This window comes from Notamacropus eugenii, chromosome 5 (genome assembly GCF_028372415.1).
Source record: "Notamacropus eugenii isolate mMacEug1 chromosome 5, mMacEug1.pri_v2, whole genome shotgun sequence".
Taxonomy (NCBI): Eukaryota; Metazoa; Chordata; class Mammalia; order Diprotodontia; family Macropodidae; genus Notamacropus; species Notamacropus eugenii.
The window spans coordinates 86,992,996-87,065,084 of NC_092876.1; the positions used below are offsets into that span (position 1 = coordinate 86,992,996).

General features: G+C 36.4%; 2 protein-coding genes and 1 long non-coding RNA gene across 3 annotated transcripts in view; all 3 read left to right on the forward strand.

Annotated features, from left to right (window-relative positions):
• The window catches only part of LOC140507516 (vomeronasal type-1 receptor 1-like), a 957-nt gene extending 294 nt beyond the window's left edge, over positions 1-663 (forward strand). The window contains exon 1 of the mRNA XM_072615581.1: positions 1-663. This exon is cut by the window's left edge and continues 294 nt beyond it. Coding sequence (XP_072471682.1) covers positions 1-663 — 663 coding nt within the window.
• An 18,147-nt stretch (positions 664-18,810) lies between these two features.
• LOC140508630 (uncharacterized) lies at positions 18,811-35,918 on the forward strand. Its single transcript, XR_011968490.1, has 3 exons — positions 18,811-18,894; positions 24,768-24,950; positions 35,489-35,918. It is a non-coding gene; the product is annotated as an uncharacterized lncRNA (long non-coding RNA).
• Positions 35,919-35,977: 59 nt separating this feature from the next.
• On the forward strand, positions 35,978-36,895 carry LOC140507517 (vomeronasal type-1 receptor 1-like). The gene has a single exon (XM_072615582.1). The coding sequence runs from the start codon at positions 35,978-35,980 to the stop codon at positions 36,893-36,895; it is 918 nt and encodes a 305-aa protein (XP_072471683.1).
• The last annotated feature ends 35,194 nt before the right edge of the window (positions 36,896-72,089 follow it).

Consider the following 72,089-nt stretch of genomic DNA (forward strand, 5'->3'; position numbering starts at 1 on the left):
ACCTGCCTCCTGAGTAGCTTCCAAGCCATCACTTTAAGTCCTAGAAACTCCTGGTGGGCAAAACTTAAAGCTATATCCCCAAAGTGTATTGTCTCATTGTTTCTCTTGTGTTGGGCCTTCAATCTATTGAAAAATATCATGATTCTTGCAATTATAAAAGGTCCACTGGGAAACAAAAATATCACTGATGGACAAGATTACATTTATTGTGCTGCTCCCTTTCCACCTCCATTTAATATTGCAATATATCTTCTCATAGTCTTCCTTCCTGACTTATTGTGTATAGGATTCATGTTGAGAACCAGTGGACATATGGTCTTTTTGTTGCATAGACACCATAAAAGAGTGCAGTACATTCATGGTAACAATCTCACCCCTAGTGTTTCCCCAGAGACCAGAGCCACCCAAACAATCCTGTTGCTGGTTATCCTATTTGTCTCCTTTTACTCTCTGAATTGTATCTTAATATTGTGTATTCCCAAGGGACAATCTTCCTGGTTCGTTCACTTCTCTACCTTCCTGGCTGCCTGCTTCCCAGCTTGTAGCTCTTTTGTTCTAATAGTCAGTGACTCCCATTTCTATAAAAATTTCTTGACACTTTGGAAAAGACGATACAGTTCTGAGACAACTTGTGAAATTCACCTAACCCACCAAAATGGCTAAAATCATAAAAGAGGAAAATAATCTGTCTGTCTTGAGCTGCATGGAAACAGGAACAGCAATATAATCTTGGAGGTATGGATTTGTCAGGAGATTCTGGAAGGAAATTTGGATCTGTGTCCCCCAAATAGTTTGCTGGTGAACACTATTTAACCCCTCTGCCAATACTAGTTATATTCCAAAGAGATAATAAAGGAACCTGTCTGTACCGAAATATATCTAGAACCTCATGCCATAGCAATACCAAACTAGAAACTATATGTTTCCTTCCTTGGGGTAAGTGCCTGAAAACTGTATGATATTTCACATTTATATCATTCATCATCTCAGATGATAATTCATTAGAATCCATCAGTTTTCAAAGTCTTTCCTAAAATTCCCCCAATAATAGAATACAGTAATACAGATTTCGTTCGACCAGGCCAGAGTGTAGGTTGACTAACCCATCCCCCCTTTTCTGTCCCATGCTTCTCTCAATGAAGTGCAAATTCAAATTGTCTCTTTTGTCTGATTTGTCACATTGTTGACTTATAATGAGTTTCACACTCACATATTTTTCATATGAACTCTTGCATAAGCATGTTTTCCCTCTTCTGGGACTTGTGCAATTGGTTTTTGTCCGTATTCCATTTCACTTAGGTATAGGAACAACCATATTCCTTGGTTCTCACTGTGAAGCCTGTTCTGGACCTGTCCATGATGAATTTGTGCAGACAATGTCTTACCTTGACTGTCACTCAGTCAGTCATGAGGAGGGCATTGGTAGGGTATATCTTAAATGTATCTCAAATAGAATGAATAAGTTTTTAAAAATCATCCTAAAGTAGATTCTTCACACATAGCATACACACACGTAGGCATACACACATACAGAGTCATAGTCATCAAAACATGGGATAAAGTAAGAAAAGCACAAGTAACTAGAAGAAGGTATTTGACAGAGAGCACAGACAGCAGGTTAGAAAATAAAAATAACTAAAGACTGAGGAAAATTTTCTTGTGTTTTCACAGCCTCTTACAAGAAGACTTAAGTCAAGAAGCAAATGGCATTGAGCAGCCTAAGATCAAAGAACACTTTCTCACAGTTATGTAATACGAAGATGGTACTCTCTATGAAGGAGATGATGAAGACTCATAGTAATCCTGGGTCTACTCACTGCCAGGTGGCTTTGAACAAGTCACTTTTGCTTCACCAGCATCAATTATGAGCTCTAATATAAGATCATTGAACTAAGTGAACTCCAAGGAAATTCTATGGCAGAGGCCATTGGCTGCCTGGAATGAGACACCTCCTCCTTAGCCGAACTTCCCTCGCTGTCATTAATATCAAGAAAGCCTATTCTGCTCACCTTTCCCTGGTTGGATAATGAAGAAGCAGAAAGGACCACTCCTTTTACTGAACACTGAAAAAAAATAAACCCATCACCCCAAGTAACAGGTTGCCTGAGATTAGAGACCTCCACTTTAGGGATTTTTGGAGAACAATTTCGAAAAACATTTCTCACTCCACCGCGTTCTATGAATTACTCTTATCAATAAATATTAGTATTGTCCCATAGCATCAAATTTCTGTCCTTCACTCCTGTTATCTTTTCGATTCAGAATAATTCTGCTGAGTTGGAAACCACTTTTCCAGAGTAGACTTCATTGTCAGTCCTTCCTTGACCCAACTCAAATTCTGTCCACCTCTGCCCTTCATTTTATACATCACTCTTTGGAATCTATTCTTACCAGTTCCCTTTTGTTTTGGAAATCTTCTTTTCAAACTCTCTATTTTCTGACACTTTCCTATTTCTGGATTTCTCCTCAAAGACCTTTCATCCCTCTGCGGACTTTTCACTGCTGGACGATCCTTCTCTCAAGCATTGTAACATCCAGAGTGCCATTTTTCAGACCCTCAATCAGAAGCCTCTCCTCTTTTAATATTCACCTCATCTGTCTATTATAATATCTGGATAATATATTTTTCTAATATCCAAGCCTCTAAATTGCTCTCCCTCCATTCCCTTGGAGTTAAGTATCAGGCTTACAGTCTACTCCTCTACATCATACTGAGGCCCCTGGCCTTCTAGCTCATCGTCATCCTTAGCTCCCTTAATGCCCAGCTCTGCTCTACCTCAGCCAGTAACAGAGGTGATCAAAACTCAGACTTCATGAGTACTCAAAACTCTTCTTTCACTAGAACATTGAAATTCTCTTCTAATCAAAATTTTCTGTCCTATCAGTTCTCTTAAGTCTATTCTTTACCTTCATGACAAGCTCCCGCCCTGTGTGTTAAAGGAAAAAAGATTGCTGGACTTGAAGTATAAAGATCTGAGTTCAAATTTCTGCCTTGGATTATGGTTTTTAATCCATTCTGCTAAACATCTTTTTTTTGGGGGGGAGAGTTCATCCCATTCACATTCACAGTTATGATTACTATCTGTGTCTTTCCCTCCATCCTCTTTCCATCCATATATGCTTTTAGTTCTCCCTTCTCCCTTCCCCTCCACAAGAGAGTTTTAATTTTTGACTACCACCTCCCTCTGTCTTCCCTCCCCTAGTTCAGTCTGCCACTTTATTACTCTCTCATTCCCTTACTACTTCTTCCCTCCCCTTTACTCTCTCCTTTCTTGTCTTTCCTCTTTCCCCTCCTACTGCCTATATAGTTAGTTAGATTTCTACACTTAACTGAGTTTACAGTTCCCTCTTCAAACAATGCTCATCACCCTCCCATATTTTCCTCTACTGTAATATATTTTTGCCTCTTCTTGTGATCTAATGTACCTTTTTCTTCCTCCTCATTTTCACATCTTCTGTTACAATCCCTTCACACCCTTAAATCTCTTTTTATCATCACATCATTACTTTACACCCACTCTCTCTAAGTATATCCCTTTTATACATCATAATAAATATATAATTCTCAAGATTAGCAAGTATCATCTTCCCTCATAGGGATGTAAACAGTTTGCCCATATTGAATAACAAGTTTTTTTTCCCTCTGTTCATCTTTTATGCCTCTCTTGAGACCTGTGTTTGAAGATCGAATTTTCTATTGATCTCTATTGATCTCTGACCTTTTCATCAGGAATGTCTGGAAATCCTTTATTTCATTAAATATCCATCTCATTGCCTAAAATATTATGCTCAATTTTGCTGGGTAATTGATCCGTGCTTGTCTTCTTCAAAAGTTTTATATTTTTAAATGATACATGAATTAAATAGAGAAAGAGGAGATAGATGAATTGGTCATTCAGCTGAAAAAACTAGAAAAAGAAGAAATTGAAAGTCTCCAAGTAAATACCAAATGGGAAGTACTGAAAGCTAAAGGAGAGATTAAGAAAATTGAAATTAAGATAATTTTAGAAGTAACAAATAAAACTAAGAGTTGGTTTTTATGAAAAAATAATTTTGAAAAATATTTGGATAATTTGACTAAAAAAACAAAGAAGAAAACCAAATTAACAGTATCAAAAATGAAAAGTGTAAACTAACCAGGAGGAAATCAAAACAATAACTAAAATTAATTTGCCCAACTGAATGCCCATCACTTTGACAATCTAAATGAAATGAATGATTATATTTCCCTCCATCCTATCCTGTCCCCTATTGCTTCTATTCGCCCTTTTGATCCTGTCCCTCCCCAAGAGTGCAGACTTCAAATTACTCCCTCCTCCCACTGCCCTCCCTTCCATCATCCCCCTCACCCTGCTTATCCCCTTATCCCCCACTTTCCTGTATTGTAAGATAGGTTTTCATACCAAAATGAGTTTGCATTTTATTCCTTCCTTTAGTGGAATGTGATGAGAGTAAACTTCATGTTTTTCTCTCACCTCCCTTCTTTTTCCCTGCACTAAAAAGTCTTTTTCTTGTCTCTTTTATGAGAGATAATTTGCCCCGTTCTATTTCTCCATTTCTCCTCCCTATATATTTCTCTCTCACCCCTTAATTTCATTTTTTTAACATATGATCCCATCTTATTCAATTGACTCTATGCTCTCTGTCTCTCTGTGTGTATGCATATGGGTGTGTGTGTAATTCCACCCACTACCCAGATACTGAAAAGTTTCAAGAGTTACAAATATTGTCTTTCCATGTAGGAATGTAAACAATTCAACTTTAGTAAGTCCCTTATGACTTCTCTTTGCTGGTTACCTTTTCATGCTTCTCTTCATTCTTGTGTTTGAAAGTCAAATTTTCTTTTCAGCTCTGGTCTTTTCATCAAGAATGCTTGAAAGTCCTCTATTTCATTGAAAGACCAATTTTTCCCCGAAGTATAATAGTCAGTTTTTCTGGGTAGGTGATTCTTGGTTTTAGCCCTAGTTCCTTTGACTTCTGGAATATCCTATTCCATGCCCTTCAATCCCTTAGTGTAGAAGGTGCTAGATCTTGTGTTATCCTGAATGTGTTTCCACAATACTTGAATTGTTTCTTTCTAGCTGCTTGCGATATTTTCTCCTTGACCTGGGAACTCTGGAATTTGGCCACAATGTTTGTAGGAGTTTCTCTTTTTGGATCCCTTTCCAGTGGTGATCAGTGGATTCTTTCAATATTTATTTTGCCCTCTAGTTCTAGAATCTCAGGGCAGTTTTCCTTGATAATTTCATGAAAGATGATGTCTAGGCTCTTTTTTTTTTTTATCATGGCTTTCAGGTAGTCCCATAATTTTTAAATTGTCTCTCCTGAATCTATTCTCTGGGTCAGTTGTTTTTCCAATGAGATATTTCACATTATCTTCCATATTTTCATTCTTTTGGTTTTATTTTGTTATTTCTTGGTTTCTCATAAAGTCATTGGCCTCCATCTGTTCCATTCTAAGTTTGAAAGAACTATTTTCTTCAGTGAGCTTTTGAACCTCCTTTTCCATTTGGTTAATTCTGTTTTTGAAAGCATTCTTCTCCTCATTGGCTTTTTGAATCTCTTTTGCCAATTGAGTTAACCTATTTTTCAAGGTGTTATTTTCTTCAGCATTTTTTGGGGTCTCCTTTAGCAATGTGTTGACCTGCTTTTCATGCTTCTCTTTCATCTCTCTCATTTCTCTTCCCAGTTTTTCCTCCACCTCTCTTACTTGATTTTCAAAATCCTTTTTGAGCTCTTCCATGGCCTAAGCCCATTGTATATTTATTTTGGATGTGTGGGATACAGAAGCCTTGACTTCTGTGTCTTTCCCTGATGGTAAGCATTGTTCTTCCTCATTCAAAAGGAAGGGAGAAATTATCTGTTCACCAAGAAAGTAACCTTCTATAGTCTTATTTTTTCCCATTTTCTGGGCATTTCCCCAGCCAGTGACTTGACTTTTGAGTTTTCTTTCCACACCCACTTCCCCTCCAGATCTGCCCAGCCAGTACTTGGGGTCTGAGATTTAAGTGCTGCTTCCCAGCCTCAGGGCTTTGGGTGGGGGCAGGGCTGTTATTCAACGTGAGATTAAGGTTAGGTGCTCAGGTTGGGGCAGGGCAGCCACAGGGGAGTCAGTTCCCTCAGGGGGTTTATGCAGAGACCTTCGACAATGGATCTGAGCTCCTGCCTGTTTGGGGAGCCCCTGTCTGCTCCTGCCCCTGCTGCTGCCTCCCGAGGGGGCCTGAGTTATGGGGACACCCCACTCCCCTCTCAACCAGCCAAAGAGACCCTCTCACCAACCCTTGTCACGTGTGGGTGGAGGGATCTGTGCGGCTATTGGAGATTCTGTCCCTGAAGTCTGCTCAGATCTGCTCCTCTCAGGCTGAGCAGCCAAAGCAGGGCTGGGCTCTGCTCTGGTCTGGTGCACGATGGACCTTTTGAGTCAGGTTTTCAGGTGTGTCTGGAACAGAAATCTCCTCCATTGTTCTATGGGTTCTGCTCCAGAATTTGTTGGGAGTTCTTCTTTACAGATATTTTATAGGCTGTGGGTTCAGAGCTACCATATGTGTGTCTTTCTACTCCACCATCTTGGCTCCTCCCTCGAGAATTGAACATTGTGTCAATGATCATGAGTAACCACAAAGTGGCTCTTCTTTGTAGGAGAGTGGGGGGATCCAGAAGTATAATACCACTAAAAATGTCGTGTGTCGTATACTTTGGTCTTGCAGCACAGCAAGGGCTGAAATCCAGAGTTGTGAATTACTCTGGTCATGAGGGTTTCTCTACTCATATGTTTCACTCTTATGCATCTACAAGTTTGTACCCACTCTTCTACACAGAGCTTGCATGCATGGCTGAGGGAATGTTACCCAGGATTCTAGAAGAAATGTTAAAATTATGCTGCTTTGCACTTGTTGTTTAAGAGAAGTTTCATTGTTAGGTATAAAAGGTATTGATTGATTTATTGGGATGAAAAGGACATCAATAGGGACTTTGAATCTAAAGTTCCAAGCAGTGTGTGTATAGTACCTTTGCAAGACAGGTAACACTAACATGCAGGAGGGCTGATATCAGAGGTTCACTCCTGATCTGGTCAGACAAGAGCATAGCTTTAGAGGAGTTAAAAGTCTTACTTTATTCTAGTCTAGTATTCTCAGTGGGAGTTGCTACTAATGACAGCAGAAACTTCTGCAGCATTTCCTAATCATCCTTCTCACAGGGGCTGACTACAAGGAGGGGGCAACTACCCTCGCATCTTCATGGGGTTAATCGAGACAAGCACAGCTTGTACATTTCCCTAAATCCCCTGAAACCCCAATAGTGGTCAGTTGAGGCAAATACACATTGCCCACAAGACTTGAAGGGCATGCACAACAAAGCATACACAACATTCCAGCTTGCACATTCGACCCTAAAGGTTCTCAACTTACTGAGCAGTGCCCACTTGCTTTATGGGGCAATACACCAGAAAACATGTTGCCACCATTAGTCTCACAAGATTTTATTATGTTATCATTATATCTCACTGTGCCATCACAGTGGATATTTACAATCAAAGCACAAACAATTATGTTACTAATTACTACATAATGTTGTGAAGCATGGTGGAGATATTTACAATTCATGAGCCCAGGAAATAGAGATTGTTATGACCATGGATACTGGGATACCAACCTCAAAGAAAGAATAACAAAAATCCACCATACACACTAAAATGCACCTTACTTACAACCCTGAAAGAGTCTCATCATCCTAATGAACAAAACAGGTCTAATGTAGCTCTACACATGGAGTCACCCTTTCAGAGCAAAACCAGCAATAATAGCCCAAATTCTTTCCCAGCTGTAGGAAATTTGAATATCAACTAGCACCCTGTTTCCCAGGAGTCTTATACTAATACCCAATACAAAGAATCTAGGCTAGGCTCAGGTCAGAACTTTGAACTATCTCACTGCAATGCTTCAACCCAGTTAAGCATCATGTAAATACCCACTGAGTTTTAGTGACATACAATACCCAATTGAACTGGGATTCCCAGTAGACCTGAGCTATTCCTGTCTGCCCTAAGTGCCCTGTTATATTTTAAGTTACTCTCCTCAATAAAACTACTTGCCTTACTATCTTGTCATATGTTCCATGTTTCCTTGATCTTCATTATTATTACTTTTATCCTGTATCTACACACATATCAATGATATTAGGGATATTCCATACCAGCGATCACCCCTGGACCCTGACAGTTGAGGAGTAGCCATGTAATGATATGACCATAAGATCTGCCGGCATTTATGCAGGTTGAAATGAGTTAGTCAAAACCAAGAAAAAAAGTTAGTTACTCTACAAACACTTCATTGCAGTCATATAAGAAAATGAAATCAAATTCATAAACATTAACAGAGGAGACCAAACTATATATACTTGCAGAAAACTTGATGGAGTATCTAACTAATTATATATATATATATATACTATACTTCAGTATAGAGAAACAGACACAAACACACATATACGTGGGGATGTTTATACACTATATAAAATACATATATAGCAACATATGTTTATTTATAAATATATATACATATATGTGAAACATAAACTGTTAATTCTGAAGTGCCACATAAAGGCTAACTTGTTATATTTCATGTAATTTTTACATAACCCATTCCCTAGAAAATCAATGAAGAAAACTGATGAATGTTTTCATATGAATGTCCAATACAGATGTAAAGAATTATGGAGGAATGCTGCTCTATTATAAACTCCCCTAAAACATCTAAATTGGCAATGGATGGAAGAATGATTGAGAAGACCGAAAAGAAACACTAGGAAGCTCCTACATCCAGTCCCGTGCAGTGAAGGAAGATCTCCAGAACTCAGTACTTGTTTAGAGACGGATAATGTAAAAATGGGTAGTTGACAATGCAAGCTCCAGCGAACAGACTGAATCTGACAGGATTCCTGAACTGAGACATTATATGTGTTGGAAGCCAGCCTAAGATCTGCATGTGTTCTGAACAGAACCTACCAGGAAGATTCAGAGGCTAGCTTCTCCATTCTGTTAAAGAAGACCTATGGAATGCAGGCATTCTGATGTTACATTTGAAAATTAAGGCAAATTGAGAGACAATTTCACAGAAAGCTCAAAGAGTCAATGGCTTCTCTCAGTTACCAAAGACCATGAGACAGGACTTTGCAGCTTTCATGAAGTTTTGGGAAGTACAGGAGAACACAAATAGAATTGAGTAGGAGGGGAAAACAGTGTAATTGGTTCCAGGCTAGATAGCACCATGAGGGTGGGGACAGCATCTATGGTTACAGAGAGGAAGCTGGCTGGCAGTCACAAGGGGCTAGTAATCACCCCCTCAGTCATTAAAGAGTGCTGATTTATGGGACCCAATTGCATCCTAAAGATCGCAGATATTAGACCACGAAGACACCAGGAAGTCTCCCTGGCTTCTAGGAGTGATCAGACTTTCCTCGTTTGTAAAATGACAAGCAAGAATGGATAATATATCATGTGGAAATGTAACAGTACAGCTTGTAAGCTTTCAAAACTAGCAATTCCACTTCATAGAATTTCCTAGGACCTGAAAGTATGAGGGATGACAAGTTTTATTTTTAGCAAACTCATGGGAAACTGAACTCCTGTGTGTTCAAGGTTAGGGACAGTGCACCAGACGCCCTGATGTCCATCTAAGTCTCTCAAGGACAACAGATTTCTTTGATGACAGAGCAGAACAGTAATTATCAGGCAAAGCACACTTCTAAACTGTTTTTTGTTGGTGTGTTCATCCTCTGTTTTTGAAAAAGACCAAAACATCAGAGAAATGATGACATGACTGGCATTTGACTTTGTTTTGAGTAAGGGAATGCTGTTCAAGTTCACCAGACTCATTTTCTCCTCCCAAGCAATCTGGACCCAGTGATCAGATATTGCTCAGGATGATTGGAGATGGTCCAGGATTCAATGGGAGACCTTGGCCTTTTTAGTCTAAGGCCTTTTCAGGTACTCACTTAGAGGGAAGTAACACCCATACAGTGCCTCTTGAAGAAAAATTCAAGGAATGATCCCTTTAATGAGCAAAAGAAAAACAAATGAGTAAATCAAGCTGGGAGGGAAAGAGAAAGAGTTACTATTGATAATCACTCGAAGCCAGGAGGGTCCAGAAACCAGTCATTAAGTGGGGCTTTGTCAAGGTCTTCCTGTTGGACCTCTGTGTTCTTCAGAGTGCACCGGGTTTAAGGGTTTTTGAAAATACAAAGAAGAAAGAAAGAAAGAAAGAGAGAAAGAACAAAAGAATGAAGGAAGGAAGGAAGGAAGGAAGGAAGGAAGGAAGGAAGGAAGGAAGGAAGGAAGGAAGGAAGGAAGGAAGGAAGGAAAGAAGGAAAGAAGGAAGGAAAGAAGGAAGGAAGGAAATAGGGAAAAGAAAGACATCTAGCCAGTAAATGCCAAGTTAACTGGGCAGCCTCTGGCCATCCAAATTTACCTTCTTTTGGAGAGAAGGAAGGGCAGAGAGAGACAGATCAGAGAGGATGACTTGAGTTGCGGAGTCAGCTGGCTCCCCATTCAGGCAGCTCTGTCTTCTCTCAGGTTGAGTTGTCCTTCATTTTCAAAGAAAACCATGACATCAGAGAAATGATGACATGACTTACACTTGACTTTGTTCTGAGTAAAGGAGGGCATACAAGTTTACCAACCTCAATTTCTCCTCCTGAGCCATCTGGATCCAGTGATCAGATATTCCTCAGGATGACTGGAGATGACCTAGATGCAATGAGAGTCCTTGATCTTTTAGGCTAAGGCCTTTTCAGGTATTTGCTTAGAGGGAGGTACTGTCCATTCAGTGAATAGTCCTCTTTAAGAGGTAGTCAGGGTATGGCCACTTTAATTGGCAAAAAGAGAAAAAATAATTAAATCAGTCTGGGAGGTAAAGAGAAACAGTTGCTATTGATAATCTCTCTAAGCCAGGAAGGTCCAGAGAACAGCCATTAAGTAGAGCTTGGGCAGGAACCTATAGATAAATAGATAGATGGATAGATAGATAGATAGATAGATAGATAGATAGATAGATAGATAGATAGATAGATAGATAGATAGACAGATAGATAGATAGATAGGTAGATATAGAAATATCTTTCTCTCTCTATATATACGTATATGTGCATGTGTGTGTATGTGTGTGTGTAGTGTATGTATGTATATATATATATATATGATATGTGTGTATAAATAGATTTAAAATGTTTACATATTGTCATTTGACATTTAGAAGTAAAGTTTTTTTTCTATAATGGAGTGGTAGTGAAATTCACTTCCAGAGATATTTTAGGAAATCCCATGATTGTTAAATGCTTAACACAATGACTGGCATACGTTAGACAGCCTTATCATTATCTCTCTCATTTAAGGTAATGGTTTTATACCTGATAACTTTGAAGTGATTTATCATTTAGAAATACAACTGACATCATATGAAATCTACTGGTTGTGTTTTCACTCTCTAATTCTAAATTGTGTGGTATTTCTGAAGTTCTTTTAGATTGTAAAACCTGAGAGATCATAGTGAGGTAGAAATGATCTTAACACAATTTTTAGTCTGGATTTTGTTCCAAAGAACTTAGGTTGTTTAAAAGGATGTGATAAAAATTTAATAATTTGCAACTGTTGTATCTGGTTATAAACAAGTAATAATAACACTACTATGATAGCAGATTTCCCATTTGGAATCTTGGTTATTGTGAAAATATATAGAGTTTTCAAGGTATAGTTTCCACATATAAATGATTAGATGAATGATTCTCTGTGCAAGGTGATATGGAAATGGATTCACCTAAATTGATAATGGGTTGTTTCATATTTTAAATACATAACAGTGCTGTGGTCATTGTTACATTTCTAAATTGTGCAATTTCTTAAAGAGTTGTATTAGCTATATTAATGAAAAATACTTTTCTCTTATCTAAATATTGTTATAATTGTACTGTTAGAGAAAAATCTGAATTGATTAAGAAAATTAAGTCATTCTTTTTTGAGTATGTACTGAAATTTAAGAAGTCATAACCTTCCAAGTTTTGTCTTGATTTAAAAGAAAGTTTCAGTTAAAATTCTTTACCTATAAATCAAGTATTTGCAAAAGTATGTTTGTGAAAGGAAACTTAGTCATTATGTAAGAAAAGACATTGTTTAGGATCTCCTCTTGTAATTTTTGTGAATTACAGACAAGAGGTTTTGTGACCAGGGAATTTAGGAATTTTGTGGCATTTCAGAATTAATCATATCCAGACACATTTTAAACTATTTTTGAGAAACGGAAAGACTTTTCAGAAGAAATATTTTGTTCAAAGTTTTGTATGATTATTAGAAAGCCTACTAAATTTCTGTCTGTGAACTAATTTGTTGCAATAATTTGATGCTGATGACAATTATATTCAAAGCTACTGTGAATTTTTGGAGTTTCTGGGTGTGACCCCATATTTGGGGTGTTATGCCTATACAGAGGCTTTATCAGGGGTAAAAAAAAATATGGATAACTGTATGAGGGGGAAGCCAGGAATTTTATGATCCAGGATAAGAAGAAGTTTATGGAATTTCAAGGCAAGGGGAAGAGCAAACTGGTAAACTTTCATATGTGGAGTACTTAAACCTAACCAAGGAACTTGGTTTAATGAGAGTTTTGCAAGTACCTAGAAATTGCCAGAGACTGCTCAGTGTTTGGAAGGCCCATGAAGAAAAGTTTGGGAGAGAAGAGGTATAAGACTTTCTACCAAATTGAAGGTCTATAGAGCCATGCTACTGATCTCATTGTTGTATACCTGTGAAATAAGGACAGTCTACCAGCACCATGCCAGTAAACTGAATCTCTTCCATTTGAGCTGTCTTTGGAAGATTCTGAAGATCACATGACAATATGTGGCACCAGATACTGAGGTCCTTCCTTGAAATAAACTTCCAAGCATTCAAAATATGCTTCAGAGAGTACAACTTAGATTAGCTTGCCACTTTGTTCAAATGCAACATATACACTTGCCAAAAAGGCTATTTTGTGGAGAACTTGCATGGGACAGGTGATTACATGGTCGTCAGAATAAGGGATACAAGAACACTCTCAAGGTCTCTCTTAAGAACTTTGGATTTGATTGTGGGACATGGGAGACACACAGGACCTCTCAGCATGGAGTGCCCACATGAGAAAAATGCTGTGCTCTATGAGCAAAGCAGAATTGAAACAGCAGAAAGGAAACATAGGATGCACAAATCTGGAGTAACCACTCCAAATGTTCACATGAACTCTCTGTACCCAATCTGTGGTAGAGCATTTGGAGCTCATATTGGTCTGATCAGTCACAGTAACACACATTGAAATTTCATTTTATCACAGTGATGTCATTTTTTTCCTTTTGGAGAAAGAAGGACAACAACCAGTGATGAGATGTTAGGAAAAATTTAAAACTGAAGATGAGAGTCCTGGTAAAGTTTTGAATCATTACATTCACTATCTAGTGTAAAAGCTTCTGGATCTATAAGAAATTGTGTACTAAGTTTAATAACCTACCAACTGGGGGAGATGCCATTAGCTACTCACAGAGAATGTGTCCGTTACAGGTGGAAGTTTGCATCTATGAAAAATTTGAAAGAACAGTTCTAGCCTTGGCCTGAGATGGGATCCTTCAGGCTCACTCTCCCCATTGTGTTCCTTTAAAAAGGAATGTTTCCCACTTGAGTAATACTGCATGTCGATGGCTGGGATGTTAATTTATTCAGCTCCTTGGTTTTTCTTTTTTATGGCAGGTTTCTCTAATCAAAGCAAGTAGTCAGTGAAAAATGTGAGCATAGTGCAAATGTTTGAAATGCTGCCTTCAATCAAATAATTGGGTAAAGTGATACTTTGTATACTCATGTGGCAGATAAAATCCCCGATATAGCATCTTTTCTAGTGTTATGGGAATAATTAGATAAAAGGAAAAAATCAAGGTACAAGCTTAGTGCTGAACCATTGAACAAAACACTAAGTCTGGGATACCTTTAAAGTTACTGTAATAAATAAAGTTACTCTAATAAATGCTGTATCAGTACAGATTTATTAAGGTTTATGGGGAAGATACTGTTGTTTTGATTTGTGTTTATTCCATGACCTAAACATAAGTTAAAGTTAATGTTTGAATCTATCATAAATATATCTCACTCTATCAGATTAAGCATGGTTAGGGAAGGATAAATAAGCTTGAGAACCAGATGTAAATCTATTAAAGAAATAACATGATCTAAATGGAAAATTTGATTTTATGTAGTTATTTCATCAAGAACTAGGACAAGTGTAGAAATGCATGCAAGTCACTTAAGTCTCACTTTGAAGACATTCCCTAACCAGAGTGAGATTATAGTCACACCTGAAACAGATTATTGGAACTTGCTATTGAAGACTTTATGGGACTGTTAACTGACTTTTTCTGAGTCTGACTCCACATAAGGATATCAAGAAATTCTGATAAGCCACAAATTCCTGAGGCCAGCAACCCTGTGAGTTATGAACTGTAGAAGGTGTTCTCATGGGAAGTTTGGGGGAATGACTTCCACATGAGCTGAGGCAGCATTCTCCTGACTCAATTTCCTCACTAAGACACCTGAAAGACTTTAAGCCTGGCTCAAGGCAGTTGGAACTCTACACAACTTCTGTCTGGAATCCACATGAAGTCACGGAAGTAATGCGCCCTTGCTTTAGTTTAGTCACTATTATTTTATAGCAAATCTATAATCAAAAGTTTTGTAAGGATAATAACAAATCTATTAAATAACAGATTGGTACTTAAACATCTGAAGTTACTACAGTAAGATGTAAGTAAAATATTGAGTTATTAGGCTTCGGATTTTAACCAAAACAACAACTCTTTAGCCATGATATCTGTTACTAATATGTATTCCTGTATAAGTTAGGGTCCCTTAATTCTTAGTAATGGTATAGAAACAATTACGTCAAGGGCTTATGAAAAAAATATATTATTCTGTTATCTAGTTAATATCATACTTATCTCAGTTCTGTTACAATTAATGTTAAAAGAAGAATGGTTTGTGATGTATTTTGTAAATACTTTAATGGAAGCATGTGAGCAGAATTTGAATTATTTTATGACTTGATATGTACTGTATTAAAATTGATTACTCAATGTATTTATGCATATATTGGAGCCTGTTATTAATTCTTTATTGAAATCCCATCCTCCTGATGAGGGAATTATTACTGTATTAGGGCAAATTACAAAAAAAAATAGGTTCTAATGTGAATTACTTAATCAATGACAATTGATCAGAGTTCCAATTTTCATTTTATGAGAATAATAACTGTATGAAAGTTGAATAACAATTTAAATTGTGTGAAGATCAGTGGTTTTAGTAGACTGGACAAGAAATAAGATTTCTACATGAAGATACTCAGAAAATGTTCTGCTGAAGACAGTTTAAACAGCACTCAGACCAGAAAACTGCATCAGATGGTTCCCCCCAACCACTCCCTGACTGTTATATGAGATGAGACTCATAATGGGAAAATTTATTGATTTTTCTTTTCTGTTGGGTCTCTGTATTTGTATTTACAAAGGGAACAGCTCCCCTTTGATTTACCTATGTATTGGTCAAGCTCTCCCCCTTCCCCTTCCATATTTATTATGACTACTTAAAAGGGAGTTAGATGGGAAGAATTCATATGGAAAAGGAAGTGAGGACTTATCAATTAGATTTCAGTAAGATGTGGAAACAAAAAAAAAATTGGCACAGAAAGTGCAGGGAATGGAAGACATCATCGAATTTTGTTTCCACAGAAATTATATGAAACATAGTTTGAAGTTATACAAGTGGTTAGTATCAGAGATAGAACTCCTCATAAAGGGAGAGGTGGAGGATGTTGGCCACCTGATAATTAGCATATCTACTCCTTTTCTTTGATCTGATAAGACTTTTTTTCCTATGTATCAAGAGCTGTCAGGCTTGATGTGATTCACAAAGGTTGAGGTCCATTAACCCAAATGCTGTATTAGAAAATGGGTCTCTTTCTCATGGATTCTGCGCAAACTTTCATCACATAACTTTTGTCAGTGCTCTTAGCAATTGAGAAAATTCCTTTCTCATGTTATGGATGATTTAGACAACCTGTGATGGGACTCAAAGCATTTTAAGGCTTAGTCTTTCTTTTATTTAAGTATAAATAAAAATGAATATGAAAGGCACGGGGGAATTGAAATTTGAAAATGAGAGAAGAAAGATAGGATGTAGACATAAATGGGAGAGTGGGGTTTAGGGGTCTGTGAATCCTGATGTGATCAGTGGGAGGCCACAGTTCTTGTGCCTATGGAGTGATCCTTTTTTCATGACTTGTTAAATGCCAGATCACCTATCAGAAATGAGGTTAGGTAAAAATCTTTTTTCCTAAGTTCACTCATGGTCAGGTGAAATTCTTGGTAAGATGATTATCTCTCACATGTGGCAAAGAAGTGGATATTGGACGGAATACATTTAATTCAGGAATGGTTGAATAAATAGAGGTATATGGTTCTGATGGAAAGTTAATGCACTAAAAAAAATAATGATCTAAATGATCTTAGAAAGGCATGGAAAGACTTGCACAAGATGATGAAGAGCAAAATGAGCAAAACCAAGAGAACATTGTATACAGTAACAGCAATATTGTTTTAAGAATTACTTTGAGTGACAACGTCATTTTGCCTATTAGAAATACACAAGTTAAAAATGAAGGACATATGAAGAAAGACATTTTCTGCATCTAGAGGGAGAACTAATAAATATAATTAATCATAGAATAATGATATTTGTATACACACACATATACTCACATATGCAAACCTTTACACACAAGCCAATTTGTGTCTAATGATAACTTTCTTTAGAGTTGGGGAGAGGGGAAGGATAGAAATAAATTTATATAATTTTTTAAATAAAAAATACGTGTTGAATTCCTATTTCTACTGTGCATCAAGTACTATGATCAGTACTGGGGATGGACAATGATAGAAAGATCGTCTATGGTCAATTTAACACTTTCTAGGGAGAAGACAACATATTATAGAACTCAGTGGGTAAATGAAAAGACTTTTTAAAAGTTCTAAATTCTAAAAGTCTTAAAAATGCACTAAAGGGGTACATGGCATGGCCCAGAAAGGCATTTTTAGATTGTCAGATCAGACGATATTGAGATATTAAGGGGCATACATACAATCAAGCGAAATGGTAAAGCCAGGAAGTCCTTAGTAAGCAATATCAGAAAGTACATAGCAAGATTTGTTTCCCAGTACATTTTACCTAAATGAAAAGGTGGTGATTCCCATTGCCCCAAAGTTATGTGAGCAGTCCAGCAGTCTGGATTGGTTTCTAGGTGGTTTGGGGCAAGAGTTTAGCAAGTCAAGATCTGAGTTGAATATGAGAGTGATGAAGATATTATCCTTTTCTTCTTATTATTAGAACATGTGAACAATTTCTACAGTTTTTAATACAGTGTTCATAGTATAGTATATAATATGCTTTATATTATTGAAGAAAAATTAAAATAGCCCGTAGAAAAACCAAGAAAGCGTATGAAGAAAATGACCAAAGATAGCTATGGTAGACAGCTACAACACAAGGAGGGGAAAAGGGCAAATTGATTGATTAGCAAATTATATTACAGGGTTAAAGAGAGTGACATTTTAAATTTCAGTATCTTCAAAGTATTGCTTAAATTTTCTCACTTTCTAGTTGCTTCTCTGGCTAATAGTTGAGCTTTGGAATTGCCTTAAACTTTTGAATGAACAGGTACATACCTTCATTTAACATTCATGTCCTGAGTCATGTTATTCAGCTTAGTGAATTGGTCTTTATGAACATCTTTATTTTCACTTGTTTTCCAGGTGTTTTCTTTCCATTTGGCAATCCATTCATTCATATCTTTGAAAATAAGTTGACTATCTGTATACATATAAATATCTCTCATATTTTGAGCTTTTTCCTGCTCAACTCCTTTGTGAATTTTAAGTTTATATCATGGTCTCATCCTCAGTAGATACTGATGACTCCTTTTGCTCCTTCTCTTCCATTTTTTCTGCAGGCACTCTTGAAATACACAGTATTAGGGTCTAATGCCTGATGTAGTTGCCCACACTGACTTTCACAGCCTCTAGTATTCCAGCTATAATCATAATTCCTTGGACTGTCTTTCCACCTCATCTCCAGTTTTTTCAAAGTTTTGGTGGAAAAAAAAATGATTTAGACTTCAGACATGGTGATAAATAACATAATTTTCTTGAATATCTGAAAGAAATAACAACTTGTGCATAATAAATTTCCAGTTTCATGTGCAATAATCTTTTATTATACTGGGTGGAAGTTTTATTCAGTAAGTTGAAAAATAAAAAAAATAGAAAAAGGAAAGGAAGAAATATAAATGTAGCACTGTGAAAGGACGTTCATTTCTCAGAACCCTATGTGGATTCCTCAGGGGCAAGACAGAGTCAGGACACTGGTTGAAAGGCCCTCATTTTTCGGACTTCAGTGTCCCGTGCCTGACTCTGACATCTCCAGCAGCTCAGAAAAGTTTCTTTCCCTAATTCACTGACTAGTGTTTTGGACTGTCCCTTTTTTTATTAGACAAGGCTGAGGGGAATTCTCTCTTGTTATTAGTAATTCCATTTGATGATTTGCACTTGAGGCAAAGTTAATTTTATCTGTGACATCTCTAACCAAGCTATCAGACTGTCTTGCCCCTACAGGTGACATCATAATTATATCTCTGGGGAAGCTGAGCTCACAGACCTTCATTCTCATAAATGGTCCTCTCCTGTGCAGTCCTAAACCCACACAAGTGCATAGGGAAAATGTGGCTTGCTGTGTACACAGATCTTTCCTCTCTCCTAGTAGCTGAGACCAAGTGTGAGGTAAGTGTGGTAAGTGTATCTTTATCTTCAAACCTGAGAGGAAGAGATTTGTATGACAATGGATTTCTTCAGGTCTTCAACCTAATTCAGAAGTTTGTTAATTGAGAAAAAAAAAAGAAGTTTGAAAAGATCTGTCAAAAGTGATCTGGGATTCTCTCTAGTGATCTCAGAGTGACAGTCTTTCATCTCTGTCTTACTCTGAGCATAACTATAGTCCCCTTCCTTATTTTCATACTTTCATCCTTTTTTTCTTTAAATATGGTTTTCATGTATTTTCTGTGTTTTTTATATGCTTTTGCCTTATCACTCTAAGTACATCATCAGAATGATGAAGTTGGCTCCTTTCCTTCTTGAATGGAGGCCTTTCTTGGATTCCTTCCTCCTCTGTTCCCTATGTTCTAAACTCTTCCCACTGTTATTCCTTCAAGCCAAAACCTCTTTTAAGATGCCTCAATGTGACCCCAAGTACAGTATGTTTATTATTATTGCTTTTTAGTCAATTATTCATGTCTGATGCCTCCTGATCTCATTTGAAGTTTTCTTGGCAAACATACCCCAGAGTGCACCGCAATTTCCTTGCCCGTTCATTTTACAGATGAAGAAGCTCAGACAAACAGGATTAAGTGGCCTGCCCAGAGTCACACAGCTAGTAAATGTCTAAGATCAAATTTGAGCTCAGTTCTTCCTGAGTCTAAGGCTGGGACTCTATCCACTAGCTGCTCAATATAGTATGCACTAGGTATGATAAAACACAAAGAAAAAGACCCTGATCTAAGAGAATTTCTATTATACTTAGAGGAAATAGCACATAAAAATCTAAGGAAGCATAATAAATGTAACAAAGAGGTTAAATATATATTACATACATATATACATACATCCATAAATGTTTATTTATTATCTCTACACACATACACACGCAAACACACACATGCACATGCACACACACTGGTTATTCTGTACCGTAATCAGCTGGAGCCTTTTACAGAAGGAGGAATTTAAACTGAGGCTTTCACACATTTAGGAATTCTACAAGTTAGCAGAGAGTGAATCCCAAGAAAGCCTGTGCAAGGAAAGGAAGATGGCAACTTGATAGGTAACAGAATTAGGTCATATTTTCTGGAATCTAAAGTGTTTGAAAAAGACAAGTGATCTTTTCAAATACCAAATCCCCCACACCCCACCTTGGAACAAATCCTTATTTCCATTGACAGAACATCTCTCTTCATTCATAAAAGTTTTCATCAGAGGGACACTTGCCAACTGCTAAAGCAAAGGTTTGTTCCTTTCCCTCCTCCTTTTCCAAACTTCTGCTTACTTCTTCATCCACTCTTCTGCAGGCTCTTGTTTTCCTCCATCCACAGGAGTAAACTTCCACTCATTTCTAAACTTCATTGGACCTGAGCAAAACACATACTCATTTCTATGTGCCTCTTCCACTCCTATCCTTTCATAACTCTCCCATTTTTTAATGTCCCAATGTAGATATATACATATCCATGTACATATATATATATATATATATAACACATGTTGGATATATCTGTGCATACATGCATCTATGTGTTTACTTATATGTATATGTAATACATTGTGTACATATATACATGTGTAGATACACACATACATATTGATTTACCTTTAGTCAATATGTTTACACATTTTGTCCTTCTTTGCTGCACTACCTCCCACTGACGTCTGATGTTATTCTTATATTTCTATATACATGTATCAGAAGTTTCTTACTCATCTCTCTGCTGTTGTTCTGTTGCTATTGCTTTCCTATATGTTCATCCTTTTAATATTTTTCTTTTGCTTGATATATTTGAGAAGCAAATAATCTCTCTAGATTTCATCTTCTTTCCAAAGATCTTTCAAATGACTCTTTGTGACTAAACATTCATGCTTTTTTCACTTCTATTTAAACTGAGATTTAATGGCTAGGTTACTCTGGGTTGCTTCTCAGGATGCAATGGAGGTCAGGTTTTATCATAATCAACCCAGTTCCTCCTTCACTTTCTGGATGTTTTCTGTTATGTAAAGTTCCATTATTTTTCTTTGTATTTAAAAACTTTTGTTTGGATTATTTGCACAACTAGTGAATTCTGAAGTGAATTTTGAAATTTAGTAATGGTGTATCTTGGAGATTACAGGCTTGAGTTCTTTTTTCCTCTTGAGGAGATCTATGAATTTTTTCATTTGTTATGTCCACATGCAGAAGTTCTAGACTATTCTCTTTTATTATTTCCTGCATTGTGGAATTAGTCTTCTGTCCTGTTACTATTAAATTATTTATTTATTTTTAGTTTTCAAACTTCACTTCTTCAAGATTTTGAGTTCAAAACGTTTTCCCCATCTCTCCCCTCATCCCACCTCAAGACACAGTGCATTCTCATTTCCTCTTTTCTCAATCTGCCCTTCCTGCTATCACAACCCTCCCTTCCCTTATCCCCTCTCCTTTATATTCTTTTAGGGCAAGATAGATTTCTATACCCCATAACCTGCATACCTTATTCCCCTGTAACATGTAAAAACAATTATTAATATTCATTTTTAAAACTTTGAGTTTCAATTTATTTCCCTTCCTTCCACTCCACCCATCCCCACTGAGAAGACAAGCAATTTGAAATGTTACACATGTGCAGTTATGCAAAAGACTTCCATGAAGGTCATGTTGTGAAAGACTAACTATATTTCTCTCCATCTTAATCTGTCCCCCAGTTATTCTACTATCTCTTTTGACCCTATCATTCCTCAAAAGTTTTTCCTTCTACTTACCCCCTTCTCCCATTTGCCATTCTTTCTATCATCCCTCTCACACCTTATTTATCCCCTTCTCCTCTACTTTCCTTTGTGTAATATACATTTTCAAAGCAAATTGAATGTGCGTGTTATTCTCTTCTTATGCCAAATATAATGACAGTAAGTTTCACTTTTTCACTCTCACCTCCCCCCATTCACCTTCATTAAAAAAAAAAAAAAAAACACTTTTCTTTCCTATTTTTTGTGAGAAATAATTTGCCCCATTCTATTGTCTTTTTCTCCTCCTAACATATTTCTCTTTCACCCCTTAATTTTATTTTTTTAGATATCATACCTTCCTGTTCCACTTACCCTTTGCCTTCTGTCTCTATGTATATAATCTTTCCAACTACCCAAATACTGAGAAAAATCTCAAGAGTTAGAAATATGATCTTTCCGTGCAGGACTATATTTAGTAAGTCCCTTATCACTTGTCTTTCCTGTTTACCTTTTCAGGCTTCTCTTGATTCTTTTGTTTGAAAGTCAAATTTTCTATTAATTTCTTCTCATTTGCTTAAAAGTTCTATATTTTATTAAATGACCAGTTTTGCTGGGTAGGTGATTCTTGGTTTTAATCCTAGCTCTTCTGACCTCAGGAATATCATATTCCAAGCCCTGCAATTCCTTAGAGTAGAAACTGTTAGATCTTTGGTTAGCCTGATTGTGTTTCCAAATTCTCCAGTTGTTTCTTTCTGGCTGCTTGCAATATTTTCTCCTTGACCTGGGAGCTCTGGAATTTGGATACAACATTCCTAAAAGTTTTCCTTTTACAATCTCTTTCAGGAGGCATTTGTTGGATTCTTTCAATATTTATTTTACTCTTTAGTTCTAGAATGTCAGGACAGTTATCCTTGATAATTTCATGAAAGATGATGTCTAGGCTCTTTTTCTTTATTTATCATGGATTTCAGCTAGTACCAGGATATTTAAATTGTCTCTCCTGGATCTCTTTTCCAGGTCAGTTGTTTTTCCATTGAGGTGTTTCAAATTGCCTGCTAATTTTTCATTCCTTTGGTTTTGTTTCATAATTTTCTTGATTTTTGAGATAGTTGTTAGTTTTGATTGTCTCTATTCTAATCTTTAAGAAATTATTTTCTTCAGTGACCTTTTAGACCTCCTTTTCCATCTGGCCAATTCTGCTCTTTGGGACATTCTTCTCTTCGTTGGCTTTTTGGATTTCTTTTGTCATTTAGGTTACTCTATTTTTTAAAGTGTTATTTTCTTCAACATTTTTTTTTGTTTCCTTTAGGAAGCAATTCACTCATTTTCATGATTTTCTTGCATCACTCTCATTTCACTTCCCAATTTTTGCTGTACTTCTCATACTTGATTTTCAAGATTGTTTTTGAGCTCTTGCACAGTCTGAGAAAAATTCATAATTTTTTGGAGGTTTTTGATTGAAGAGCTTTAACTTTGTTGTCTCCTTTTTGCATGTTTAGGTCTTCCTTGTCACCAATGTAAAATTGTATAATGTAACTCTTTTTCCGGTATTTCTTCATCTTCCCAGCCATTTACTTGACTTTTGAGATCTTTGTCAAAGTAATTCTCTGCTTCCAGTGGGGATGGAGGGTGAACTGTCAGCTTCTCAATTCCCCCAAAATCTGTGGGTATAGAGCTCCAGAATCAGTAACTGGAGCTGTCCCTGCTGCTGGTATGGCTGCCATGGCTTTCTCTGTCCCCATACCTGGCTGTAGTCTGAGGGCTCGGCCAGACCATTCTACTCTCTCACATTGGTCTCATGGGTTTTTTTTTTTTCCACTGACCTTCCATTTTATTCTCAGTATTTTGGGATCATGAAGTCTCAAAACCACCACAGGTATGTTGGATTCTGTCCCCCCAATGCCCACTCAGGTTACATCTCTGCCATGTGGCCCACACTAGACTGTGGTCTGCTCCCAATTTGGTGCAACAGACACTTCGTGGTGACCTTGCAGGCTGTCTTGGGCTGAAGATTTGCTTCACTCCATCATTCTGTGGGTTCTGCAACTCCAGAATTTGTGTAGAGTCCCTTTCTACAGGCATTTGGCTGGGTTTGTGGGGAGCACTCTAGAAAGTCCATGCAGTTACACTGCCATCTTGGCTCTGCCCCCTCTAAACCACTCTTCTCACCATTTTGTTGGAGATCTATGACTCTTTGTTACTATAATTCCTGTCTTAAAAATCAGCATGGTTTGATATCATAAAAAAATTTCCTTTATTATTACTATTGTTATTTCTCTTCTTCTAACTTGACTTTCACTTTTCTATATTTGTATTTTCAATTCATTATTCTCTATTTTGCTTCTTTGGTGAGAATTACCGATTTTTTTTTTATTCTGCACATTATTAAAGCTCTAGAGGGCATAAGATCTTATTTTATTTTTATGATTTTTCTCTTGCATCATTCAATCATAATGTATTGTGGTTTCATATACCCCCTCCAATTCCAGTACATCTCATTTCTCTTTAGTCATTGGATAAATTTTCCTTTTGTTTTTTGTCTTGCTGGAATTATTAGTACATTCCTAAACTCATTTACTACTTCCACGTGCCATATATTTTTCCACAATTATTGTTTTCCCTGTTGATTTATCTTCTGATGCTCAAGGTCTTTTTTTTTTTCTGAGAATTTCTGAGATTTTTCTTTTCTCTTATATTTATTTTCCTCTTTTGCTCACTTTGTGTCTCTCTAGATCTTTGTCCTCTGATTTTGATTTGTTTAGTGCTGAGTCTCAAACATTTCACTGTCCTTTCATGCTGGTTAATTCACAGTTCACCTGCTTAAGTCTCTCCTCCAAGTGAATTTTGGGTGGACAGAAGTGACTCTGGAAGGGTACAAAGCATTAATTATCCTCAAACCTAGTTGAATGCTATGTAGACCCACCCCACCAATTGTGTCATATATTCCATTCTTCATTTCTATAGCACAGAGCTATCATGCCAGGGCTATGTTTCTGTTTTGTATATTTGCTTTTGAAGTTTGAGTCTCTGAGGCTCTTTGAGGAGGGATGGGGGTTACATTGGCATTGAACTACATTTTTCACCTAGGCATATTTCCTGTTTCATTCCCTTTGTTCCTCCTTCTTTCATAGAAAAATCTGGCAGTAGAGAAAGCTATCCACCTCAGTGCTAGTTGTATGGCCCAAGGGAACTTTCATATTATGGATTGTAGAAGAAGTGGCTGCCCTTCTGTCCTGGCTTGATCAGACTTCTTCAGCATGGAGGACTGATCTCTACAGCATTCGTTTTGCATTTTGATCCCCTAAATCACTGAGGTAGTTGAAATTTCTTTGTTTTTATTGCATAATTTTGGTCTTTGAAATGTTCAAGAGATGAAGGTAGTCAAAGAACTGTGTAGTCCTTCATCTTATTTATCACATTACTCACAAATATATTATTGATATTTAAAGAAAGGAAAAAGTAAGTAGGTAAAGAAAAGTATGAAATAAGAACCTTAATAGTCATGAAGACAATTTTTAATTTACAATTTAAGTAAGATAATGAAAATGAAATTAGAAAATTTATGAATTAACAGATGGGTTTTATGTTAACACTATAGCGTTTTTCGTCATAATGATGACTATAAAATAATAAATCTGCTCAATATAATGAGAAGAAAAGTATTATAGCTTCTAAAGGACTTTGGACAAAACAAAGCAGTAATATGAATTAATAATGCATAAACTATTGGAAAAAATGACTTTTCATTAATATAGTTAATATCATCTACCTAAATCAGTGTTAATATAAGATGGAGAAAAGATGAATACTTTTCCAAAAAATCATGTGAGAAGCAAGGATGACTCTTACCACCATTACTATTTAACATAGTCCTTGAAATGTAAGCTGTGTTAATAAGGTTATAAACAGAAGCTGAGGGACTTAAGCATTGGAAAAGAGAATATAAAGGTATTATCTTGATAGGGGAAATGATTATTTACACAGTAAACCGTGAAAACAAAAAATAATTGGAAGAATGAAAAAATTCAAGAGAATTATAGGATATAAGTTGACACAAATCATGAGCTTGCCCATATATTACATACAAACCCCATCACTTAGGGAGGCCCTAAACTTCTAAGCATTTCCTATGTGCCACATACTGTATGTAGCATTGGACATACAAATATAAGCAAAAAGAATTTCAGTTCCTGCTCCCAAAAGTTTATATCCTGAAAGAGAATGTAACATGTAAAAGAAAGTTAAAGAGTTTATTGAGAAGAGGTACTTGTATGGATTATGAGAATCAGAAGTATAACCAACTGGGAAATGATGCATATACAAGTCACTTCTCATTGTACAAAAATTGAGACCTCTAAAAGAAACCCATCAATGGAAGAAAGAGGATAGAATGGATGGAAGAATTTTCCAGGGTGAAAAGCCCCAGTATATTGAAAGAAATTCCCAGGTGAAAAGGAAGCCTTAGTCATGGTGATAAAGAGAAGAACACTGCCACAGGGGAATGAAAGAAGATATAAGAAATGAACGTCCATTCAAAATAAGAGAAGAAACAAAAAAAAAAATGATCACATCTCTGAATTTTTTATATACATTAATAAAATTCTTAGTAGAAATTTTTTAAAAAATCAATAAGAAAAACATCAGTTGATCATGTAAACATTATGTAATTATATGAAAAATTATAATGTTTCCCCTTGAATTAATTTACTGTGAACTCTACCATTCCTAGAAAGTAATGAAAGGTCAAGAATCACAGGGGCAAAAATAAAAGTACAAATAAAAATTAGGGAAAATAAAAGGGTGCATCAGTGTAATATCTAAAATTGTACTGAAAGGAAGAGGGAGAGGAAGTGGGAGAGTGAGACAGAGAGAGACAAAGAGAAAGAGAGACAGAGAGAGAGAGAGGCAATAACATAATGTTAACATATGTAACATAATATTCAATAATCTCAAGCAAAGTTACTTCCAGAAGGAAGCATTGTTTCATATTAATCAAGGACACAACTGGACAGCAGTCTGACAGAAATCAGGGTTAGATCAAAACTTCACAATATATGCAATCCAATTCAATACAACCAGTACTCATTACATCCCTACTATGTGCTAAGCACTGCGCACACAGTAAAAAGTAAGTCTGGGGGCGGAGCCAAGATGGCGGAGTGAAAGCAACGACTCACCTAAGCTCCTGGAAAAACTCCTTTGGATATTTCTGGGGGGAGAGTCTGACCAGACTTTGGAGGTGTAGAATCCAGTGGGAGACGGACTTTGACAGATTCGGAGCCCAGGCTGGACTGGAAGGTCCACGGGAGGGATCTGTTCCACGGGGGTAAGAGCCCGGCGCACAGCGCAGCGCGGTCGGCGCGGCAGGGCGGAGGCGACCCGAGGGGCCCGAGAGTGGCGGGCGAGACCAGCGGAGCAGGAGATAAGCCAGGCCGAGCCAACGATATCAGCGCAACAGCCTTTGAAATCTTCAGCCTAAAGACGGGACTTCAGTGGGTCACTACTTGAACATCCAGAAGCTGGGATGCCGGAGTGATCAGTAAGTGCTCTCCCCTCCCCCCCCCCATGACCGTGAGGGAACCATAAAATTCTTCCCCAGATTGATCCTGGATCAGTGGGAGCAGCAGAAAGGGGCGAGTGGTCTCGTAACACCAGAGGCTGGAGAGGTGGCAAAGGGGGATTCTTCCTACCGTGGTGGAGGCTATCTGGAGGGACAGACGACCCAGGGCAGAGAAAAATTCGCACTGAGACCCAAGCAAGCCTCAGCCCGGGAGACGAGCCCCAGGAGGGGCGGGAACACGCATTAGCCTCTAGGCGTGCCCCAGCCCTCCAGGGGAAAAGGGAAGACAATAGGGAAGCTGGGATCACCATCCCCCTGGACCTTGCCTTTGCCTCAGGCCAGCTGAGGAGATAGCCTGAGACCAGACCACACCTCCCACACACCTATCAAGCTAAACCCAGGGTTGATCTGGGAAACAACAACAACAACAAAAAAAAGCCTGCTTTTAGCCTAGACAAACATCAACTCAACTTAAAAGATCTGTACCTTCTGACTAAAAGAACCAAAAGCTACAACACTCAGCCAACATCATGAATCGGAAAAAGCAGACGAAAAGTGAAAAAACCATAGAATCTTTCTATGGGGATAAGGACCAAAACACAAACACCAAAGAGGTCAGAGCTGAGACTGTACTTCCATCTGAAACCTCAGATGGGACTATGAATTTCTCGCAAGCACAACTAGATTACCTGGAACGTCTGAAGAAGGATATAAAAGAAAAACTGGCCAATGATTTTAAAACCATAAAAAAAGAATTCACTGATGAGAACATCAATCTGAAAAAGAAAATTGAAGAAATGGAAAAGGAAGTTCAAAAATTAACTGGAGAGAATAATTCCCTAAAAGGAAGAGTTAATCAAACGGAAAAGGAAACTCAAAACCTAATAGGGAAAATTGATCAGATGGAAAAGGAATCCCAAAACCTAACTGGGAAAATTGGTCGAATGGAAAAAGAAGTACAAAAATTAAATGGAGAAAATAGCTCCTTAAAGGGAAAAATTGGCCAGATGGAAAAGGAGATGCGAAAGCTAACTGAAGAAAACAATATGATCAAGATTAGAATTGGGCAAGTAGAAACTAATGACTCAATGAGGCAACAAGAGTCAGTCAAACAAAATCTAAAGAATGAAAAGATGGAAGAAAATCTAAAATATTTAATTGGAAAAACAACTGACCTGGAAAATAGATCCAGGAGAGAAAATCTAAGAATTATTGGCCTGCCAGAAACCCATGATGAAGAAAAGAGTCTGGACAATATCTTCCAGGAAATCATCAAGGAAAACTGCCCAGAAGTACTAGACTCAGAGGGCAAAATAGTCATCGAAAGAATCCACCGTTCCCCACCGGAAAGGGATCCCAAACTCAAAACCCCAAGAAATATAGTTGCCAAATTCCAGAGCTATCAAGTGAAGGAGAAAATACTACAAGCAGCCAGAAAGAAACAATTTAAATATCAAGGTCACACAGTCAGGATCACACAGGACCTTGCAGCTTCTACATTAAAAGATCGAAAGAATTGGAACCCAATATTCCGTAAGGCAAAGGAGTTGGGACTCCAACCAAGGATCAACTACCCAGCAAAGTTCAGCATAACATTTCAGGCAAGGAGAAAGTCATTCAACGAAATAAGGGATTTCCAGAGCTTCCTGACCAAAACACCAGAACTCAATAGACAATTTGATCTTCAAATGCAGGTCTCCAGAGAATCATAAAAAGGTAAACAGAGGGGAAAAAACAAAAACAAAAACTTGCAACTCAATTAGGGCAATCTGTTTACCTCCCTGTAAGGGAAGATGCTACCTGTTAATCTTGAGAACTGTGCAGCTATTATGATAAAAGGGATATATGTAGAGGGAACGGGCATAAAGTAAATGATGTCATGGCAAAAATATGATTTAAGTATGAGAAGGGAATGTAATAGGAGGTGTGGAAAGGGGGAAGCAGAAAATGGCAAATTATATCACAGGAAGAAGTACAAAACCATAGTAGAGGGAAGGAGGGGAGGGAGATGAGCATTGTTTGAGAGGTACTCTCATCTGATTTGTTCAAAGGAGGGAACAATAACCTTAAGCAGATAATCCTAACTAGCTCTATAGGTAGTAGGAGGGGAAGGGGGAAGAAAGGGGAGGGTGGCTAAAAGGGAGGAAAGAAGCAATAAGAGTAAAGGGGACTAAAAGGGAGGGGGGCTAAAAGAAGGAGGGGAAGGCTGCAGGAGGAGGGGGAGAAAAGTGAATACTATTGAGGAGGGGAAGGGAGACGGGAGAGTTAAAAGCACAAATGGTGGGAAAGAGGGTGGAGGGAAATACACAGATTGTAATCATAACTGTGAATGTGAATGGGATGAACTCTCCCATAAAACGGAGACGGATAGCAGAATGGATTAAAAGCCATAATCCAACAATATGCTGCTTACAAGAAACACATTTGAAACGGGGGGATACACATAGGATAAAGGTCAAAGGATGGAGCAGAATATATTGTGCTTCAGCTCATGTAAGAAAGGCAGGAGTAGCAATCCTAATCTCAGACAAAGCAAAAGCAGAAATAGATCTAATCAAAAGGGATAAGGATGGAAACTATATCCTACTAAAAGGCACCATAGACAATGAAGCAATATCATTACTAAACATGTATGCTCCAAGTGGTATAACATCCAGATTCTTAGAGGAGAGGTTGGGGGAGTTGAAGGAAGAAATTGATAGCAAAACTATACTAGTGGGGGACCTCAACCTCCCCCTCTCTGAACTAGATAAATCCAACCTTAAAATAAACAAGAAAGAGGTTAAGGAGGTAAATAAAACTCTGGATAAGGTAGATATGATAGATCTTTGGAGAAAATTAAATGGGAATAGAAAGGAATATACCTTTTTCTCAGCGGTACATGGAACATTTACAAAAATTGACCATGTACTAGGACATAAAAATCTCACAATCCAGTGCAGAAAGGTAGAGATAATCAATGCATCCTTTTCAGATCATAATGCATTAAAAATTACATGTAATAAAAGGCCATGGAAAGAGAAACCAAAAATCAATTGGAAACTAAATAATCTAATTCTAAAGAAGGATTGGGTTAAAGAAGAAATCATAGAAACAATCAACAACTTCATTCAAGAGAATGACAATAGTGAGACAACGTACCAAAACTTATGGGACACTGCAAAAGCAGTTATTAGGGGAAGTTTTATATCTCTGAATGCTTACATAAATAAAATAGAGAAAGAGGAGATCAATGACTTAGGCTTGCAGTTGAAAAAGCTAGAAAAAGAACAAATTGAAAATCCCCAAGTAAATACCAAATTAGAAATACTGAAAACCAAAGGAGAGATTAATAAAATTGAAATTAAGAAAACTATTGAATTAATAAATAAAACCAATAGTTGGTTTTATGAAAAAACTAATAAAATTGATAAACCTTTGGTTAATCTGATCAAAAAAAAGAAAGAAGAAAACCAAATTACTAACATTAAAAATGAAAGGGGTGAACTCACCTCCAATGAGGAGGAAATTAAAACAATAATTAGAAACTACTTTGCCCAACTTTATGCCCACAAATTCGATAATCTAAACGAGATGGATGAATATTTTAAAAAATACAAATTGCCCAGATTAACAGAAGAGGAAGTTGAATACTTAAACAACCCCATCTCAGAAAAAGAAATTGAACAAGCCATCAATGAACTCCCTAGGAAAAAATCTCCAGGGCCAGATGGATTCACAAGTGAATTCTATCAAACATTTAAAGAACAGTTAATTCCAATACTACATACACTATTCTTGAAAATTGGGGAAGAAGGAGTCCTCCCAAATTCTTTCTATGATACAAATATGGTTTTGATACCCAAACCAGGAAGAGACAAAACAGAGAAAGAAAATTATAGACCAATTTCCCTAATGAATATAGATGCAAAAATTTTAAATAAGATTTTAGCAAAACGAATACAGCATCTAATCACGAGATTAATACATTATGATCAGGTAGGATTCATACCAGGACTACAGGGCTGGTTCAATATTAGGAAAACTATTAGCATTATCGACCACATCAACAACAAAGCTAACAAAAACCACATGATTATCTCAATAGATGCAGAAAAAGCTTTTGACAAAATACAACATCCATTCCTACTAAAAACATTGGAGAACATAGGAATAAAGGGAACTTTCCATAAAATAATAAGCAGTATCTATCTAAAACCTTCAGCAAGCATTATATGCAATGGGGATAAGCTAGATGCATTCCCAATAAGATCAGGGGTGAAACAAGGTTGTCCATTATCACCACTATTATTCAATATGGTACTAGAAATGTTAGCTGTAGCAATTAGACAAGATAAAGATATTCAAGGAATTAGAATAGCCAAAGAAGAAACTAAGTTATCACTCTTTGCAGATGATATGATGATTTACCTAGAGAATCCCAGAGATTCAAGTAAAAAATTACTTGAATTAATAAACAACTTTGGCAAAGTTGCAGGGTACAAAATAAACCCACACAAATCCTCTGCATTCCTATATATTAGCAACAAAGTTCAACAGCAAGAGATAGAAAGAGAAATCCCATTTAAAGTTAGGGTAGACAGTATAAAATACTTAGGAGTCTACCTGACAAAACAAACCCAGGGACTATATGAACACAATTACAAGACACTTTTTGCACAAATAAACTCAGATTTAAGTAAGTGGAAAAACATTAGTTGCTCATGGGTAGGCCGTGCTAATATAATAAAAATGACAATTCTACCCAAATTAATATACTTATTTAGTGCCATACCAATTAAACTATCAGACAATTACTTTCTAGAGCTGGATAAAATAATATCAAAATTCATTTGGAAAAACAAAAGGTCCAGAATATCAAAGGGACTAATGAAAAGAAATGCTTGGGAAGGTGGCCTAGCGCTACCAGACCTTAAACTGTACTATAAAGCAGCAATTATCAAAACCACTTGGTATTGGCTAAGAAACAGAGAGGTAGACAAGTGGAATAGACTTGGCACTCAAGATGCAGTAGGCAAGGAATATAGCAACCTTCTGTTTGATAAACCCAAGGACCCCAGCTTCTGGGATAAGAACTCATTGTTTGACAAAAATTGCTGGGAAAACTGGATAACAGTGTGGCGGAAATTAGGCATAGACCCATACCTGACACCGTACACAAGAATAAAGTCCAAATGGGTACATGATTTAGGTATAAAGATTGATACCATGAATAAACTGGAGAAGCAAGGAATAGTGTATTTATCAGATCTATGGAGAAGGGAAGAATTCTTTACTAAAGAAGAGATAGAATGCATTATGAAATGCAAAATGGATAACTTTGATTACATTAAACTGAGAAGTTTTTGCACAACCAAACCCAATGCAACCAAAATCCGGAGGGATGTAGTAAATTGGGAAAAAATTTTTACAGCTAAGCTCGGGGATAAAGGCCTCATTTCTAGAATATATAGAGAACTGACCCAAATGTATAATCATACAAGTCATTCCCCAATTGATAAATGGTCAAAGGATATGAACAGGCAATTTTCAGAGGAAGAAATTAAAGCTATCTATAATCATATGAAAAAATGCTCTAAATCACTATTGGTTAGAGAGATGCAAATCAAAACAACTCTGAGGTACCACATCACACCTATAAGATTGGCAAACATGACAGAACAAGAAAATGATAAATGCTGGAGAGGATGTGGGAGAGTTGGAACACTAATTCATTGTTGGTGGAGCTGCGAGCGCATCCAACCATTCTGGAGAGCAATTTGGAACTATGCCCAAAGGGCTACAAAAATGTGCATACCCTTTGACCCAGCAATATCGCTACTAGGACTATATCCCCAAGAGATCATAAAAATGGGAAAGGGTCCCACATGTACAAAAATATTTATAGCAGCACTCTATGTAGTTGCCAAAAACTGGAAGTCAAGGGGATGTCCATCAATTGGGGAATGGCTGAATAAATTATGGTATATGAATGTAATGGAGTACTATTGTGCCATAAGAAATGATGAACAGGAAGACTTCAGAGAGGCCTGGAAGGACTTATATGACCTGATGCTGAGTGAAAGGAGCAGAACCAGGAGAACTTTATGCACAGCAACAACCACAGTGTGTGAGAGTTTTTTCTGGTAGACTTAGATTTTTGTAATAACACAAGAACTTCTGAAAAAAAAAAAAAATCCCAATGGTGGACCTCAAGGCAAAAAGCCTTCCACACTCAGAGAGAGAAATATGGAAGTCACTCACATAATGTAGCAGATCATGTTTGTGTATGTGTATGTGTTTGTGTATCATGTTCTGATTTGTTATACGGATTCTTTCATTTATCTTAGTCTGACTACATAGCATGACGATAGTGAAAATATACTCAATAGGAAAGTATATGTAGAATCTATACAGAATTGTATGCAGTCGTGGGGAGGGAGGGAGGTAGTGGGGGGTGGGTGGGGAGGGATAAAATCGCAATTGTATGGCAGTGATTGTTAAACATTAAAAAAAATAAAAAAATTAATAAAAAAATTAAAAAAAAAATAAAAAAAATAAAAATAAAAAGTAAGTCTGTCCCTGCCCCCAAGTGCGTAGCAATATAATCAGGATGCGGAGACAACATACAGTATGTTATGGTTGCAAAGTATGGGAAGTAGTAAAGCATGTTGTTGGGGAGAGGGAGAAGGAGAATGGGACACCAAGGGGCATCTTATTCTGAGGAGCTGAACCCAGGCAGAGGAGCATATTCCAAGTGGAGTGAACCCAAAATGCTTTCTTTCTGCTTTTTATAAAGGAAGGCGTTGGGAGGAGTTTGGCACTGTACTCTTCAGCTCTCCAATCAGAGGGTAGAGGAAACTGAGAAGGTAGTGTCAATCAGGACTTGAGTTAGTAGTATGGGGATGAGATTACAGGTGATGAGTATAAGGTGGGAAGAGCATCTCCTTCCATGAAGTTCAAATAAGAAAGAGCACCAGATACAGAGTAGAATGTGGACCGAATGGAATATATGCCTGTATAAGGTCCAAATGGACACATGGTCTAAGTATAAAAAGTCACATTGTAAACAAATTAGAGGAAGAAGGAAGCGATTGTATTAAAATTCTTTGAGTAAGGGAAGAGATTTATGAAAAGAAAAACAATAAGGAGAGAGGATAACAAGATAAAATGTACATTTTTCATTCTACAAAAGTGCAATGTTATAGAGAAAACAATCTAATAAACCAAAATTAGGAAGGAAATAAATAAATGGAGAAAGATGTTTACAGCAAGTTTCTCTGATTTAAGTTTCATAACAACGACTTAAGGTACTGATGAAACTTTATAAGACAATTCCATTTGACAATATAGATATTTTAAATAATAAAAAATTGGCATATTTCAAAGTGCAAAGGATGGAAAACCACATGGAAAAGTGATCTAAATCACTAATAATTAAAAAATACAAATTACAGGAGTTTAGATTCAAACTCAAACACATCAAGGTGACTGGTATGATGAAGAAGTAAAATGGTGGACATGCCATAGAAAAGAAGAAAAATAATGCAAAGATGGTAGAGATGTGAACGTGTTTGATTATTCTGGAAATCAATTTGCAACTGGATCTAGAAATTATTAAAGTATACATGCCTTTTTATTGAGATATAAAAGCACTAAATTTATATCCTAAACTATTAAAAAAAGAAAAGGAATTGCTGTATATGTGCATATGTATATATATATACATATATATGTATAAAAACCTGTATACATACATATATGTGTACACACATGTATAGATATATACATACATACATACATGCATACACAATTTAATGAAAGTAGGAAAGTGAGCATATTTAGCTTTACCTTTCAGGGTTTGTGTTTTGTTACTGAATTTATCAATTCCCAAGTGTTCCAAATTTTTTTTATAATTTAGTTGTATAAATTATTCTGCCTTTTCCAGTTAAATTTGCCTACATTAGTATACACAATTCTTCAAAAATTTCTTCTGAAAGTTTTATGTCATTTTTTGTGACACAATAAAATTCTGGTATAGCCCTATCAATTCCATTTATATATACCACAATATGAAAGATGTCCTCTATTCTCAAATATTTTTTCTATTGTGAAATAAGCTTATGTATGTGTATTTCTTTACGTATATATGTATATATATTTGAAATACACACATTTATATATTATATGAATAATAATTCCATAGGTAATACATATTTATTCATGTACATACCAAAAGATAGAAATACATTTACAATGTCACCAGAAGCAAGCAGGTAAATACTAAATCCTTCTTTTCTCTGTCCTTTGTAGATGGAAATGAGAAATTGAAATAGTCTTGAGTGACTGGTTCCAGTGACAGACATCCTGCTCAAATGCAGAGATTTGTAAGATGGTAGATTTCAGATTTTAAGAGCTCTTGACTTTAAATTCTCAATCAAGTCTCTCTCTCATCAGTATCTTCAACTGTTAGTTTCCATATTATTGGGATTATTATAATTTGACTCTTTCACCAAATAACTCAACCAGTGTATGAAAGAAGAATTCTTTATTAATGAAGATCAAAACAGAACATTAGAAACTTACCTATATAAATCTATTAATACTTCCTGAATTTCCATCTGCCAGTAATAAAAGAGACATTCTCCACAGGTTTTATTCTGTATGGGAGAGAACAGCAATTCTATTGGACATGGAAAGTGTCTCCTTCATCTGAGGAATTATATTCTACACCTTAATATTTCTGAATAAACATAGATCAACTGGGTTTGATTGCTATATCCTTCTATTAACAAAAAAAGAATGATATCTAAGGACATAGCACTGGGGCTCTTTTTTCTGCTTCAAACCGGTTTGGGAGTACTGGGGAATTCCTTCCTCCTGGGGCTCTATACCATCACCTTATTCATTGGTCCCAGGCTGAGGCCAATTGATTTACTTCTCGTCCACCTGACCTTTGTCAATGACTTAGCGCTTCTTTTCAAAGGAATTCCTAAGACAATGTTTACTTTGGGGCTCAAAAATTTCTTGGATGATGTGGGATGTAAACTTATCTTTTACTTTCATAAAGTTTCCCGGGACCTTTCTCTCTGTACTACCTGCCTCCTGAGTAGCTTCCAAGCCATCACTTTAAGTCCCAGAAACTCCTGGTGGGCTCAACTTAAAGCTGGAGCCCAAAAGTGCATGGTTCCATTGTGTCTTTTTTGCTGGGCCTTCCATCTACTGAAAAATGTTATGATTCTTTCATTTATGAGAGGCCCAATGAAAAACAAAACTATCACTCAACAGGATTTTCTTTATTGTTCCGTTCCATTTCCAGCTACACTTAATCTTGCAATGCATATACTCATAGTCTTCCTTCCTGATTTTTTGTTTATAGGAATCATGATGGGAACCAGTGGATATATGGTCTTTTTCTTGTACAGACACCATCAAAGAGTCCAGTACATTCATGGCAACATTCTCACCCCTAGTGTTTCCCCAGAGACCAGAGCCACCCAAACTATCCTGTTCCTTGTCATCCTGTTTGTCTGCTTTTACTCACTGAATTCTATCTTTATCTTATGTATTCAAAATGAACGATCTTCCTGGCTTGTTCACATCTCTGCCTTCCTGGCTGCCTGCTTCCCAGCTTTTAGCTCTTTTTTTCTAATAGTCAGTGACTCCCATGTATATAAAAATTTCTTGGCACTCTTGGACAAAAGGATATTGTTCGGATAAAACTTGGGAGATTCACCTAAAACCCATCAAAATGACTAATATGATAAAAAGAACATAATGACTAATGTTTTTTGAGCTAAAGGAATACAAGAATGTTAATGTCTTCTTGGACTTTTCTATTGATCTGTGTAGTTTTTATGGAAATTTGGGACTTTGTCCCCCAAATAATTAGCTCGTTCTTACCATTTAACCTCTCTATACCAATACTCCACTTATATTCCAGAGAGATAACAAAAGAACCTGTCTGTACATAAATATATCTAGGAGCTTATGTCAAATTAATGAGAAACTGGAAACTAAAGCACATTCCTTCTCCTGGATAAATGCCTAAAAACTAGGTTATTTCATTGTTTTATCATTCATCATGTCATATGACCATCCACTAGAAATCCATTAGTTTTCAATATTTTTCCTAAAATAAGCATGTAATAATAAGCACTCTGACATAAATGGGGGGGGGGGCCTGTTTTCACAGGTTCTTAAATATACATTTGTAAAAGGATAGAAAAACTTTTGATAGGTCAACAATCACTTTTTTCAACCGAATGATTCCAGATACGCCATTTTATCTTTTATATTTCCAAAGCTACCAAACCTCTTATGTATTCAACAGAGAAAATACAGTGAAATAAAAGCCATATTTACCAGAGAGGAAATCACCAACATCTGGGTTTTCAAAGTCAAAGGCTGCTTAGCAGCTTCCCACAGTCTCATCAGGCTCATAAACCTTCTTCCAAAGCAAAACTCCAAAGCAATATGTACTCTCAGAATATTTATACTCTTTTCAGAGCCAGAGGGCACAACCTTTCTTGACCCAATGCCTCATCAACAAGCCTCCCTCAATAGCCCCACCTGAGGCCCACCAATAGGTGGATAAGATTTTTACCTTCCTTTATAGAGCCCTCCCATCAAACTCTCCCACATACTGACAGAATACATTAATTCAGATCTGGCTGGACCAGGCCAGCATGTAGAAGGACTAACTGATACCTCCTTTCTTGTCCCATGCTTCTCTTAATGAAGTCTAAATTCACGTTGGTTATTTTGTCTGATTTGTCACATTGCTGATTCCTAATGATTTTACACTCAGTTATTTTTCAAATAAACTGTTGTGTATCCATGTTTCTCCTCTATTGGTAATTATGCAATTTGTTTTTGGGTTTTTTTTTTGTTGTTATTTAACTTAGGCATAAGAACAACCATCTGTCTCGGCTCTGACTGTGAAGGGACATTCTGACCGGTCTGTACTGGACCTGTCACTGATGAATTTGTATAGACACGTTCTACTCCTGACTATCATTGAGGGAGCCATGAGGAGGGCATTGGAAGGGGAAACCTTAAGCTTAATTCAAATATAATGAATTAGTTTTATAAAACCATCCTAAAGTAGATTCTGCACACACACACACACACACACACACACACACACACACACACACACACACACACACAGAGTCCTAGACACCAAAACAAGGAAGGAAGCATGGGAGGCAAAAGTGACAAGTAGGTACTTGATTGAGGACACAGACATCAGGTTGCAAAAGAAAGTCAATAAAGATTGAACAAAACTTCTTTGTGTTTTCACAGCCTCTTACAAAACAGCTTAAGTCAAGAATCAAACAGGGAATTAACCTAAATTAGCCTAATTTGCCTAAAATCACAGAAAGCTTTTCTCATCATTATGAAAGAATTTGAAGATGCAGTAGCAACACTCTATGATGGGGATGCTGAAGACTCAGACTAACCCTCTCTCTTCTTCCTGGCAGCATGACTTTGAACAAATGACCTGTTCCATGAACATCAATTATGAACACCAGTATAACATTATTGCACTTGGGGAGTTATCATGAAGTTCTACTTTGCAGGCAACTGGCTGCCTGGAAGTGTACACCAAATTCTTGACAGAGCTTTCCCTGCTGCCATTAATATCTAGAAAGTCTTCTACTCACCTTTCCCTGGTTGGATAATGAAGAAACACAGTGTTCCTGCCACTGAAGACTGAAAAAAAAGAAACGTCACCCTAAATCATATGTTGCCTGAGATTAGAGGCCTCCAATTCAGGAATCTTTGGAGAACATCACCTAAGAAATACTCTGATCAATGGGTACTTGCCTTGTTCTACGGCAGTAAACTTCTGTCCCTCACTCCACTAATATCTGTGATTCAGATTCATTCTGTTGACTTGGAAATACCTTTTCTAGAACAAAATTCTTTCTTAGCCCTTATCTGCTCTCCCTCAATTTCTTTCCATGCCTTTCCTCCACTTTATGCATCACCCTTTGGAATCTATTAATTCCCTTTTGCTTTAGATAATTTCCTTTCACACTCTCCATTTTCTGACACTCTCCATTTTCTGGATTTTTCCTCAAAGACACTTCATCCTTCACCAGCCTCTCCAGGGCTGGATGACTCTTCTCTCAAACTTTGTATTGTCCAGAGTGCCACTTTTTAGTCTCTCATTCAGGAAGCCTCTCCTCTTTTAAGATTCACCCCAACTACTTATTATATTGTATGGATTCTTTTTTTTTTTTCTGATAACCAAGTCTCTAAGTTACTCTCCCTCTTTTTCCTTGGAGTGAAGTCTCTGATTCACAGTCTACTCCAGTACATTCCACTGAACCCCTGGCCTTTAATGCCCAGCTCTGCTCTACCTCTGCCAGCCACAGAGATCTTCAAAACTCAGACTACCTGACTACTCAAAACCCTTCTTTCCCTAGGACACTGAAATTCTCTTTTAATAATTTTCTGTCCTTTTTATTAGTACTCTTAAACTATTTTTTGCCCTCACAACTAGCTCCAACCCCATGTGGTAAACAAAAATTAATGCTGAATTTGTTGTATAAAGATCTGTGTTGGAATCTCTGCCTTGTTCCACACTACCTGTTTGAACATGGGCAAATGAATTAATTAGAAAATTTAAAAGAATATTCTGATATGTGTTTTTGATACAAATTTCAGTGCAATCAATAATTATATAAGAGAATTTTTTATAGAATATTTTGTGTTAATTTTGTATTAAAAAGTTAATTTTGCTTAGGTTTTTATTTAATTTGTCTGACATGTCCTGAAATGCATACATTTTTTGTAGAGAACTAATTTGATCTTCAGTGTTTTCTGTATACTACTTGGATTTGCTCACTTCGTACATTCTCACTACTTTGACTAAAATTGGAGTACAGTTAGCACCTTTTGAATGAATTTCTTTGTAGCTACTTCAAGGAGTATTATTAATTATGCTTTTTTGTAGGGATTAGATCCTTGTCAGTATCTACTCCTTTTGAGGTGGGAATTGAAATGAATTAAAGTTCACAATAATTAAATTGGAGTTCTGTGGAATTAAAGTAGAAAACTTTTAAATGAAAATGTTTTTGGGTAAGCCACAAGATCAGACAATTCTGTGTGTAATTTAAAAGAAAATTAAAAGGCCTTTAGTTTTCTGCCTTCTGTGATACTTTAAAATATTTAGGTGGAGTGGAACACAGAACAGCTTGAAGCAGAATGGAGAATGGAGAAGAGAATTGTTACTACTTCAAGCTCAGTCTAACCAAGACTAGCTGAATGAAATAAGAAAGGTACTAATGCTGCTCTGAGGAACTGATCTGATTGGAATAAATCTCTCCCACTCTTCAGAACTGCTTATTGCATGCAACCAAGATTAAAATGGAAGTAGAAAACTGGGAAACATTTTTATAGCCAATGTCACTGACAAAGGTCTCATTTCTCAAATATATTGAAAACTAAATCAAATTTATAAGACAAGTCATTCTCAAATTGAAAAAAATGGTGAGCAAATGAATAGGCAGATGCAGATGAATACATTAAATCATTCTACAGGCATATGAAAGGTGCTCAAAATCACTATTTATTATAGAAATACAAATTAAATCAACTGTGAGGTACCATCTCACAACTATAATTTTGCTAATATGACAAAACAGGAAAATTATAAATGTTGGAGATCATGTGGGAAAATCTGAACACATCGCTGGTACAATTCTGAATTGATACAACCATTCTGGGGAGCAATTTGGATCTAAATCAAAAGCCTGCATATCCAGTAATACCAATACTACATCTGTATTCCAAAGAGTTCACTGAAATATGAAAAGGATCCACATGTACAAAAATATTTATAATAGCATTTTTTGTGATGTCAAGGAATTGGAAATTGAGGGGATGACCAATCAATTGGGGAATGGTTTAACAGTTTATGGAATATGAGTGTAATGGAATGTCCTCATATGAACTTCCAATAAAGATGGGAAGGATCTTGGAGGAATGCAGGTCTCTGACAAACACCCCCAAAGAATCTAAATTGGCAATGGATGGAACAATGATTGAAAATACCAAAAAGTAAAATCAGGAAGCTCCTTCATCTAGTCCATTACAACAAAGGAAGATGTTCAGAAGCCAATTCATGCTCAGAGAAAGCTCATGCCAGAATAGGCAGTTGACAACGCAAGCTCCAGTGAACAGCTTGCATTTGGCAGGAGTTAGGAACTGAGACATTATCTAAGTGTCTGAGGCCAGCCTAAAAGCTACATGTATTCTGGAAATAACCCACCAGGAGGATTCAAAACCTAGTCTCAACCTTCTGTTAAAGAAGTCTATGGAATGCTGGCGTTCTGATTTTACATTTAAAAATTAAGGTAAACTGAGAGACAATTGTTTCAGCAAGCTGAATGGGTCAATGGCTTCTCTCAATTATCAAAGACCGTGAAGCAGTGCTTTTTGGCCTTCGTGGAATTTTGGGAAGTACAGGAGAATAAAAAACAGAGTTGGATAGGATGAGAAAACAGTGCAATTGCTTACAGGTTAGATAGCATCCTGAGGGTGGGCATAACCTGATCAGTTGCACAGAGAAAGCTCACATGAGGCTAGTAATCACCCCTTCTTTCATTAAAGAGTGCTGATTTATGGTATCCATCTGCATCCTAAGGACTATAGATATTATATCAGGAATAGCAGACTTCCTGGCTGCTAAGACTGAGATCAGACCCTCCTTATTTGTAAAAGGAAAAGCAAGAATGGACAGTATATCTTGTGGAAATGTATGAAGTCAGGTTGTAGATCTTCAAATATAGCAAATAGGCTTCATGGAATTTTCCAGAACCTGAAAGTAGGAGGGATAACAAGTTCTATTTTAGTGAACTCAGAGGAGGAACTGAACTCCTGTGACAAAAGAAATGTTCATTGTTTGAGTCCAGCAGCGAGGTTGGAAATAGTGCACCACCTAGATGCAACCTGCAGAACCTGATGTTTACCTACATCTTTCAAGGACAACAGATTTCTTTGATTACAGAGCAGAACAGTGATTAGGAGGGAATGTAAACTTCTAATCTTATCCTACGGGTAAAGAAGGAAAAAAATTTGTTTAGGACAATCATACAAAATTGGCAGTGATACAGAATAGAACTAGTTATAGCATAACATCAATTATAAAATGATACAGAATCCACTTAACTTCTTACTGAGTAGGGAAACAATAGGAGGAATTAAGCCACCATGAGGTCCAGGAAACTGGGCATGAAGCTGTGAGGATTTTAGACTCTGACCCTGGAAACAGCAGCATTGAAAGTACTAATTCGTGATAGGTCACTGTTCATGAGAAAGAACTTGGCACACACACCTCCTAGAGAACTCAGAGATATGGCAGGAAAAGAAGCCAGATCAATGACTGAGAGTTGAGGACAGGACCATCTTCAACATGTAACTACAGTATATCAGTCATACAACAGGGAGTGAACCAAATTCTTGATGTAGGATTGTGCTGATGGAAGACTGAGAGGAGCCAAAGCCAGTACCTGGATGAGATTACCATGAGACAGGGAAGGAAGCAAGGAATCATGACAGGACACCTTGCTTGACACCTTGTCATCTATAACAGTGCCAGTCGTGGCATTCATGAAAAACAGGGAACAGAGAATGGCTCCCAATTCAACAAAGTGTGTGGGAAGAAACAGAATCTGGCCCTGGCACAAAGTCTCAGTCTAGGAATTAAGACCAGAAATGTGAGTAAATGGACCAATTTACAATGAAGAAATGTACAAATTAACATATATGCATGAGGTAAAAACAGAAAAACCAATAAAAGTAGAGCATCAGAAAAAAAAATAGATTGCCACTAAAATATCAAGGGAATGAATAGAGAAGTGAAACAAATGATGTAAAAAAATCAGAGCTTGTAAGAAAAAATTATATCCTGAAGAAATAAAATAAGAAGAAAAAGAACTGCAGTGCATGTTTGTACATATACATATACAAGTCTATCCACCTATCTATCTGTTTGTCAATCTGTCTATGCTTGTATGTGTATGCAATTTAATGAGGGTGAAGAGGTGATTATACTTTATCTTTCACTTTCAGGTTTCATATTTTATTATTGCATTTATCAGTTCCACAGTTTCTCAAAGTTGTTTTCTCAAGAATTTAGTTGTCCAAACACATTTTCAAATTTTGTTATTTTTGTTTGGCATTACAACATAAAACTCTTCAGAATTTCTTGAGAAACTTCAATGCAATTTCTTCTGGCACCATATTATATTGTAGTCATGTCACAGTGGTTTATCCATTTCCCAATAGGAGTATCCTTTCTACACATTTTTTTCCTATTATGAAAGAAGTATATGTATGTCTCTACATATATTTTCGAAATGCATACATTTATATATTATGTATGTGATAGACAATTAAACGTTTACATAACAAAAGATAGAAATATATTTACAACAGTAACATCAGAAACAAGATGACAAAATAAATACTGAATCATTCTTTCTCTATCCATTGCAGGTGGATGACAAAATATAATTAATGGTTATGAGTGACTGGTTCCAGTAACAGATATCCTACTCGAAGGCACAGATTTATATGATGGTAGATGGCAGAGTTTGAGAACTCTTGACTTCATATTCTCAACCAAGTGGTCTCTCTGTCATCACCATCTTCATTTATGGTAGGTTCTGTATTATTGGGATTATTGTAATTTTACTCTTTCACCAGAGCAGAGCTCAAGCTGTATTTCAAAGAAGAACTGTATAAATGAAGAGTACAACAAAGCATTGGAACGTTTCCTACCGATACAATATTCCTGAATATGTATCTGCCAGTAACAAAAGAGACATTCTCCACAGGTTTTTCTGTATGGGAGTGAACAGTGAGAATACTGGATGTAGAAAGTATCTCCCTCATGTCAGGAAATATCTTCTACTCTTTGATGTTTCTTACTGAGCTCAGATCAACTGGTTTTGACTGCTGTACTCTTATTAAAAAAGAGAATGATTTCTTTTTTTTTTTTTTTTTTTTTTTTTTTTTTTTTTTTTTTACATTTTCACCTCAGTCATGTTGCATGGAAGAATTAAAAGGAATGAGAGAAACCAGGATAAAAACCAAAACAAAACAAAATACAAGAGAAAATAGTCTGCTTCATTCTGCAGTCCAATTCCATAGTTCTTTCTCTAGATGTGGATGACATTTTACCTCACGAGTTCATTGGAAATTGATTAGGTCCTTGCATTACTGTAAAGGGCTGTCTACCAGAAAAATTCCTTCGACACTGTGGTTGTTGCTGTGTACAAAGTTCTCCATACAGCATCAGTTCATATAAGTCCTTCCAGGCCTCTCTGAAGTCTCCTTGTTCATCATTTCTTGTAACACAATAGAATTCCATTGCATTCATACACCCCAACCTGTTCAGCCATTCCCTGATTGAAGGGCATCCCCTTGATTCCCATTTCTTGACCACCACAAAGAGAGCTGCTATAAATATTTTTGTACATGTGGGACCCTTTCTCATTTGAATGATCTCTTTGGGATACAGTCCTAGAAGTGATATTTCTGGGTCAAAGAGTATGCACATTTTAGTTACCCTTTGGGCATAGTTCCAAATTGCTCTCCAGAATGGCTGGATCAGCTTACAGCTTGAACAACAGTGAGTTAGTGTTCCAAATCTCCCATATCTTCTCCAACACTTATTATCCTCCTGTTTTGGCATGGTAGCCCATCTCACAGATGTGGTGTGGTACCTCAGAGTTGTTTTGATTTGCATTTCTCTTGTCAATAGTCACTAAGAGTATTTTTTCATATGACTATATATAGCTTTAATTTGTCCTCTGAAAACTGCCTGTTTATATCCTTTGACCATTTATGAATTTGGGAACGGATTGTGTTCTTGTATGCTATGGTTGCGACATAGCTTACCAAGAGGAGCAAGTCTTACGCCTGGCCAGTAGGCTGCTCGTCCTCCTGTGGAGCTCGCGAGTAAGAGAATGAGGTGGGAGAGCAGGTCAGTAAGCAACTCTGATTTATTCAAGGAAGCACTCTGATTATATAGTCTCTGCCAGCTAGCCCAGTGAACCATGGTAACACACATAAACAAACCCGAAACTATAGAAATGAACACAAGCTGGAACTATAGTGACAACAACAAACCAGGGGTGGGGCCATCCCTTCCAGTGCCACCTTGTTCACCCTTTCCTGCTCCGGACTCAGTTTACCTGATGCCCATCAGTGTGGCGTCCCAGATGGTGTGGTGGTCAGCACCCCTTACAACTCCCCCTTTTTGTTTTAGACTTGATTACCTTCACGGGTTTCTACATCTCTCAGCTTGAACTGATTTTCAGTAAGCATCTTCATTGTATCTTTTACAGTTTGTAGGGCATATTTGAGACATGCTGGTATGAGACATATAAGAATCAGGATAACAATACTTCCTGACAACAATGGACCTAGCCAATTAAGCAATGAGGTGGAATGACCAAAAAGTTGCATCATGTCTGAAACAAAATTTTCAGGTATTAACGTTTTTGTCCCTTGAGTATTTATATCCAATGCCAATTTTTCCAACAGTTTTATTTCACTTGAAACGTTGGTGAGTGTTAAATCATGTAACTGAGTTCTTATTTCTTCCCAATTAAATTCAGTATCATTGTACAATTTGTTCATCATACAAAAATGATGATATCTGTAATCACATCTTAAAGCCAATTGTGTTTCTATGGCCTGGAGTTCATCCCCAATTGCTATTACATCATTTCTTAACATTAGAATGGCCTGATACAATTTGTGATCCATCTTCAATTGTTCCCTAAATCCCACTGATACATTATTTGTACAAACGCCAAGGATAGCCCTTCACCAGTCCTGTAAAGTTGAAATGTCTAGTAATGTCCAAAGGTCCAATACTAGTCCTCGGCCTAGCTCACTGTAAGAAGCAGTAAGATGCAGCTGACTAATTTCATGGCTCCTGCGTTGTAGTTTCTTCTTTCTCTGGTGGGCTCCCTGTGATTTCTTCCTGGTGCTGTACAACCCGTAGTATTTTCAATGGTACCCAAATCTCCTTGTCTCCTGTAAAGATACAAGCATAACCCTTGCCCCAAGTTATTATGGTTTGTGGTCCATGCCATTGCCCTTCCCGATCTTGCCACGTGGCTGTCTGTCCCATCGGCGGAGGCGTCCATTCCAATTTTTTCTTAAAATCATCTGGTAGTCTGCCTGATCTGACCATATGTTTCATGGCAGGCGTAAGACCGTGCTCATCGAATTTTAAATATTTGATAGTGTAAAGTGCCAATTTTAATTGATCATGTGCCGTGGACCTGGGTCCCAAAGCTCACCCTTTCTGTTTTTGGACATATTGTTTTATGGTGCGGTTCACACGTTCTACTATGGCTTGTCCTGTGGGGTTATAGGAGATCCCAGTCACATGAGAAATTCCAAATTCTGAGAGAAATTTTTGGAAGGCCGAAACAATGTATGCTGAGCCATTATCAGTCTTTAATAGTCGTGGGACGCCATGGGCAGCAAAACATTGAAGCATATGACTACACACATGCTTGACTGCCTCTGTGGTGCGTAGAGTAGCCATGATGAAAGTGGAGAAAGTGTCTATAGACACATGGACATATTTAAGCCTCCTGATTGAAGCTATGTGAGTCACATCCCTTTGCCAGATATCATTAGGATGTGATCCCTTAGGATTGTACACTCTGCATGGCATCAGTGGCTGAAAAGGAATGCATGCTGTGCATGATTTTACAATCTTTCAGGCCTCTTTCTTAGTAAGCTTATATAAATGTCTTAATGATTTTGCTGATATATGAAACTTATTGTGAGCCTGCTGAGCTTCCTCAGTGGTTTCTAGGTATACACCTCCTGACACTACTCGATCCACAACCTCATTTCTGTCTGCTAGAGGCCCTGGTAGATTGGAGTGTGATGTTGTATGTAAAATGTGGAATGGGAACATACGTCCTCTTATGGTGTTTTGGACTTCCACTAGCAACTGTCCAATTTCTAATTCAGTTGATATGCAGGCAGTCTCTAGGTCTGGTATAAGTGTGGCTACATATCTACTGTCAGTAATGACATTGATAGGCTCATCAATTTCTAAAGCCTTCCAGACTGCAAATAGTTCGTTCTTTTGGGTGGAAGAGAATGGAGTATCATATACCTGCAACCATTTATCTTGATATACATATGTGGCTGCTCTATTTAATTTTGTGGCATCAGTAAATACATTCTTTCCTATGACCGGAGTGTCATGGTGTTTCTCAGCCCATGTCCATGGTGTTTCTTGGTATATGCTTAGAGCCTTATTTATGTTCCCTGTTTTGAAGTTTTGATTAATAATGACTTGCCATTCTGGGTATTCTGTACAGCATTTCTCTACTTGTTCTCTAGTGTATCTCTACTTGTTATCTAGTGTAGTAGATGGCATCAGGATCTCTTCCTATCAGTTTCCTCACTCTCTGAACTGCCTTGTAAACCACTTGTGCAACTAGTACACAGTAAGGGACGCAAGACCTATTGTGTACTCTCTTCAAATGTATCCACTCCAATACCCCTTCCTCTTGGTGAAGGCATCCTGTGGGGAGTTCCACAGTGAATAGGATAGAGATATACATATGTTCTGTTGGTATATATCTCCTGGTGCTAGCCTCTATGATTTTTGTTTGAATTTTGGAGATGCACTCCAATGCTTGAGGAGTCCATTCTAGTGGTGAATTTAAGTCAGGATCTCCTTTCAGCATGTCATACAATGGGTGTAATTCACCTCTAGGTATTCGTAATTGTGGTCTGATCCACTGAAGCTCTCCTATCAGCTTTTGCATATGATTGAGAGTCTTGATTTTAGACACATCTATTACAGGTGATTTAATATGGATTTGATGTTCTAATATGGTGTGTCCTAAGTAATGTATAGGCAGGTCTTTCTGTATCTTATCAGATGCTATTCTTAAGCCCTGTTTGAGGAATTCTCTCTCTATCATTTGTAATGTCATTTCTAAGATTTCAATGTTATCATGAGCTCCTAAGATATCATCCATATAATGGAGTCTCAACACCTGGGGAAATCTCTTTCTGACTGGGTGTAATGTCTTGTCTACATACCACTGACAAATTGTTGGACTGTTTTTCAGTCCTTCAGGTAGTACATTCCATTGATAATGATGGTATGGCTCCTGTAGATTGATACTAGGTACAGAGAATGCAAACCTTTCCCTATCCTCAGTATGAACAGGAATACTGTAAAAACAATCCTTGATGTCAATCACCCAAATTTTAATTGCATTGTTTCTACACTCCCTCTGGTAATGTCCTATTTTTCCGCACTTAAAGCATCTCATTTTTGGTCTTGCCAGTTTCAGCCTTAAGCTTAGCAATACATTCCTTCAGGGTTCTATTCATCCTTTCTACCTGGCCTGAATTCTGCTGTCCAAGTACGTATACTCAAGCACCCCACCCTGTCTCCCTTTAAGCAGATGGGACCCAACATATTTTGGGATAAGTGATGAAGGTCTCGGCTTCTGAAACTGCTTCCTGCTGAGACTGGATGTAGAGCTGACCCTGCCTCACAGGGTCCCAAAATTGGAGGGGTTAGGTCTTTAACCAGTATGAGGACCTTGACAATGCAGAGGGTGATAGGTGATATTACAGTTCTCGAGAAAGGACGTCTCTCCACCTGGTGGAGGGACGCAACTTACAAAAACTGAAGCACAATTTTTATATCCTAAAATCCAACTTAATTGCTCATGTGGCTTTAGAAAAGAGTGGAGATTTGAGTAACTTTTGGATACCTTCCAAATTTCGGCTACAGCCCACAGCACTTTCAGAAAGAAAGGTGGTAGCTGGTAAGGGGGGGGAAACCAACCGACCATCCACAAACCCTTTATACCTGAAACTCAGGTATCTAAGGAAAGAGGCCTTATGGAACCGAAATTTTATTTATCCACTATGCAAGTACTCTAACAAACCAAATTCTTAGGTATCACTGAATTCCTAAATATAAAACATATATGTCTCTGTTTGAAGTCAGATAGGAGTGAAATTTTCCCATGGAGTTGAAATAAGTAATGCACATTAACAGGACTCACATACATAAGAGATTTCATTTCAGATCCTTCTATCTAAAATTTAAAAATTGTCCTGACATAGAAGCCAATTGTTACAACTTTTGAGCAAGTCACATCATTATTTATGAATTATACAAGCCAAACAATTTTCTTAGGACTTATGACCATGTCCACATGAAAGAAGCATTAGCAGTTTTACAAAATAAAAGGAATTGGCATGGATCCCATGCCTGCCAACCCCAAACATATAGGAGGACTGTTCTGAATGGGCAGAACCAGTCTAAGTAAATTATTACTCTATTCATTTCTTTCCACGCATAGAAATCCATGAACAATTTTAGGTTTAGCATTAAAACAGGCAAAGGTAAAAATGCCTGGTTTTCTAAGTAACATAACTTTTCCAACATCTTTTAGTTTCAGCACAATTCAGATTACAAATTGCTTTCTCTAACACCATTTCTGGATTATAGAGTAAAATAAAAATCTTGATGGTTCTAACTTTTACTCAAGAAAATTTCACATCTATGGCCACTCCTTAAAAATGTCTTTGAAAGAAAACGTTGTGAAACTGCAAGTGGAAGTCAGGGAGACTCTGGAACAAAGTCCAGTGGCTCCAAGTCTCCTCCTTTTCACCTGGGAGTTTCAAAGCCTTATCTCTAAGGTGTCTTTTCTCTTTCTTCAATAGGTTTCTCAGTTCATCAGTTAACTCTTTAACACTGTCCTGCAAATTCTGTACCATCTCTCTGTTCTTCCATCTCTCTTCTAAGTTTAGACATATGAGTGCTGGCTGCCTTTCTGGGCTATTGTCCCTTGTACTACTCTCTGACTTTAACGAGGCTGTCTGTGAGGATGTGATGAATGTTCTGATTTGCACTGCCTTGCCACTGTCTTCTATGAATACATTCTTCAGCATGTTGTATAGAAAGAATGTGTACTGACCCTTGCTCAACTTTTGTGAGCTTTGCCCCATTTCAATCTTACTCACAGTTACACCTCATCCCACCAAGCTGAATTGCACACATCTTCTCCTGTGTCCGCTTCTCGGATCTGCTTCTGGAGGACTCAGTGAGGAAGACAGGCTATCGTCTCCTGTCGCACTCAGGTATCGGCCTTTGGCCCTGTCCTGATAGCTCCTGTACACTGTCTAGGCTTCTGGAGAGCCTGACTCACTCAGGGGGTACTGAGGGACCTGATTCCCTCAGCTGAGATTCCTGAGGAACGTAATTTCCCTCAGCTGAGTTTCTTAAGGGACCTAATCTCACTTGGGTGAGTTTCTTAAGGGACCTAATTTCCTTTGGCTAAGCTTCCTGCTCCTTCCCCCTGATTGTGGCCCCACGTTGGGCGCCAAGTTGCTATTGGCCCCACGTTGAGCGCCAAGTTGCTATGGTTGCGGCATACCTTACTGAGAGGAACCAGTCTTATGCCTGGCCAGCAGGCTGCTTGTCCTCCTGTGGAGCTCGCGAGTAAGAGAATGAGGCGGGAGAGCAGGTCAGTAAGCAACTCTGATTTATTCAAGGAAGCACTCTGATTATATAGTCTCTGCCAGCTAGCCCAGTGAACCATAGTAACACACATAAACAAACCCGAAACTATAGAAATGAACACAAGCTGGAACTATAGTGACAACAACAAACCAGGGGTGGGGCCGTCCCTTCGAGCGCCATCTTGTTCACCCTTTCCTGCTCCGGACTCAGTTTACCTGATGTCCATCAGTGTGGCATCCCAGATGGTGTGGCGGTCATCGCCCCTTACACTTGTACATTTGATTCAGTTTTCTATATATTTTTGAAACAAGGCCTTTATGAGAGACACTAGTTGCAAAAATTCTTTTTCAGTTTTCTGCTTCCCTCCTAATCTTGGTTGCATTGGTTTTATTTGGGCAAAACCTTTTCAATTTAGCATAATCAAAATTACCATTTGTACTTTATAATGTTCTCCACCTCATGTTTGGTCATAAATTTCTCCATTCTCCATAAATCAGAAAAATACACTATTCCTTACTCCCTTAATTTGTTTATCACATCAACCTTAGTACTTAGATCATGTCTCCTTTTGCACTTAATTATTGTGTGTAGCATCAGACATTAGTCTATGCCCAGTTTCTACCACACTGTTATCCAGTTTCCCAGCAGTTGTTTTCAAACTCTAAGTTCTTACCCTAGAAGGTCCTTGAGTTAGCAAACAGTATGCTACTGTATTCAGTGACTACTATGTCCTGAGTATCTAATCTATTCCAGTGGTCTACCCCTCTATCTCTTAGCCAGTACCAAGTTGATGCTTTATAATACCAAAAGCTGCTTTATAATACAATTTGAGATCTGGTAGGTCTAGGCCACCTTCCCTAGCATTTCTTTTCATTAATTCCCATTATATTGTGGCTCTTTTCTTCTTCCAGATGAATTTTGATATTGTTTTGTCTAGTACTAAAAAATAATTATCTGGTAGTTTGATTGGTATGGTACTTAATAAGTAAATTAATGTTTAGGTAGAATTTTGATCTTTATTATATTAGCTCAGCTTACCCATGAGCAAGTGATGCTTTTCCACTTACTTAGATCTGATTTTATTTGTGGAAAAAGTGTTTTGTAATTGTGTTCATATAATTTCTGGGTTTGTTTTGACAGGTAGACTCCCAGGAATTTTATATTGTCTCCTTTATCATTTCATGCAATTTCTCTTTCTATCTCTTACTGTTGGACTTTGTTAGTAATATAGAGAAATACAGATGATTTAAAGAGAATGATTTCTAAGCACATAGCCCTGGGATTCTTTTTTCTGTTTCAGACTGAATTGGGCATCCTAGGGAACTCCTTCCTCCTGGGGTTGTACATCATCACCATCTTCCTGGTTCTGACTGAGGCCCCTTGACTTGCATCTCACTCATTTGGCCTTTGTCAGTGACTTGGTGAGTCTCTACAAAAGGATTCCTCAGACAAAGACTACTTTGGAACCCACTGATTTTTTGGGTGAAGAGGATGTAAACTTGTCTTTTAATTTCACAAAATGGCCTGGAACCATTCCTGGTATTATATAACTGGAATGAATTATCTTTATGACATAATAAGTGATATAGTTATTTCCCAGGAAAGTAGAAAAACTTCTGTGAGCTAATACAGAGCAAATTGAGAATTGGGCCAATTTATACAATGAGGTTACACATTAAAAACTACTTAGAAAAATTCTGTAATACTGATCAATGCAATGATCAATCATGAATTAAGAAAACTGTAGAAGAAATAGATGACTGAAATCCTTTCACAGAAATGATAATCTTAAAATGCAGTTGGACACTTTCAAGTACACCCAAAGTCAAAATGTTTTTTAAATAAACTGTGCACATTTGTGATACTTTTTGTGCTTCATGGTAAAGGGTAGTGGTAATACATGCATGATACATACATATAAAATAAGATTTTTAAAATAAAAAGTCTGAAAAGATCAATCACATACATCAAAAAGGTCATAGTATGGGTTCCACTGCAGATCTTGTGATGTTAAATTCAGTGATCCGTGGACCCTGCCTTTTAATTACATATTGGCCAAGCTCCTTTCTCATTATTCTGCCACTTGTAACGAGAAGGAAAATAAAGAAAATGTTATTGCCATAGCAGAAATGGCAGGACAGATGTTTTCTCTCTTCATCCTTTTTCCCTTCCCTCCTCAATTTACACTCTCACTCTCTTCACCTGCATCCATACAACCTCCACTGGAGAGGTCTACCTTCCATCCCAGGTGTCAGTGAGATTAGAATTCTAAGCCAAACCAATGATACTGAATTAAGGAGTCACTGAATTATTTTAAATTCTATTCAGAGCCACTGTTATAATGGAAGGGATTCCCAACAGCACCAAAGGTTAATAAAAGGGATAATTCAGTCATAGAAAAATCAAAGATTCCTCTGCCTTCCCTCCCCCCCACTTTGTACGTATGTGCATGTTTATGTCTGTACATATGTCTGTATATGTGTGTGTTTATGTATAGGCACATACATATATGCACAAAATTCCTATGAGGTTCCTTTATAGTTAATTTGGGTAATTGTTGTTTTAATTTTTTTTTTAATTTGAAGCCAAAAACTTCTTTATTATTTTTTTTTCCTTTCAAAGGTAGAAAAGTGATACATAAAACAAGAGAGACTATTTTAAAAAATTCAAAAGCTTCATTTAAAATACTTCTCTAGGTAATTTTAATACAAAATCTGACACTGTCCTATCCTGTATTTTGTACAATGCAATTTTTACCAAACCCTTTTCCAGTGGCAAATGGGTAATTGCCTCATGAATATTTTCTTCATAATTAGGAGTGATGACTTACTAATCAATTATCGTTCTTTTCACTCTTATACTGTCAAGACGAATTAAGTTAAAGTTGATATTTATATCTGACCAAAACATTATGAACATATATAAATAAAAAGAATTTTAATTTCATAAGATTGTTTGCCTACATATTAAATGCATCCATATCGTAATAAAATGCATCTTATGGAACTGCGAAGTCAAAACCAAACCAAATCAAACCAAAAGTGTTTCATGGAAATGGTCCAGGTTCAACCAATACTTCCTGATATTAATTATTAAAAATATAATCTACTTTTGTCCTAATTGTTAATGACTCTCATGTGCACCATACTACTTGACACTCTGTAGAAGAATAAATCCTCTACAGCTTGATATAATTCTGGTATCATAAAAACAGTTGATGGAGTAGATAGAGTCAAGAACTGAGATCAAATTCCACCTCAAACATTTCATAACTCTGTATATCTGAATTCCATCTTTTATAAAATGAGGAATAATAATAGCACCTATTTCCTAGGGTTTGGGCAAACAACAAAAATATTAATAACTATAAAACTCATTGCAAACTTAAAAATGTGGTACAAATTCTAGGTTTTATATTTTTTTACTGTAGTCAATTATGTTCACCTTTATTCATCTCTCAAAGGAGATAACAAGGATATCCTTTATTTGAAATGGCAATTGAATTGCAGATATTAGTCTAAACTGATATGATTTAATTTGAGTGATAGCTCAACTTCCTGTGGAACCATTGGTGATGTGTTCATCAGCTGGACTAAATTCAAGGACCTCTGTAGCTCCTTCCATCTGTGAGATAGTTCCATTACTTGGAACAGAGGTCAGCTCCTACTTCCCCAAAGCATTATATGTGGTAATGCACTCTCCAAAACTCCTATGAGATTCCTCAAAGTCACTGCCTATGCCATAAGAAATTCCAGAATTTTTTTTCAGGCAAGCCCTACAAAGCAGAGGTAGAAAGCACCTAGATGGAAGAGCCTAGAAAGGCTACCTTGGACCTTTAATTGCATGGAAAATAGAGAGAAAGGAGCAAGAGGAGACAATTAAAGGATACAATTCTCTCACAAATGAGAGAATGAGTGTCTGGAGTAAACTGGAGAGATGGATAATGAAGAGAGTGACAGATGAATTTTGGAAATGGGTGTAAAAAATAAAAAAAATAGACTACTGTACAAGACTAGTTGAAAGTGAAGAGAGGAATGGGTATTTATTTAATGGGGAAAAAGAGAGAAACAAATAATCAGATAAAAGTAGGAGAGAAAAAATACTGAACAAAACCATTAAAAGAAAGGTGTAACAACAAAAATAGCAGAAGACCAGTTTAGGAGTGAGAAAATGAGAGCCAGTAGGAGAAAGGCAACTCAAAAAAAAGCAAAAATTAACTTCATGAACAACACAATCTGTTTACCACTGAAAAGGAGGATATAATTGTTTGAAAAAAATCCCAATTTTGGAGATAGATGAAGGAAAACAACCTAACTCTTCTGACTTTTAATATGAATAAATTAAGATAGCCAATAAAATTTTTTAAATGTCAAAAGCTCTGAGGAAAGCAAACCTTACCATTTCTGCTTACAAGAAACATGTTTACAAAAAGAATGACACACACAAAATAAAAACTGAGTGAATGGAAAAAAATTTTTATGCATTTAATGAAAGCAAAAAAGCAAGATTCACAATCTTATTATTAGAGAAATAAAAACAAAGAAATGTACAAAACTAAATACATGTTTACTATGAAGAAATGATATGCATAAAAATAAAATCATAGGATAAGAAAGAGGAATGCACTGACAGAGTGGGGAAAGGAGAGATAGAATGTGGAAAATTATGTAACATGAAAAGGAAGAGCTTTTCCAATGGAGGGAAAAATAGGGTATGGCCAACAGTGCTTGAAACTTACTCTTGTCTAAACTGACTGAAAGAGGGAAAAATATGTACTCAACAGAAATGTATCTCACCCTAAAGGGTGTGTGTTGATCTTTCATTGTCAAAGAAGACCATGCCATGAGAGAAATGATGACATGACTTCCACTTTACTTTGTTTAGTGGAAGAGGAAAGGTATAAGATAAGGGAGGTTTGATAGAAAGGAGAGTGAATTAATGGAGGTACAGTCAGAAGCAAAAAACTTTTGAGTATGGGAAGAGTTAAAGGACAGAGAGAGTAGCATAAAAAGGGAAAATTAGATGGATGGAATACACAGTTCATATTTTTAATTTTGACAAGAACTTCAAAGCAAGCTTCTCATTTCTAAAATAAAATAAGAGAAGTGTGTCAAATTGATAAGAATATAGGTCATGACCTGACAATTAAATTCTTGAAAGTTATGAAGTGGCAGTTTTCAGATGAAAACTCCAAGTTATCTAAAGTCATGTGAAAGAAAATGCTCTGTTACTACTGATTTTGAAATGAAAATGAAAATAACTGAAATGCCACTCTATACCTATCAGATTGGTTAATATGACAATAAAAAGAAAATAACAAATGTTGTACAGCATGTAGGAAAATGGAGATATTCATGTAGTGCTGTGGAGTTGTGAATTGATCTAACCATTCTGAAGAGCAACTTGGAACTGTGCCCAAAGTCTATGAAAACCTTCAATCCAGCAATACCACTAAGATGCATGTACCCTAAAAAGATAACAACGAAAAGCTACCTATGTGTACAAAATTATTGATTGGAGCTCTTTTAGTAAAGCAACAAATTGGAAATTGTTTGGATGCCCATAGATTGGGGAATGACTGAAAACATGATGGTTTGTGATTACTTTGGAATACTATTCTACTGTAGGACATGATGAGCAGAATGGTCTCAGAAAAATCCGGAAAGGTTTGTATTAATTGATGCTAAATGAATTGAGCTCTATCACCTCTAACTCGGAGAAGCATTTTGACTGTTTGGTAATCTTCTCCAGAGATTGTTCTACTTCACCAGAGTTAGGTATTCAAATAAAAACAAAAGAAGATTTTTGTTAGGGTTAATTTCTTAATTTCTCCAGTTATCAGATAACCTAGAACAATGTAGTGGTATAAAACCATTAGTGCCATCAAGTTAAGACTCCTTTTGAAGAAGCATATGGTGATTTTTATTTCATTGACTATAAGGGCCGTGGTGGCAGATAAATTACAGATCATCCTTTGCACCCTATGCATATCCTCTTTTCTGAGAAAGGAAGAACATGACAAATCTGTGGAACTCAGTGTCTTGAACAGCACTTATAATGTTGTTTCTATAAATACAGAATAAGTCAATATTTTGGGGACACAAAGTTCCATTAGGTGTTGGCCAGGCTAAAAAACTTGCATTTAGACTAATTCCAAGAAGACAGAGAAGATAACTATATTTTATGACAGGGATCTCCCCATTTAGTAAGTCTAGGCCTGAGCAGTTTCAGAGTTAGGAGCACTTGGCTGTGAAGCCAGCAGGGGAGTCCGTTGTTCTGACCTAAATTTCCTGAAAGTGGAAATGGATCCATCAGTGGAGGAAGTGTTGAAATAGGGTTCAGACATTTTTTTTTTTTTTGCTATTTCAAAACTTCTATTTATTCAGAAGCATTTACAAATCATACATTCATTGTTGTAAAAATACTAGCTAACCATACTCCAAGAAGAGTCCATTGTTCTGTCACACATCAGGGTGCAGGGCTGATATCATGATTCTTTGGCTTTCCAGAGTCATAACCTGCAGGAGAAATCCTTGGGTTCTGTGTGTGTGTGTGTGTGTGTGTGTGTGTGTGTGTGTGTCTTCCACAAAATTGTTAATGGCTCTTTTATCCTTCATTCCTTATTAGTGATGTTTTGGGTCCAGTGACCCCCTATCCTTCTCACTAAACTTCTTATCTCCTTTCTTTTAATTTCTTACAGAATGGGTATGGTTCTGATGGAATACTAGTGTCTTAAAAGAAATGATGATTTCAAAAATCTTATAAAGGCATTGAAATGAGTGATGTGATCAAAACCAAGAGAATATTATATTCAGTAACAGCGATATTGTTTTAAGAATAACTTTCAATGAGAAAGTCATTTTGACTATTATAAACACACAAGTTATAAAGGATATGTTAAGAAAGACACTATCTCCATCCAGAGGAAGAAATGACAAATAGAAATTTGCACAGAATAATTGTATGTATATATATATATATATATATATATATATATATATATATATATATATATATATATACACATATATATATGTATGTATACTTATACATGTATGCATGCACATACATGCATATACACTTACATACATATACATACAAGCCTATTTGTGTCTAATTGTAGCCATCACTACACTGGTGGGGGAAGAGGGAAGAAGAAAAGAAATTTCCACAATAATTTTACTGTATGTTTGTAGGGAATAACAAATTGTGCATAACAGATCTTCAGTTTCATTAGCAGTTTCATTTTCTTTTGTGCTGTTATTGAAGTTTTTTTCCATAAGTAGAAAAATGAAAGATTTTTTTAAAAAGGAAAGAAATGTGACTGTAGCCATGTGAAAAAACTTTATTTTTCCAGAATCATACCTGGATTACTCAGGGGCAAGACCAAGCCATGCACACGGGTTCTGAGGCCTTAATTTTTGAAACTTCAATGCCGTGTGCTTCTCCCTGGGTCTGTGACTCTGCCTGACTCTGATATCTCCAACAGCTCAGAAAAATTTCTTCCCCAACTGGCACTGACTAGTTTTTTGACTTGTCCCTTTCTTTGTTAGTCAAGGCTAAAGGGAATCTTCATTAATTATTAGTAATTCCTTTTGATTATTTGCCCTTGAGACTTAAGTTAATTTTTATCTGAGACATCCCTAATCAACTTGTCAGATTGTCTTGTCCCTTACAGGTGTCATGATAATTACAGCTCTGGGAAAGCTGAGCTCAGAGAACTTTTTAACACACAGAAGTGCCTAGGGAACTTGTGGCTTGCTGTGTGCACAGATCTCTCATCTCTCCTAAAAGCTGAGACAAAGTGTGACATGAGTCTGGTTATCTTCAAATGTTAGAGGAAGGGATTTGGATGAAAATGAATTTCTTCAGGTCTTCAATTTATTTCAGGATTCTGTTCACTGAGAAAGGAAAGAAGTTTGGAGAAGTTTGTGAAAGGGATCTGGAATTGTCTTCAGTGATCTCAGCGTAACACTGTTTCACCTCCCTCTTACTTTGAGCATGACTATGATGCCCATCTTCATTTTTAGTGCTATCCATCCATTTTTTGTGAAATATTATTTTCTTGTCTTTTATATTTCCTTTATATGCTTTTGTCTTACTCTGAGCAGATCAGCTCTAAGTACATCATTAGAATGGTGAGCTTGACTCTTTGCCTTTCTGAATTGGGGACCCTCTTGTGTCCTTCCTTCTCCTCTTCTGTCTATGCTCTAAACTCTTCCAATATCTTTTATTCTTTCAAACCAAAAGTGCTTCTAAGATGACTCAGTTTGACCCTACTGTATAGTAGGTTTATTATTCTTATTTAGGCAATTATTCATGTCTGATATCTTGTGACCTCATTTGGGGTTTTCTTGGCAAACATACAAGAATGGTTTGCAGTTTTATTCTCTAGTTCATTTTATAGCTGAGGAAACTAAAATAATCAAGGTTACGTGACTTGCCCAGTGTCACACAATTAGTAAATATCTAAGACAGAATTTGAGCTCAGTTCCTCTTGACTCTAAGGCTGAGACTTTATCCACAGTACCACCTAGCTCCCCAAAATAGTATGCACTAGGTATGAAAAAAACAGCAAAGGAAAAGGCCCTGAACTAAGGGAAATTTCATTAAACTTGGAGGAAACAAGACATACAAATCCAAATAAATGTGGAATGTATGATATCTAAGTTAACCTAATGGTTCCCCTGAGAACAGAGCCAACTGTCCTCTGCTGGTTGTCCTGTTTGCCTCATTTTGCTCTCAAATTCTATCTTGGTGTTATATATTCACTATGCGAAATCTCCTTCCTGGCTACTTCATATCTCTGCCTTCCTGGCAGCCTGCTTTCCAGCTTGTAGTTCCATTTTTCTAGTGGTCATTCATTCATAAGTCTGGAAAATATTGCTTGGCATTCTGGGAAAAGATGATGATACAGTTCTGAAAAAACACAGTGGTTTCAACTCAAACTATTCACCATAGCTAATACTAATGCAAGAGGAAAATAATTATTGGTGAATGAGTTGCAAGAAAGTAAGAACAAAAATGCAGTCTTCAGATTAGAGATTAATTGGCTCTTTCAGAAAGAAATTTCTAACTGTGCTTCCCAAATGATTTGCCCTAGTATACCATTTGACCCCCCCCCATACCAATGCTAGTTCCATGTACCAAAGAGATAGATAAAAAATTATGTGTGTAGAAATGTAACTAGAAATTCATTCCATAGCAGTGTTAAACTGGAAACAAAGGCAATTCCTTCTATTAGGGAATGCCTACAAAGTGTACTATATTATTAGAATGGATTGTCAATTTGAAATAATAAATGATAATATAATGGTTTTCCAGGAAACTGGAAACCCTTCTATGAATGAATTCAGAGCAAAATGCTTACTGAAACAATTTTGCAGTAAGGTTATAGGTAAAGCAACTTTGAAAGGTTCTAGAACAATGATCAGTGCAATGATAAATCATGAGTCCATGGAGGAGAAGAAGAAATATACTTCTCAACTCCTTTCACAGAAATAATGAACTTCGAATTCAACAACAGATTTTTAGGTATGCCGAAACCTACAACTTGTTTTTATAAATGATGCATATTTGTGATAATATTTTGTGGATAAATGGGAAGGGGTAGTGGTAAAGCATACATGGTAAATCCATGCAAATAGATTTAAAAAATAAAAAGTGTGAAAACACTAATTCAGTTTACAAAGGTTAGATTATGGGTTCCAGTACAGGTCATGTGACTCCAAGTACAATGATCTCTGGAACATGCCTTTTAATTACCTATTGGCTGATCTCCTTTCTAAATATTTGTTCATTTAGAATGAGAAGGGGAATAAAGGGGATAGCATTGCCACAATAGAACTAGAAGGACATATGTTCTTTCTCTTCATCCTCTCTTTCTTCATTCTTCAATCTCCCCTCATTCTCTCGTCATCTCCATCCATACAATCTCCACTGGAGAAATCTATGTACCACCTCAGATGTCAATGAGATAAGAATCCTAACACAACCTAATGATAGAGAATTAAGGGGCAACTGAATTATTTTAAATTGTATTTAAAAGTAATGTATACAGCAATCACTTCCACTTTTATAATAGAAGGGAATCCTCAATAGCACAAATTCTGTTATTCTTGTTTATGTAAAAGGTCCAAAATGAAGCAAAAACACCAGTGAAATATAGAATTTTATTCATGTCCTGCTACTTGTTCTATTTCAGCTAATATTTCACTCTCTCTTTTCTTAATATCTCTTCCTAATGATACCTCTGTAGGAGTCATAGTGTGGAAAAGAGAATGTAGGATTTTTCATGTACAGACACCATCAGAGACTTCAGTACATTCATGACAACAAAGTCACTGTGGTTGCCCTGAGACCAGAGGTACTCAAGCCGTACCGCTGCTCCTTAGTATGTTTGTCTTAGGTTGCTCACTGCCTTCTATTTCAGCATTGCATGTGCATTTTGGGATATCTTTTTATGGTTGTTTTATATCTCTGCTTTGTTGACTTGTCTACCAGCTTGTAGCCCTTTTAAAAATTATATATTTATTTATTTTCAAATTACAGAAAGAAGCATTTCATAACATACTACAATAAAATAGATGATTGCACATGTAACTGCAAGCTAGTATATGCAATCTTCTATTCTTTTTAAATACATAATTAAATAAATATATAATAAATATGATGCAAATTTATTTTTATTTCTTTTTACCTTCATCTCCCTAAAAATAATTACCATTAAAAACAAATATCTATGTATTTGTAAAATTACTGTACATATAATCCTATTTATTGTTTCTCTCTTGAGATACACATAACATCTATCATCAAAACTAGTTAATTTGACATTTTTTCTTCTAATAGCTTTTTTATTAATTTGAGAGAGACAATTTCATTCTTGATTTTTTTTATTTTAATGGTATAAAAGTTTCATATAAAACTTGAGAAACTATTTGAAAAATTCAAAAGCTTTATTCAAAATACTTAAACCAGAAACTTCATTCTTTAATTTCATATATTTTGTGCAATGCATTTTTTACTAAAGATATTTCCCAGTGGGAAATGGGCAATTACCTCAAGAAAGTTTTCTTCATAGTTAAGGAGAATGATTTATTAACCAGCTATGATTCTTTTCAGCCTTATGTTATGAAGACTAATTAAGGTAAAGTTGAAACTTATACCTGACAAGAACAACATGAATACAAATAAATATAAAGAATTTTAATTTCATAAGATTGCTTCCATACACTTTAAACTCATTCTTACTGTAGTATAATGCTCCTTATGGAAATGTTAAACCAAACCAAAATAAAGCAAAAAAGTTATTTCATAGAAATGATCCAGGTTCAACCAATATTTACTGATACTATGTATTAGAAAGATAAGTTATTTTTGCTGTAACTGTTAGCAATACTCATGTTTCCAATACTACTTGGCTCTCTGGAGAAGGATAAATCCCTCATATCCTGATATAATCATCGTATAAATGTATAAAACGTCATATAATCGTATAAATATAGAGCTACTTAATGCAGTAGATAGAGTACTAGACCTGCAGTCAAGAACTGAGACCAAATCTCACCAAAAACGTACTAATCATATGCTCCTGGTCAATTACCTTAACCTTTGTATACCACAGTATCATCTTTTATAAAACAAGGAAATATAATAGCACTTAGCTCCTAGGGTTAGTGCAAGCAATAAAAATATTAACATTTGTCAAATGCATTGCAAACTTGAAAGTGTGGTGCAAATGCTAGGCTGTCCATTTATTTTTAATACTATTATTAATCATGTTGACCTTCATTCACCTTTCAGAGAAGTGGAATCTCAAGGAGATCTTTTATTTGAAAAGTCAGTTGAACTACAGATGTTATTCCAAACTGATGTGTTATAACTGAAGTTGTAGCTCATCTTCCAGTGGCACCAGTGGTGATGATGTTCATCAGCTGGACTGAAGTCATAGGCTTTTGCCACCCATGCCATCTGTGAGATTGTTCCATTACTTGGAAGAGAGTTCAGCTCCTCTTTCACCAGAACTATTTTATTGACCCAACATTATGTAAGAGAATGGACTCTCCAAAATTCCTATGAGATTTCTTAAGTTCTTTGTCTTTCTATGGGCAGAATATGTTTTCAGGCAAGTCCTACAAAGCAGAAGTAGAAAGTACATAGAGCGAAGAGCCTAGAAAGTCTGTCTTGCAAGATTTGATTACATGATGAATAGAGAGAAAGAGCAAGACCAGACAATTGAAGGGGCCACAAATCAGAGAATGAGTCTAGAGTAAGATGAAGGAGAAATGGATAATGAAGGCAGTGAAAATAATTTTTGGAAATGGGAGCAGTAAATCAAGTAATACATAAAAGAAGTAACAGGACTAGTTGAAAGGGAGCAGAGGAAGGGAAAAGTACTTGATGAATGAAAAAAAGGGAGAAATATATAACTAGATAAAAGTAGGAGGGAATAAATACTGAGCAATCTGAGCAAAACCCTACAGCAAAAGTTGAATCAAACAAACCAAAAAAGAAGAGTGGTTTAAGAGGAAGAAAAAAGAGAGCTAATGATAGCAGGGAAATTAAAAAAAAAGGTACCTTAATGAAGACAACAAAGTGTTTATGGCAGAAAAGGGAGAAATAATAGCTTGAAAAATCCAATTTTAGAGGAAAAAATAAGCATCTGTTGTGACTTTTAATATGAAGAAAGCAAAATATCAAATAAAATTTAAAATGTCACAAACTATGCGGAAAGCATATCTTACCATTTCTGCTTACAAGGAATTTATTTACCAAAAGAAAGATATACACAAAATAAAACTGAGTGGATGGACAGTTTTTTCTATGCATTTAGTGAAATCAAAAGTGAGCTGCCACCATGTTATCAAAGAAACAAAAACAAACAAAAAAATATCCTATAGAAAAAATAAAGAGGGGAGCAAAGCCAAGATGGTGGAATGAGAGCAACTACTCACCTAAGCTCTTAGACAAAGTCCTTCAGATACTTCTTAAAAGAGAATCTGACCAAAGTTTGGAGGGGCAGAATCCAATAGGAGACATACTGTGGCAGATTCATAGCCCAGGACAGACTGGAAGGTCAATTGGAAGGATCTGTTCCAGGAGGGTGGAGGAGCATACAGCTCACAGCACAGCAAGTCCCCACCAGGGGAGAGCTGCACAGGAAAGTCCTGGGGTGGTCTGAGGGAGCAGCAGCATGGCCGAATCTCAGAGGACAGGAGTCCAGCAGAACTGAGTGAGTGAGAGCCACAGAGCTCTAGGTATCTGCAGCAGCTGCTGCTGAGATTATCAACCCATAGATTAAATGTCTGTAAGTCACCTACCTACTTGAACTTCTGGAAGTTAAAATGGTGGAGTGATAAGTAAATACTCTCTCTCCCTCTCCCCTTGTTGACCTTGAAAGAACCATTAAATATTTCCCCAGAAAAATCCTGGATGAGTGGAATCAGCAAAAGGGGCAAACAGTTTCATAGCACTTGAGGCTAGGATAATGACTAAGGAGAATTGCTCTTGCTGTGATGGAGGACTGGAGATGTCCCAGACAGCCCCACCTCAGTGAACCAGGAGGAGATCAGGACCTCCAGAGGGGCTGGAGTCTCACAACTACCAACATCATGACCCCAGACTTGCCTCAGCACACCAGAGGAAATGGGAAGACATTTGGGCAGCCAGGATCACCAACCACTGAGTTTACTTTTTCTGTAGCTCAACTCAAGGGATCTCCCGTGACCTGACCACCCCTCTCCCGCATTTAACAAGCTACCTCCAAGGCAAATCCAAGAAAACACAAAAAGGACTTCACCTGGCCTCTGCTTTCTCATGCCAGCCAGTTCAGCACCAGGTTCTTTAGTTTCTAGCTGAAAGAGCCAGAGGCCACAATACACAAAGCATCATCATCATGAGTAAGAAGCAAAGCAGGAAAGAAAAAAAAATATAGAATCTTTCTATGAGGAGAAGGACCAAAACACGAATGCTAAAGAGGTCATCATTGAGACTGTATTCCCATCTGAAACTTCAGAAGGGACTATAAACTGGTTACAAAGACAAAGAGCACTCTTGGAAGAGCTGAAGAAGGATTTTAAAAGCCAAATTAGAGAAAAAGAAGAAAAACTGTCAAATGATTTTAAAAGTATGAAAAAAGAATTCACTGAAGTGAACAGCTCCTTCAAAAGGAAAATTGTACAAAAAAAAGGAAGCACAAAATCTAATTGTGAAAACTGGACAAATGGAAAAGGAAGTACATAAACTAAACTGGAGGAAATAATTCCTTTAAACGAATAATTGGACAGATGGAAAAGGAGATGCAAAATTTAAATGAAGAAAACAATTTGATAAAAAAAAAGCTGGGCACATTCAAGCTAATGACTCTATAAGACATCATGAATCACTCAAATAAAATTTAAAGAATGAAAAGATAGAAGAAAATGTAAAATATCTAGTTGGAAACAGCTCACCTGGAAAATAGATCCAGGAGAGAAAATATAAAGATAATTGTCCTAAGAAAGCCATGATGAAAAAATAACCTGGACAATATCACCCAAGAAATCATTAAGGAAAATTGCCCAGAAGTCTTAGACCCAGAGGGCAAAATAGTCGTTCACTTCCTGAAAGGGACTCCAAACTAAAAACACAAAGAAATATTGTTACCAAATTCCAGAACTATCAAGTGAACTATGTAGTGAAAATACTACAGGCTGCCAGAAACAAACAATTCAAATATTGAGGAGCTATAGTCATAATCACACAGGGCCTTGCAGCTTCTATATTAAAAGACTGAAGGAATTGGAATACAATATTCCATAAGGCAAAGGAGTTGGGACTACAATCAATTCGTAATTACAAAGCAAAGTTGAGCATAATATTTCAGACAAGGAGATGGACATTCAATGAAATAAGGGATTTTCAGACCTTCCTGTCAAAAAGGCCAGAACCCAATGGAAAATTCAATCTTGAAACATAAAAAGTTTTTGTACAACCAAACCTAATGCAACCAAGATTAGGAGGGTAGCAGAAAACTGAGAAATGATTTTTTGCAATTAGTGTCTTTGACAAAGGCCTCATTTCTAAAATATATAGAGAATGTATATAAAATATATATAATATATAATAGAATATATATAAAATATATATATGTAATATATATAATAGAATATATATGAAATAGAATATATAATAGAAAAAATATAATAGAATATATATAAAATATATATTATATATATAGAATATATATAAATATATATTATATATAAAAATATATAAAATATAGAGAGAGAAATCAGTCAAATGTATAAGTCATTCCTCAATTGATGAATGATCAAAGGATATGAACAGGCAGTTTTCAGAGGAAGAAATTAAAGATATCTATAGTCATATGAAAAAAATGCTCTAAATCCCTGTGGATTAGAGAGATGCATATCATGACAACTCTGAGATACTACATCACACCTATCAAATTGGCTAACATGACAAAACAGGAAGTTGATGAATGTTGGAGAAGAAGTGGGAGAAGAAGAAAATAAATGTGGGAGAGTTGGAACACTAATTCATTATTGGTGGAACTGTGAGCTGATCCAACAATTCTGGAGAGTAATTTGGAACTATGCCCAAAGGGCTACAAAAACATGCATACCCTTTCACTCAGCAATACTGCTTCTAGAACTGTAACCCCAAGACATCATGAAAATGGGAAGAGGTCCCACATGTACAAAAATATTTGTAAGAACTCTCTTTGTGGTGGCCCAAAACTGGAAATCAAGGGGATGCCCATAAATTGGGGAATGGCTGAATTATTGTGGTATATGAATGTAATGGAATACAGTTGTACTACAAGAAATGATATACAGAAAGACTTCAGAGAGGCCTGAAAAGACTTATATGAACCGATGCTGAGTGAAAGGAGCAGAACTGGGAGAATTTTATACACAGCAACAACCACAGTGTGTGAGGAATTTTTCTGGCAGACTTAGTGTGCAAGGATTTAAATAATTCTCAATGGTCTCTTTAGGCAAAATGCCTTCCACATCCAGGGAAAGAATTATGGATTTTGATCGTAGAATGAAGCAGATCATTTTCTTTTCTGTTATGTTTTGGTTTGTTTTATGATTTCTCCCATTCATATTAATTCTTCTATAGAACATGACTAAGGTGAAATGTATTTAATAGGAATGTATGTGTAAAACCTATATAAAACTGTATTCAGTATCAGGAGGTAGTGGGGAGGCAGGGGGAAGGATGGGAGGGAGAGGAAAAAATCTAAGATATATGGAAGTGATTGAAGAACACTGAAAACAAGTAAAATAATAATAAAAAATAAAGAGATAAGGAAATAAATTATATTATGGTGAGAGGAATCACAGGCAACAAATCAATGTTATTAATAAACTTATGTTTTTCAAATGTGTTAGGATTCAACTCCTAAAAGAAACATTATCTGACCTTCAAGAGTACATAGATGGTAATATAACAGTTTCAAAATATTTCAATATAATTGTGATGACTAAAAACTTTTGAGAGGCAAATTTTCTGAGTCATTTAGTCATGTTATTAATGAGTCCAGAATGCTATTAATAAAGGAAAATAATTTAATAATAATATTTTTATTATAATTTTATTAATAAATATTATTTAAAAGAGTTGATTATGTATATACAGTTTATATATATATATATATATATACAATATTTGTTTTAAGAATCAGAGACTCCGATGTCAATAAATATTTTTTTGACTCTCTGGGAAATGATGATGATACAGTTCTGATGTAAGTTGAGAGTTTCAGCTTAAACCCATCAAAATGTTTTATATAACAAAAGTGGAAAATGATTAGCATTTCTTGGGCTACAGAAAAACAGAAATATTACTTTATTCTTGGAGCTATGGATTTATCTGGCTGTTCTGGAAGGAAATTTGGAACTCTATCCCCCAAATAATTTAATTGTGCATACTACTTGACTTTTCAATACCAATATTAGGCCTATATTCCAAAGAGATAATAAAGAAACTTATCTGTACACAGATATATTTAAGAGTTCATTCATAGTAACCTGAAACTGGAAACTAAAGGAGTTTCCTTCTATTGGGGAAAGACCTAAAAAAAAAATATAACATTCCCTAACAATTATATCTTTTATCATGTCATAATGATAGTCTATTAGAATGCATTAGTTTTCAATGTCTTTCCTATAATGAGCACCACCCCATCCTTTGCTATTACAAAACAATAATCCAGACTCGGCTTGACCAGACCAGAGTGTACAAGGCCCAACACAATCCTCCTTTTGTGTTCCATGGCTCTCTTAATGAAGCTGAAATTCACATTGCTATTTTGTCTGATTTGTCACATTATTGACCCATAATGATTTTCACACTCAGATATTTTTCATATGAATTGTTCTGTATCCATGTTTTCCCTCTTCTGATACTTGGGCATTTAGATTTTGCTTATTTCTATTTAGCTTAGGCATAGGAACAACCAGAGTCTTGGCTCTGAATGCAAAGTGACATACTGTCCTGTCTCTACTGGACCTGTCCCTAATGAATCTGTGCAGACAAGATGTTCTCCTGACTAGTATGCAGTGAGCCAAAAAGAGGGCATTGGTAGGGCAAAATTTAAGGGTATCTCAAATATAATGAATAATATTTAAAAACCATACTAAAGAGTAGATTCTGCATGTACACATGCACACACACGCGCGTGCACACACACACACCAAAGCAAGGAAGGAAGACATGCAGATGTGACTAGAAGAAGGTACTTGGCTAAGGGCATAGACATCAGGTAGCAAAAGAAACTCAGCTAAAGGTTGAGCAAAATTTGTTTGTTTCCACAACCTCTTACTACATGGTTTAAGTGAAGAAGAGAAAAAGGCATTGACCAACCTCAAATCAAAGAAATTTTTTCTCATTATTATGTTAGAATATGAAGATATCAAAGTTGCTCTCTATGATGCAGATGACAAAGACTTAGACTAACCCCGGCTCTTCTCACTCTCTGCATAGCTTTGAACAAGTCCCTTTTGCTTAAGAGGATCACTTTTCTCACCCATAATATAAGATTATTGAATTAGATGATCTCTAAGGGAGTCCTACTGTTCAGACTATTGGCTACTTGGAATTAGATATCTTCTCTTTCTTGAGCGACCTTTCCCTACTTCCATTAATATCTAGAAATTCTCTTCTACCCACCTTCTCCTGGTTTGATAATGAAAAATCTTAAAAGACACTACAACTACTGAAGATTGAAAAAAAAAAAACAAACATTACCCAAAGTCATGAGTTGCCTGAGATTAGAAGTTTCCATTACAGGAATCTCTAGAGAATCATTCCCAAGGACTTTCATAACTTCCTTGATCTATGAAATACTCTGATCAATAGATACCTCTCATTTCCTGTGGCAGCAAATTTCTGTTTCTCACTCGATATTTCTCTGTGATTCAGATTCATTTTGTTGAGTTGGAAACCCCTTTTCCAAGATAGAATTCATTCTCAGCCCTTCCCTGATAAAACTCAATTCCTGTCCATCTCTGCCCTCCCCTTTATCCATCACCCTTTGCAATATATTGTTATAAAATTCCATTTTTTCTTTGATATCTTCCTTTAATACTGTCCGTTTTCTGAATTTCCCTCAAATGCACTTCAGTCCTCAGTAGCCTCTCCATGCTGGATTATTCTTCTCTCAAACTTTATAATACCCAGCACACCACTTTTCAGATGTTCATTCAGAAGCCTCTCCTCTTTTAAGATTCAACCCATCTGTCCATTTTGCTGTCTGTATTCTTTTCTTTTCTTTAGGTAATCAAGCCTCTAAGTTCCTCTCCCTCCTTATCTTGGAGTTAAGTATTTGACTCACAGTCTTCTCCACTACATCCCTTTGAGTCCCCTGGCCTTCTATCTCATCACCCTCTTTGTTGCCTTACTGCCCACCTCTGCTCTACCTCAGTCAGCTACAGAGGTGATCAAAACTCAGACCTCATGACTACTCAAAACTCTTCTTTTCCTAGAACACCGAAATTCCCTTCCAGTCATAATTTTCTGTATTATATCCGAGTACTCTTAAACATATTCTTTGTCTTCACAACAAGCTCTAACCCCTTGTGGTAAAAGGAAAGGAGTGCTGGGATTGAAGTATAAAGAACTGAGTTGAAACCTCTGCCATGGTCCCCACTAAGTTTTACCATGAGCAAAGGATTTAATCACTAATATTAGAAGCATCTCCTATTTTGTGTTTAAAAAAAGAATTTCATTGTACTCAGTAACTTTATAGGAGAATAACAAAGAATATTTTGGGTTACCTTGAAAGTCAATTTTGCTTAGGTTTTTTTATTTCATTTTTGGAGCATATTCTGAAGTGCAAACATATTTTACTGTATAGAGCTCATTTGACTTTTAGTGCTCTCTGTAAACAGTTTGGAATTACTTTGTATATTTACACATCCCAAGACCTTTCACTAAAACTGGAGTATTGGTAGCCACTTTTAAATCATCTCAATCTGTGTAATAGATACTTACAAAGAGCATTGTTATCTATGTTTTAATGTATGAGTCTCTACTCCTTTTGAGGTGGGAATTGAAATGAATTAAAGTTGAACATAATTAAATTGTAGTTGTATGTAATTAAAGTGGAAAACTTTGAAATGAAGATGTTTTTAAAAAGCAACAAGATCAAAGAATTATGTCTGTAATTTAAAGGACTTGTAAAAAACAAGAGACCTTCAGAATTCTGCCTTCTATGGTATTTTAAAATATTTAGCTTTTGAAATTTTGTTGGTGTTTGAATTTCTTAAACACATCAATGTCATAATGTTGTGACATGATCTCATAATCTCATAAAGTTAAAAGATAATGGAATCAATATCAATTAATTTTTAAAGATTTTCCCTATTTACATTTAAAATGATTTTTAACATTTTAAAAAAATTTAGTACCAAATTTTCATCCTCTTTCTGTCCTTCTACTATGCCCACCCTGAGATGCTATCTCATACATTTTGTTCCTGTAAAATCATGTAAAACATATTCCCATATAAACTATTTTGTGAAAGAAATCTTGAAAAAAAGAGGAAGAAAGGAAGGAAAGAAGTAAGGAAGGGAGAAAGAAAGAATGAAGGAAAGAAAGATTAAAGTAGTAAATAAGAAAGGATGTAAGAAAAAGGAAAAAAACAATGTGTGGTCTACATTCAGTCACTATCAATTTTTTCTCTGAAGACTGATAGCATTTTTCATTATGAATTCTTTGGAACTGGCTTGGACTGATGTAATGCTGAGAATAGCTAAATCATTCAAAATTGTCCTTCATACAGAGTTGCTCTTATTGTGTACAAAGTTCTCCTGGGTCTGCTCACTTCACCTTGCATCAGTTCACATAAATCTTTCCACATTTTTCCTGAAATTATTCTGCTCACCATTTCTTGTAACACAGTAGTACTCAGTTACAAGTATGTACTACAACTTATTCAGTCATTCCCCAAATGAGGGATATACCTGAAATATCTAATTCTTTGCCACTACAAAAGGAGCTTCAATAAAGATGCTTGTACAAAGAGGTCCTTTCCCCTTTTATTTTAATCTCTTTGGGATCCATATTTAGTAGTGGCATTGTTGGATCATAGGTCATACAAAACCTGGTAGCTTTTTGTGAATAGTTCCAAAATGGTCCCCAGAATGGTTGGATAGGTTCACAACTCCACCAACAGTACATTACTGTCCTAATTTTTCCACATCTCCTCCAACATTCACCATGTTCCTTTTCTGTCTTATTAGTCAATCTTATAGGTAAAATGATACCTCAAATCTATTTTAATTTGCAATTCTCTAATCAACAGTGATTTAGAATATTTTTTTTTCATTTGACTACAGATAGCTTTGATTCATTCATCTAAAAATTGCCTGCTCATGGCTTTCGACCATTTTCTCAATTGGGGAGTGACTTGTATTCTTATAAATATGATTCAGTTCTCTATTAATTTGAGAAATGAATCCTGTCTCAGAGATATTTAAAGTAGAAAAATTTTCCCACTTTCTTTCTGTTTGTGCAAAACTTTTAAAATTTCATATAATCAAAATTATCCAAACTGACCCTTAATACTATGTAGAGATGCTAGGCTGAAAGACTTGAGAGCAGTTTATATCAAGGAAATAATCATCATATACACAAACTCAATTTTTCAATAGAGAACTTACTAGCAGCAAGTCAATATAATATGAACAAATTAGAATTCTTCCTTACCTTTGAAATGGGCTAATATCCAATCAAAAGTAGTGTAACTAAGAGTTTGATGTTTGTACCAGAGGACATAACCTCCGTATGTATGAATCTCATTTTGCCAATCAGATCCTCTTCCCCTCAGTTATTCTGGGATGG

Coding starts and splice junctions, on each gene's coding strand:
- LOC140507517 (XM_072615582.1), top strand. CDS start 35,978: ATGATATCTAAGGACATAGCACTGGGGCTCTTTTTTCTGCTTCAAACC.